This window comes from Chlamydotis macqueenii, chromosome 6 (assembly GCF_036417535.1).
Source record: "Chlamydotis macqueenii isolate bChlMac1 chromosome 6, bChlMac1.mat, whole genome shotgun sequence".
In the NCBI taxonomy this organism is placed as follows: domain Eukaryota; kingdom Metazoa; phylum Chordata; class Aves; order Otidiformes; family Otididae; genus Chlamydotis; species Chlamydotis macqueenii.
This window is the reverse complement of record NC_141561.1, coordinates 44,497,332-44,563,230: the sequence shown is the minus strand read 5'-3', so window position 1 is coordinate 44,563,230 and position 65,899 is coordinate 44,497,332. Positions and strand designations below refer to the sequence as shown.

Sequence of the window (65,899 nt, the reverse complement as noted above, 5' to 3'; positions counted from 1 at the left end):
TCCTCCCCTCCGGGTTCTTGTGCTCCAGTGGGGCAACGGGGGCTTTGCTGCAAGGACACCCCGGGTCAGCGTGACGCGCGGATCAAACTCTACAAGTCGGAGTGAGTTACAAAGCAGGCATGTTTATTCGGCGCCGGGTGCGTGGGGGATCGCTCCTCCAAAAGCACGCACACCGACAGCACATTTTATCCAAAATTTATCTGGTGCAGGTACACACATCCATAGGATTGCACAATACAGACATACATGTGCCTGAGCGAGGCGGGGCTATTAAAAAACCACTTGCGTTAGCATTTCAGAGCTGTCTCTGGTGGTCGTTCCCTTCTCCAGGGGTCTGATCTTCCTGGAGATGAGCTTCAGTCGTTCACCCACGCTCTCCTTTCACTGGGGCATTTCAGCAGTTTCCGACTTCTGACCGAGTCTGAACTGACATTCTGTCCTTTGCTAGACATATCAGTCCTTGACAAATACCAGTTTCTTGACAAATTCCAGTCCCTGACAAGCTGAAGTGAGTTTCAAGGCAAACAGGATTGCTAGGCATTGTCTAGCAGTCTCCCAAATCAAGCGATATTTCGCAAGCTGTCAGTCTCCCAAATCAAGCGATATTTCGCAGGCAGTCTCCTAAACCAAGCGATATTTCGCAGGCAGTCTTCTAAATCAAGCGATATTTCGCAGTCAGTCTCCTAAATCAAGCGATATTTCGCAGTCAATCTCCTAAATCAAGCGATATTTCGCAGTCAGTCTCCTAAATCAAGCGATATTTCGCAGTCAGTCTCCCAAACCAAGCGCTATTTCGCAGTCAGTCTCCCAAATCAAGCGCTATTTCGCAGGCAGTCAGTTCCCTGTGCCCGCCCCGGGCACCCTCCTGCGGCCAGAAGGAAGGACGGAGCCCTCGCTCTCCCCAGGGGGGCCGACCACGGCCCCTCCCTTCTGTCCCGGGGGCTCCCCAGCGCTGCCAGGCCCCGCGGGGCTGCAGGGCCCAGCGCAGGCCGAGGCGCCAGGGCCTCCTGGGGCTCAGGGCAGCTTCAGGCGTCTCTGGAGCGCAGGCGCAGCTGCCCCCGGGCTCCTGCAGATGCACTTGTTTGCCTATTTGAGGGGAGGGCCCGGGGCTCTCAGGGAGGGAGCGTGGCCGAGGATGCGGCTCTCGCCGCGGGGAGCCAGGGGGTACAAAACCCAAACGCCCGCTCAGGCTGGGAGGCCCACAGGAAAGGTGGGAACAGCCAGGAGAGCTGGGCCGCCTGCCGGGGCGGGGCGTGCCGGCGGCACCAATCACGGCTGGCGGGAGAGCAGCACGCGCACGATTGATAAGCTGCCTGACCCATCACTTGATGGGAGGGGCAAGGGGCACATCCCACGCAGCCAATCAGAGGACGCAGCGCCTCAGGTGAAGGGCGGGCACTGCAGCCCAGCAGCCTGACCCCCCCCGGGGGCCAATCAGAGGCAGCATCCACACAGGGAAGGGCAGGCCCAAACCAGGGCAGAGTGACAGCCAAGGATCCAATCAGAGCAAGACGAGGGCAGAGTGACAGACCTAGGCAACAATCAGAGACAGAAAAGAGAAGAGTGACAGCCGAGCGAACCAATGAGAGGCAGAGGAGGGCAGAGTGACAGCCCAGCAGACCAATCAGAGCCAGCTAAGGGCAGAATGACAGCCCCGGGTACCAATCAGAGGCAGATGCGGGCAGAGTGACAGCCCAGGGCACCAATCAGAGCCGGCACCCCCGCAGGTGCAGGCCCCGGGCTGTGGCCGCCCGCTCCCCGACGGTGGCTGCGTGCCCCAGGCAGGCGCTGGCTCCTCAGATCCCCGCGGCCAGGGCGGCTCTGGGCGGAGCCTGGGCTGTGGCGGCGGCGCCAGGCCCGGCTGTGGGTGCTGCTGCGCGGTGCCCGGCCCGGGGAGGGCTGCTCGTGTTGGGGGGGCTGCCTGCTCTGGCCAGGGGGGCGCAGCTCGGGCTGCTGATGGCTCAGGCCCACGTTTGGGCACGCGCCACGGGCTCTCTCCTCGCCCGCAGCGTCCGAAACCAGGACAGCGAGTGTGTCCGTGGGTTCCAGAGGGGACAGCCAGGACAGCCGCTGCTCCTTGGGCTGGATGCTGGGACAGCGGGGTTTGCTGCAGCGGGGCTGGAGCAGAAGGTACCGGCTTCTGGTGGCTTCCCCAGGGTGACCCTGACTCACCAGTGCGCTCAGTCAGTGCAGCAGAGCTCAGAAGCGGTTTGGCTCTGAGCGCGTGTCGCGGCTGAGACTGCCTATTTACGTTTCAGCCGCTGCCTTGACTCATCCCGTCGCTCTGTGCGGCTGTGAAGTGACCTGAACGGCTTCCTGAAGGAAAGAGTGGCAGCAGCGGTCTCCGCAGCGTGAGGGGAAAGAATGAAGCAGCAGTTAGCAATTCCTAGAGTGCCATGAAGCTTAAAATGAATAACGACTGGCCTGGCCTGGTGGCCTGGCGCTGGAGTGAAGCAGTCCTTGGAAATCTACAGCTCTGAAGCTGAATTCCTGTCATTTCCTTTAGGCACCGCCTGCGCTTACAGCCCACTTGTAGATTTGTGTTGTCCCCCGGAAGGTGCAGGAGGTTTTGAGGACCCCACTACTGGGCCTTTTCACAGCAGAGATTAAACTGAAGCTGGGCTGAAGATGTTTGAAATGGCCCGGACACGGCGTTTGGTTTGTTGAGTTGTTAACGCGGGTGCAGCAGGCGGTATGAATGGATGCACAGACACCTCCTTGCTGCAGGGTGAGCACCTCAAGTCCCAGAGGGGTCGGTCCTACTCTCAGGGCTACAGAAGAATTTTCCTGCTGCAAGGCTCAAGTGGCATCTGCTGTGCAATGGTCTGTGGTTCCATGGGAGCGGAAGATTTTTAAGAGCCCTTTCTAGTTTCCTTACCCCAAGTCTGGGCATTAAGGTTCTGATGAAGCGTCTCCATGCGGACCCACGGGGTTTCCTCCTAGGCTGGGGGCAGAGGTGGAGGGTCAGATCTACTCGTGCGGCAGGGACTGCGTTAAGCCCCTCGCCTCCTGTTGCAGGAATGGCCGCAGACAGAGGTGCTAGGAAACAAACATCCAACCTGTAATGAATTAAGAAAGAAGCAGAGGTCTGGGAGAGGGCTGGGGCTGAAGTGGGTGAGTGCAGGTGACGTGTTGTGGGGGATTTGTGCTCCTCTCATTCTCTGTCCAGGTTCCAGCAGCGGTCAGGGGGGTGTGGGGCACCTTTCCCCCCGGCAGCCCCCCGGGTTCTAGCTGGCTTGTTGGGCACGTTGTTGTCATCCATTGCTTTTTGCTTGCTGCTGCCCGCTTGTCTCAGCTAGCGGTGCTGTTTCCTATGTGCGACCAAATTCGCACCCTCGCTGGATGATATCCCTCACACTAGCCGTAGCCAGGAGCGCTGCAAGAGCTTGCGTGTACGCCGCTAAGCAGTTTGTACGCAAGCAGTCTCGCACTAGCACTTCCTGTGCAGCTGCTGGGAAAGAGGACCCTGCTATTGCAGTTTGCACTCTGTCTGCGAAGTGGCCGAAAGTCTCATTTGAGCCTTGTCTTATATGGAGATAACTCGGTGTCCCTGAGAGCACAGGATTCATACGCTCAAAGGCTTGTCGCCCGAGCCCAGCTGCAGCAATCAGCACAGGAAGTGGCAACTCAACTTGATCTTGCGGAGCGAGCCAGGGTCCCGCGCCTAGCAACATATCTATGTGGGCCCCATAAATGGGATGGTCTGGCTCATCTCTCGCCTGCAATAGCAGCTTTTCCCCTTCCTCTCGCAGCATCTGCTCCCAGATGGGGACTTGAGCAGGAGTAAGGCAAGCACGAGCGCATTGTCGCCAATCAAATATTAATGGGCCGCCCATGGCGATGGTGTCCAACAGCAGTTGTGCAGAGGGTCCCATGATACGCCCTTCTGTCACAGCTTTCCGCAACTGCATTAAAAGCTTGTAATCAAGCGGATTCCAAGCACGGTTTCCCCCTGGTTGGATCAGCCCTGGATATGCCGTTCGCGCTGGCCCCTCCTCAGGCTGCAGCGTGCAATCAGCAAGCACGCACTCCCGTGCGGTGATCGTCCAGCGTTCTGCTGCTGCTCGCTTCCTCTCCTTATTCGGTGCCCCCTCTTTGCACACCAAGCGCTTCATTTCTTCTCGTAACTCCTCTACCTTTTCCTCAAGCCTTTTCTCTCTTCCCTCTTTCTCCTGTATTTCTTCCCTTGCTCGCTCTGGGAGCAGCGCCTTATCCTCTCGCCCTGCTATCGGTACCCCATATGGCGGGGGCACTGAAGAGGGGACTCGTCCCCTTGGCTCCGGAGCCGGTGCCCTCTGGAGGCGCCTCGGGAATCCGGACCAATCCCCCTTTTCCCAAACCCCAGTACGCCCCACCACCCTCTCTTCCCCACATCTGACACTCAGACGGCGCTGAAGGGCCAGAGGGGAGCGTGTGGAGCGGCACTGTAAATGGCTCCAGTAACGGCTCTCCGGCCCCCCTCCCGCCATCTTCTTCCCCGCCGCCATTTTCTTTTCCCTCCACGACTTTAGCTGGGACGCAAACCTTCTCACAATTTGTTCCCCCACCCTGTTCCTCCCTGCACCCTTGTCCGTTGCCCGCCTTCTCGCTCGGTCGTCCTGCAACCGAGTGGGTGCTGGGGAGCGGTGCCTGGCGCCCGGACCCACTAACCCCTTTGGGCACGGCTCCTGCTGGTCCTTTGTTAGAGGCTTGGGAAGGGACATTCCTGGGCGGTTCCAAGCCTCAGGCCGCAGCAAAGCACATGCCGCCTGCCACGCACCCCTGCAGTCTTTTGCTTTCTCCAGCATGGCCCGGAGGGAGCCTAATGCCGGCAGAAGACCGGAGAGAGCCTCTTTGTTCCCAACACAGGCTCTCTGGAATAGTTCCTCTGCTGTTTGTTCGAGGGCCCCCTTACTCACACAGTGAGAAGGAGCGGCCGCTATACCTGTCCGCACCATCCAACGGAAGAGCGGGTCCAGGTCCTTCTTATGCACAGGGCTCTCCACCTGCTGCCCCACGCCTTTCAGCATACTCACCACTTGCTCCATCAAAGCCATATCGAGCAGCTGAAACAGAGACGCCTTACTGCGCGCCTCCCTCACCAATGCAGGCCTGCCTTATCACGTCGGGGTCACCAATTGTCACCTCTCGATCGGCAGCACGGCTTAGGCGCCTGTCCGTCTGCGCAACTCCCTACGCAGGTACACAAGAGACGGACACATGGTGTCTAGCTCTGAATGCCAATTTACTGCTGCGTCACAAAGCCTTATATACCCCCCGCTACTCGTACACCCGACCGCCCCCTGACCCTGTGATCCCTAGGTCCGCCCCCTGGTGCTCGCAGGCACCTCCCACCCGCCTGGCCCTGTATCCCGCAGTCAGCATCGCCGCCACCACTTGCTCCTTGTTGCAGCCACCTTCTGCCCTGCACTCCAAGAGGTGGGGGAGCTTGTTGAGGGAGGTGGTCAAGCGGGGGACACTGGCAACATCGGGGACAGCGTCCTCAGCATTCCCCAGCCCCGCTGCCCCCACTCACTCCTTGAGGCAGCTGCCCTCCGCCATGTACTCAGAGAGGTCGAGGAGCTCAGCGAGGGCCTCGGCAGTCAAGCTGGCGACATTGGCAGTCAAGGCGGTGTCCTGGCCGTCCCCTCGCTGCGTCTCAACAGCTTGGTCCTGGGGGCAGTCGCCAACCACCACGTCCCCCGAGAAGTTGTGGTGCTCAGGAAGGAAAGCAGTGCTGGCGAGGCTGTTGGGGAAAAGCAGGACGTGAGGGACGGTGCCCTGGCTGTCCCCCAGCCCTGCCAGTGCCACTTGCTCCTGTGGGCAGCTGCACTCAGCCACATACTTGGAGAGGTCGGGGAGCTCCTTGAGGAAGGCGGTAAAGTCGGGGACATGAGGGATGGTGTCCTTGCTGTCCCCCAGGCCTGCCAGCACCACTCCTTCTTGATGGCAGCCGCCCTCCGTCCCGTACTGGGAGAGGTCGGGGAGCTCGTGGAGGAAAGCAGCCAAGCTGGGGCTGTCGGGGACACTGGGGACAGTGTCCTCAGGGTGCGCAGCGTGGGGTCGGCTGAGCGTGTTGTTGCTGGTGGCGTGCGCTGGCTGCTCCAGAAAGGGCTGGGTGAGAGCGGCTGGCCCCTTCTCGGGCACATGAGCAGGCTTGCCCGGAACTTCCAGCGTGCTCAGTGCTGCAGGAAAAGCAAACACAGCCGAGCCAACCGCGGGGCGATGCAAGATTTCCTCGGCTTGGCCACCCGCCTGCAGGCTCCGTCACCCCGCAAAGCTCACCCTGGGGCTTTGCTGTGGTTCTGCCAGTGGGCACCACGGGAGGGAGCTGCCAGCTTTCGGGGAGCTGCTGCAACTTCCCCGCAGCCCCCAGACGCTGGCCTGTGGCACCTGGTAGGTGACGGGGTGGACCTGGGCAGGCTTACAGGACCCCGGCAGCTCTGGAACAGAGGGCAGCACACAGGCGGGGACCGGCGGCAGCACGCCCGGAACCATGAAGCTCACACCGGGCACCTTGGGCGGCATCGACAGCTGGAGAGGGAGCTTCTCTGTGGGGGAAGCAAAGCGGGGCGATGGGGTGAGCTGTTGGCAGGTGGGTCCGACAGGGGGTTACCTGGAGGGCAGGAGCCCCAGGAGGAGCTGGAGCCTGCTGCTGTACCTGCCATGGCAGCTGGTCAGAGTCAGGTTTCTGGGGGACAACCAGCCTGCATCCCTATGGCGAACACTGCGCCAGCACCTGCTTCAGCCAGCCTTGCCAGGGTTTGACTTTTCCTACCACAGCAACTCCCCAGCTCAAGGATTTCCTGTCCCGCTGATGATTTCCTGTCCCCAGTGCTCATTTCCCATCCCCACAATGGATTCCCAACCCAGCCATGACTTCTCAGCCCTGTCACGGTTTCCTACTCCAACAGTCTCCCATCCCCACCATTTCCCACCCCAAGTGTGATTTTTGCGGGGTGGTGAATTTTCTGTCCAAGGGGAAGGGATGGGGCCAGCACCCGTGGCCTGGCCATGCCCACCTTTGTGTGCTGCTCCCTCCTGCCCTGGCAGTGGGGATGGGGCTGGTTTTGGCACTTTTGAGGTTTTGTGACCCTGTCCCTCTCTGCCCCAGTGGGGCAACTGCTGTTCACAGCTGTGGTGGAACTGGTGCCGGTACTGTGCGGACACGATGAGAGCTGTCACAAAAATGCGACAGCTGGCCCGTGCCATCCAAGCAGAGAGGCTGGGGCGCAAAGTACGGCATCACAAGAGGAATTCTTGCAGTTGTGCATCTGAATGCGCGCCCACACTCTGCTGTTCTGCAAAGCAACTCCAATTCTGTGGCATCGTCAGCCGATTCTTTCTTGATCCAGGCATCCCTGGAGTCGCTCTTGCTGCAGTTCCCTGTCTCTGCTGCCAGAGAAGGGCTCAGGCACCTGGGAGTTGTCCTTGTCTCTCTTCTGGTAGAGACCTGAAGCAGCTTGCCCCCAGAACAGACCTTCTTGTGCAGAGAAAGCCCTAAAAATGTAGAGCAAGTGCTTGGACCCTCTTGGACCCAGAGAATGAATTGTCTGGCTCCTCTGAGAACCTCGTGCTGCAAACATTTCTGAACCTAACAAGGATGTGTATCCTGAAGGATTGTTTGTCCTGGCCAGAGTAACAGGGTTGCTTAAAACTGGGACCCTCATGCAAACAAGTAGAGGAAGTTGTCGGTCCTTGGTTTTTACTTTTTTGGGCAGGTGAGTGTCTGCGTTCCTTCTTGTCCTCATCTCCCTGACCTTTACCGGTTTTCCATAAAATACGTCAGAATATAGATGTGGAGAGCTGACTGACCCTACTCTCTTCTTGCTGTCTGAATCCCATCCTGACCTCCTGAGGCGTTTATTTAGCAGGCTGGAACAGTCTCATGCCCTAGCTGCAGCTCCCCGGCCGTGCCTTGACCTGCAGCCGTTCCTCTCACAGAAATCCTTCACAACAGGCAGGCAGACACCTCTCAGGGTCTCTTCACATCTCATTCCCATCTCATCTCCTCTCCGCTCCTTGCAGCCGGGCCGGGCCGAGTCAGGCCCAGACGCCGCCCGACGGGAGGCCAGAGGGTGAGGGGTGCAGGGCTCGTGCCTCCGCCTCCCTGCCCCCGCTCAGCTCCTTCACATCTTCTCTTCTCTTTTTTTTTTTTTTTTTTTTCCCCTTCTTAAATACGTTATCGCAGAGGCGTTATCACGGAACATTCTGGTACCAATTGGCTAGGCCCTGGCCAGCAGCAGGTCCGCCCTAGGCCCGGCCGAGTCCTCTGGACAAGGGGGAAACTTCTAGAAGCTTCTTAGAGCAGCTGCCAGCGTAGTCCCCCCTCACTAAACAAAACCAGAACAGAACGTGGCACAGCACGGGAAGAGAGAATTTGCTCAATACCTGCTCAGACAGAGAGAGAGCTGAGTTGCTTTGTGCTCAGTGGTTTGGCTTGGCTTTCAACACCAACTATGGACACTCAAAAACGGGCAGGCAGGCTAGCATCTTAGGATCTATCCAAATTCAAATAAGGTTTATCATCACCAGCGGGCAGTGTCTAAGTTGACTGGAAGGACTGAAGAAGTCCGTTTTTAAGGTCTGTAGCAGCAAAACGCAGACATCCACATTTTCCCTTTCCTTTCTAACCTGCCATTCCCGATGTTTTAGGCGCTGTTTTTGTACGGTTATATTGGGAACACAAACATTTCATAGAACTGTTTGTGAGTTTGAATACAATTCTGAGCATTGCCATTTCCCTGTCATTCAGTAAAACCACATGCAACGCTATTTCCACCAAAAGCAACCTGACAGTCCTTCTCACAGGCCCTTCCAACCCAGCCCCTCATGTCAAAGACCTTTGAATGAGACTTCCAAACTCCTTGCACCAACAGCCAATGCGGACAGTCTAGAGCATCTCTAAAATCAGCTTCACTGAACACCGCCTGCAGTGTAAAGACTTCCCCAACAAAGACCTTCCAGCTGGAAGGAAATTCAGGTATCTGAGCAGTATTTCTTGCGTCATCTCCTACGTCTGTGTCCTGGTTTCAGCAGGGATGGAGTTAATTTTCGTCTCAGTAGCTGGTGTGCTTTGGATTTCATCTGTGAAGACTGTTGGCAAAAACACTCTGATGATAGGAGCTGTTGTGAAGGAGACGACGGACACTGTCTGGCTTGCCAAGTCTCGTTAAAGTCTCGTTAACGTGCAGATGTGGGAAGCTGGGCAGAAGACAGACAGAATAACTGGCCCAAGCTGGCCAAAGAGAGTATTCCATGCCATGAACGTCATCCTCAGCATAGAAGTGGGGGTTGCCCATGGGAGGGGGCATCCATTTGGGCATTCCATTCTGGCATGCACCCTTGGCATCCATCTTCTTTCCATCTCTCTTGCTTGCTGGCATCGTTCCCTCTCCCTTGCTGGCTTGCTCTCCCCCTTTGCTTGCTGCTCGGTGTCCTTTCGTGATCGCTGCTCGGGACGGGCTGTGTTGGTCATTCGGACATCGGGTGGTGAGAAATCCTACACTGTCCATTTTGTATATTTTGTAGATATTAATATCCTTATATTCTGTTATCCTTGTAGTTTTTAGTATTTCAGTAAACTGTTTTTATCTCAACCCACAAGTCTTCCTTTCTTCCCAGCTTCTCTCCCCCATCCCACTGGGCAGGGGGAGGGTGAGTGAGAAGCTGTGTGGTGACTTGGGCTAAACCACCACACTCTAGGACACAGAAGGGTTTCCCCCAGCTCCCGAATCTGGAGCTCGCTTCCAAAGCAGAAAGGCAATGAAAAAAACACTTGGCATGAATAATTGCAATCAAAATTCGTTAGCAAGCAGTCTCAAGATAGATCAGAAAGCCGAGCCACAGCCCATCAGCTGGAACCCTTGTCAGTGCAGCAGAGCCAACCCTGAGGAAAAAGGCACACAGCTTCTTCTGAAGAATACCAATCCGTGACGGCAAGCGCTGAGAATGAAAACGTTTGGGTAAGGATTAATAACAGGCTAGCAGATAAAAGTCCAGTGTGTGACAGGCTTGTCCTACCAGAGTGGCTGTCACGGCCAGGAGAAACTGCAGATCCTCCAGACAAAGCCCTTGCTGTTCAAGGAGCTTACAGCCACCGCACAAGGGGACCTGGACTGTCACACACGGTGACAAGGCCAAGGGAGCTGCGTGCAGGCCTCCCACGCGCGGCTTGGACCACGTTTGCAACTGAAGTCTCTCTCTGAACCAGGAAACAGCAACGGTAAAGACCGCCCAAGAAGGTGAGAACCAGGGGGCACCCCCGCTGAACAGGCTGTTCCCGTGCCCCTGTAGCCGTCGCTCACCAAGGACGGACCCTCACGGCAAGACGAGGGAGCCGTGGCTCCGGAGAATGAACTCTCAAACCTCCCCAGACTTCTCCCTCCTCTGCCTCACACGTTTGTTCCATGTTTGGTACAGAAACCCAGAAACAGAAACATGTAAAACCTGCACTCATTTGCCGGCCAAATGAAAATATGCAATGGCCAGGCAAAACAACATCCCTTCATCTACTCAGAAAAATACAGATATCCTTCAAAACAAAAGCGCACTTGGATGAGCTGCACAGCAAAAGCTGTTCGATCCTGGGGATTTCCACACACGCAAACATGAACACACCCGTGTGCACAAGAAAGGCGGCACACAACTGGTGAACTGCTTGTTGGGGTGGCTGTGCCCCAAAGCCTTTTCTAAAGGACTGTTAGCAAGGAACGGCTGGCACACCCCGTCAGCTGCGTGTTCTGTTGGCCTCTCCTGGCTGGTGGAAAGGGTTCCTGCGCTTGAATGTCTCCTGAAGGTCCTGCTGGGTATAAGCGTCTACAGCCACCGGCTCATTCTGTTAGCAAATTTCATTCTTAAGAGCTGAAGCCAGCTCTGCTCCCATCAGGAGTCACAAGAGAGGGCTCGATGGCAATCCAAACTCTTGCCTAACGAGTGAGCACTGAACAGCCGCGGGCTGAGCGCAGCGCTGGCAGAAACGGCTCCGTTTGATCCTTCTGTCAGTGCCTGAAGGGCACAAAGAACTGGAACTCGGGAGATCAGCAGGGCATTTGTGGGGATAGTTGCACAAATGAGATGAGAAAACCATTACCAGCCTTTGGCAAGGAAATTTGATCTCAGTCTTCACTCAGTAACGTGCTAAAAACCCCTGAAGAGACCGACACGCAAAGGCTACAAGTGATGTTGAGAGGCTGTGTTTTCAACTGGGAAAAGGGGGCAAGTGCTGACAAACAAACCCATTTCATACCACCCAGAACGGTAAGGCAAGGCACCCAGGATTGGCCCCGCTTCACCATGAAGGACTAACATGCTGAAAAGCAACCATAAATCAACGAGATCTCAAAAGACAGTTTTTCGGGATGGTCACAGGAAGCAATAGGGCTCTGGGGCTTCCGCTACCAGTCAACCCTTGCTGCCAGGGAGTCAAGGACTTGGTGTTATTCTGCATCCCAGCGCACCCAGCTCAGCTGCCAGAAATCAAGGTGTGTTTTTCTTTGCTCTGATTTTCTACATGGGCAATATTAATCTCTGGCCGCTAAGTCCCAAATTGTTTCTCTATTAGAATGCAACTCTGCAACATACTCTACTTTTACAACCACTAATTTGATGGATCCAGCTTAAATTAAGATGAATAGACACCAATGAGAACTCTTTTAATAGACTATGGGTGAGGGGCAGCTTTGTCCAGGGACCTCCCAAGGGGGCACAGGTCACTGGGGAGGGGGGAGGCCCCTGAGGTGGTAGACCCAGGAGATGCCTGCCCCTCCCCGGGCAGGAGAGCAGCACCTTGCTGGTGAAAGGGGCCTCGTCAGCGTACAGGCCGCCCTCCAAGGAGATGGTGATGGAGGCGGTCTTCCTGGCACGCCAGCTCTCAGGGCCCCTGATGGTGAAGGCCAGGTGCTCCACTGGGTCTGGAAAGGCCAGGGGCTGCGGGAAGAGGTTTTTGAAGGGGACGGAGGTAGTGGTGCCACCGGCTGTGATGGTGAGGGGTCCCTGTGCCTTGGGCAGGAGGATGAGGCCGAAGAGGGATACGCCGGACTCCCCACCAAGCCGGATAGAGAGCTGCAGCCCGGCCCTGGCTCTGCACACTTGGTGGGGCTTGGAGGTCACCTCCATGCTCTTCTCTGACCTCCTCTGGCTGGCACGGGCCATGCTGATGGTTTTCGCTGACTGGAAGTTGGCCCAGTTGTTCTGCAGAGGAGAGAGAAGAGACAGTGGAGGGGCTGATCACCAAAGCAGAGCCAGCAGCTCGGGAAGGAACCGCTGGTCCCCTGCCATCATGCTGGCTGGGGTCCCTTTCCCTTGCCCATCACCCACCTGTACCCTCCCACCCCTCACACCACAGCCCTGGGGAGTGCTCGTGATGAATGGCCATAGGGGCTGCTGCCCAAACGTGCCCAGCAGGGACAACCCCGCACCCAAACGCTGGGGGACCTCAGCGCCCAGCTCTGGCAGCAGTGGAGAAGTGCTTTGGTTGCCCATCTGCAAAGGCACTGCCATGCACCCGCATTACTTTGTTTCGGGGGCATCCCCTGACCTTGAGAAACGCTGGTGCTCAGAGCAGGCTCGCAGGCCTCTGCAGAGATCTTGATGTTTTCGGTCTGAACGACCCCCAAGATGTCTTCTGCATCTGAAACCTGAGGTGACAAGAAACAAGCACTGCTTAGCCCCTTCTCCTCCATTCTTTTGCTAGACAATATCTGAGTCCTTGTCTCTACAGGCTGCTTCCCCCATGGCCTCCCCTGCGTGACAAGCGCTGTGAGCACACAAGCTTTCCTAACCTGTTCATCTCCCGGGCTGACCCAGCGGGGTTCTGCCACAGTAAGAAACCCTGTCAGCCCAACTCTTCTCTCCGCCAGCAGCCGCGTGGCTGCTAAAGCACCCTGGGAAGCAAAGGGATCTTAAAGCCACCACAGGCGTGAGGTGTCCCAGAGCAGGGGGCATCGACAACCAACCCTCTCCTCTTCAATCACCCAGCGTCCTCACTGAAATGCATCCCCGAAACCATGGGGAACAGCCTCCCAGGGCGAGAGTTTGTCGCTCTCTGTCAAGAGCCCCAGACAGAGGCCAGGACGGGTGCAGCGAGCATGCCAAAGTCTGGACAACCCAAGGACAGCATTCAACCTGGCACAGCAGCAAGGTGGTTGTAGCGCGGGCTCAGGGCGCAGCCTCATAACCCAGCCGTAAGCCCTGCAGAGGCAGCGGCTGGTTTTCTGGGGTGACATGGATGCCCGGGAATGCAGCGCGTGTGCTGGCAAACCCAGCTGGAGGCAGCAGAAGCTGGGGTCGTAGCACCCCTGTCCCTGTCAGGCCCATCTCTTCCTGACTCCCCAATATACTTGCCCCATGGAGCTCAGCTACCAGGGCACCCGAGCAGTCACTTCGTCCCCAAGAGCCCCTTGCTGCTAAGGGCACGGCCCCCCAGCAGTGCAGGAAGGAAAGAATCTCTGGAAGCTCATCCTTTTGCCCTCTTTGCAGGGTACCCTTCAAGCAGCCTCCATCCCTAAGAGCACAGGGCTGATCACTCTGCCCTGCTCTGCCAGGGAGGGCACAGTCCCCCTCACCTCCAGCTGGATCGTCTTCAGAATGCTGAGAGCCTTTGTGGCCTTGAAACGCAGCTGCACAGCAAACTCCGTGTGGGGACCCACGATGCCGCTGTCTTCTGACACCGAGAAGTCCTCGCCCAGGTCTTCCAGCCCAATGAGCCGCCAGGCCACGGGCAGCGGTGTGCGGTTTTGCAGGGCCAGGGTCTCATTGTCCTTCCTGCAGACAAAAAGAGACACTCAGCACCAGCTGCTTGATGGGCATGTTAGTCTTGCAGTTGAATGGAACTTGGAGCAGCCCTGGCTGACAGCTCTCGTCCCCGGCGAGGGGCTGTGGGGTGACTGACCTGGGCAGAAGCAGCGTGTTGAACGACAGCTCCTTGGGGCTGACCCCCAGCTCCACCTGCACCCCCTGGCAGCACAGGCGGAAGACCACTGGCTCTGGGTTCCCCTGAACGCAGCAGATGAGCTTGTCTTCCACCAGGCCGGCTGAAGTGGGGTACGCCCAAACGCTCAGCTCCTAGCCCCGTCCCCGCAAGAACAAACACACAAGAGCATTCAGTCAGCAAGAGAAACAGCTCCTGGGCACTGCCACCGCTGCCTGTCCTACCTGCCTGTCTCCTACCTGCTTCTCGTTCGGTTGCAGCCTCATGCTGGGAGGCTCTAAAAGGAACGTGCTCTCCTGGAGATCGCGCTCAAAGGAGAAATGCACCTCTGCTTCCAAGGGGCTGACGTTCAGGATGGTTATCTTCTCGCAGTTGCTGGGATAGCGCAGCTCCTTGTACCTGTCCACAAAAGGGGAAAAGGCTGCAGAGGAGATGCCAGGACCACAGCCTTGATCACATCTTGAGGAAAGCACCGTGTCCGGGCAGCGGCAGGCTGCACTGGAAGACCATGTTCCCACGAGCAGGCTAAGAAAAAGGATCACTTTGGGGCACATTGCACGGAATATGGGTTCATCCTTGCGTTGCTTTGATGTCTGCCCCTATACTTGGTGCCTGCATGCCAGAGGTGTGATGATGCAGTCACGCACTCAAAGAGCGTTTTACAAAATCTAAGTGGAAAGGCACCTGGAAAAATAACAGTATGCCAGGCACATGGCTTCTTCCACCTTCTGTGTGAGCATCAGCTGCTAACTCAGGGCTGGGAGCACGTACCCGTCTCTTGGCTTCCCACACAGCAGCGGTCCAAAGTGGAAAACACCCGTGTCCATGACATACTTCTTGGAGATGATGTCCTCATCCTCCTTGCTCTCCCTCTGGTGGGGAAACACCAGCCTGGGGAGAGAAACAGGGAATGAGGAGCTGTGAGATGCTCCTAGGTAGGAAACCTGGTCAGAAAGCCATAACCCTTCTGGGTGGCTGAGGTACCAGGACTGGTTCCCAGCTCCAAGCACGGGAAGATGCTGGGCTGCTCAGGCAGCACGCTGTGCCCAAGCCAGAAGGTCACAGGGGTACAAGGGGCAGCCCTGGCTCTGAGTTCAGGGGGAGCCATGCGTGAGGGCTCCCACGCGCCAGCCTTACCGCGGGTCCTGGCTGATGGCGGGATACAGGCAGGTGCCCCTGCAGGGCAGCTGGTACAGACGCTTTGTCCCCAGGATCTCAAAATGCAGCGTCTGCTCAAACTGGCCCAGTTCCGTGGAGCTGAAGTGGACCTTCAGTTGCACCTCACCGTGGGCAGGCACTATCCACCGACAGCTGCTCAGCCTGGCAATTAAAAAGGAGATTTCAAACACTGGGAAGAAGCAAATGAGGAACGGAGGGTTGTGGACTTGCCATGCCATGGAGGCACCGGCCGAGGGTGCCTGCAGAGCTGGAGATGAGGGACCTTGTCTGGCGAGATGGCTGCGAAGCAGAGGGGTCACATCCTGCCTCACAGCTCGCCTGACAGGTCTCCCTGGGGATGGAACCGTGTCCACATCACTTTGGTCCAACCTGGGAGGACATGTGGGTGCTCCTGTGTCTGGCCTCTGGAGATCTCTGCTGCCCCGGCTGGAGCTGCGCTTCTTCCTCAGAGTCTCCAGGCTACCCACAGCTTTCTCCTTCCTCGACCGCCCCCTTGTTGGAGTGACCTGTTTCTTGGAGGTCTTAACAGCAAGGGGAGAGAGAGAAGAGAGAGAGAGGTCAGACCTGCCTGGAGACATCCCACCCTGGAAAGAAAGCTGTGGCTCTTTTCTCTCATGATAAAGAACCATCCTATTTCTCAGCAGAGAGACAGCACAGCTGTCTCTTTTGGACAGACAGAAGGGATGCCTGCAGACACGTGGCCCCGTCATGATTTCACCGCCCTTCCACAGTGATTCTTTTCCATCTCGCCTGCCCCCCGTGCCCCCATGCAGCCTGGCCCCTGCCCTGAAACCTTCACTGCGGGCACAGCATCCACGACACTTACAGTCGCCGCCTGTTCTCCTTCCGCAACAGCACCTTCTGGCACAACAAGCTGGAAGTGCTGGAGGGCTTCTCCTGCTGCAGGGGCCGTTCGCTTCTCTGGGTAGCGGATCACGGAGTACAAAGCAGGAGGGGGAATGGGAGGCCCAGAGGGACCCAGTCCCAGCTCATCCAAGATCTAAAGCAGAAGAGAAAACTCTCTTTATACTCCCGTCACCTTCAACCTCCCACTTCCTTAAAGGCACTGAGCTTTTGGCAATGGGGTTTTTAAAATTATTATTTCTAGGGAGTACAGTGCTTTTTTACGCCCAGTGGGGTGGGCAGGCTCCAGAGCAGTGCCAGGACCTACAGCTGAGACCTAGAGAGAAATCTCTCCTCTGAGTGACTCAGCTGAAGGCAACACCGACCATGAGCTGCCCTGCCCTGGAACCATCTGGAATGATTTCCACACTGGGAAACTGAACGGACAGGATGCTTGAAGAGAGAGCACTCCCGCTTTGCACCCGTCTGAGGGATGGTGAGAACCTCTCCAGCCACGGGGCTGCTCCGGAGCCGTTGTGGAACAGTGGCCTGGACAAGGCTCTGTGCCCTTGTCCGTGGGACGCAATGCACCAGGGCAGAGCATGGCAGGCTCAGCACCTGAGCTTCACAGGGCTTTACCTGCTCTGCCACTGGCAGCTTGCTGCTCTCCAGGATCTTCCTGGTCACATCTTCTGAGCCCAGTGCTTCGATGGTCAAGCAGGGCACCCTGCCACGCTGGCCTCTGCATGACCCTTCTGCACCTTCCCCTTCCAGCTCAGATAATGCGGAGTCCTCAAGAGCCTCCAGATTTTTTAGCCGCTCCTTCTTCGTGCGCTTCTTCTCCACGCGCTCTTTCTTGGAGCAATCCTTCTCCAGGCGCTCTTTCTTCACACCCTCTTTCTCCAGGCGCTCTTTCTTGGTGCTCTCCTTCTCCATGCGCTTTTTCTTCACAGACTCCTCCAGGCGCTCTTTCTTCCTGCACTCCTTTTCCAGTGTCACCTGATGCTCTTTCCCTCTGTTTTGCTGGCTCCCGTGGCTCAAGGCAGGCTGGCGCCGGGCTTCTGCTTTGTGCCGCACCTCCGCTTGGTTCAGAGGGGACAGCAGGATACCCTGAACCCTGTCCCAGAATGACAAGATATGCGCCACATACTTCTGCGATGCCTCATAGATCTTAAACCTCAGGGCCAAGTTCTCGCTGTCACTCAGAGCCCCCTGTTCTGCGTCTGAGTGTTGCACACGCACGGCTGGGCAGGCATCCATCAGGGAAACCTTGCTCTGCTTTCTCTTCTCTTCCTTGTCACTCCCAACAGCGCCTGAGTGCTTCTTTACAGATCCTCTCTTGTCTACCCCTTTGGTGGCATCCAACTGGTTGCTGGTGGAAATGCTGGTGTTGCTGGCGGATGCGTTCGTGTTCTGGGCAGGAGGAGCAGGAAAAAGCAGTGAGCATTTCAAAGCACCAACTCAGATGCTGCAGGGCAGTGATGATCTTTGCAACAGCACCCCAAGCCTCGCCTGAGACCTGTGCTGGGTGCTCCACAAATCCCAATCCAGAACACAGCTGGTACCCAGGGTAGCTCAACTGAAACCAAACTCCCCAGTGCCAGACTGATGGGGAGTCCTGCCCACCAGATGAAAAGTAGAAAAGCTTCTCCGAACCAAACCAGGAAATTAAAACACCTCCGTACTCCTGTGCAGTCCTCTGGGCTCCATTCTGGTGTGCTGAGCGTCCCTGTGCCTGGCTGACACTTGAGGAAGTCTGGTTGAATACCTAAGGCCTGGCGGGATCTCCTGCCAGGCATGTAGCAAAAGACACCCCATCCCAGACGGATCATGGCCCAGAGGTGTAAGTCATGTGCAGAGTGGGGAGAAATGCTGGACTAAAACTATCTAGGGCTTCACAGTGAATGTCTGGAGTTATGTGAAGCCAAGACTCAAAGGCAGCATGATCCCACAAATGCAGCTCCCCAGCAAACCCATGGGAAAACATCCCTGGCGAAGCAGCAGCATGAGCAAACACCGGCTCTTGTTTCCCAGCACAACCCCACGTGTTACTCACTCAGGCCCATTCCTGGGCCCAGCGCCGCGTGTGGCTGCTGGCTTCTCGGGGAATGGTACAGCTCCGTGGGAAGAAGCTCCCCAGGGCTTTTACTCATCTCTACAAACACAGCCACCCACCTGTCTGACTCCAGGCTGCATTTTCTTCCCTGAAGCGTTAACTTGGTCTTTTCCAAGCTCGCTCCTACTCCTCTTGGAATTCTCCAGCTCTTGTTCCTCCTTCAGGGGTTCCAGCTCCTGACGGTGCTTTTCGTCAGGCTGCTCCATCGCCCTTCAGGAAGCCAAACAGAAAACAGCCCTGTGAGTCACCACCAGAAATGTGGGCTCGCTGCAATCCCAGCTGGCCCTGCACGCCATTCATTGACCCTGAGGCCAGACAGAACTCTTAGGCCATCGCCATGGACTTCCCTCAACCTGGGGAGCCTGGGAACATCCAAAGGGCGGCAAGGTGAGAGGGGTCCTCCAGGGCCAGCCAAATCTAGGCTTTGCTGTCCTAAAGTCTAAATTGTGCTGCTTCTCCAATCAGGTCCACCTGGACCCCTCCAGCACACTGCCAAGGACGGATCCACCATCTCTGCGCACTGATGCCAGAAGCCCTCTCTTGCTCTCCCAGTTTCAACCAGCTCACAAATCACTAACGCCTCCTTATCCCTGCGCCAACACCTACGAGGCTTATCCAGCCCTTCTCCCTGGGCATAGCCTGCTCCTTACTGAGGACACTCACATCAGTCAGAAAGCAAAGGTAACTCCCCTCCTGCAAAACAGGCTCTCATCAACCAGGCTTCCTGCTGGAACCCAGCCGTCACCACGGGAAACTTGTGCCGTCTCTCCTGGAAATCAACATTGGAAGCAGCCCTAGCCATCTCCTCCCAGAGCAACAAACTGGGGCCTGTGCTGACAGAAAAGCTGAAACGCATGCTCACTTGAAGCAGATCCCCCTCCCAGTTTGACACTTCCCCTGTGCATCCTCCTGGACAGGGCTGCTTTGCTGGGTCACAGCTTCTCCCAGGCTCCCCTGCTGCTGCAGGCGAAGGGGAGCCGAAGAGACACCAGCTTCTATGGCTGGCGGCGCTCAGTCAGGAAAACCCTGGGAGATCAGCGTTGCACGGGCTTCACCTACAGCAGGACTGCTCTCTACACCAAGGCAGCACAGCTGCACCTCACACCAGCCCACACCACAGCCCCTCTGGTTTGGTGAGGAAGGGGGATGAAGAAGATGGCCATCCACAGCATTAACTCAGAGACACTTGTGGGTGCAGCGGCAAGGCAAGCACAGAGCCCAGCTGCCTGCAGCCAGCGTCTACGCCAGAGGGCTCACTGCTGAATCGGAGAGATGTTCTCTTCTCTCCGAGCGCAAAGTCCCTCCCCTGTTGGGAGCCAGGGAGGTGGAACTGGCCATCCTTGTGCGGCTTGGAATAGACGCTTTTGGCGTTTGCTCTGAAAGCCCTCTTAGCTCAACCAAGGTCTCTGGAGCAGGGAAGGCCCTGAGGGACACTATCCTGGGGAGTTGTCCATGGAAGGCTTACAGACCTCCTCCTCCTCTCACGCCGGGCTTGTAGGAGCCTCTGATTAAATTGAGTTTTCTCTTCCTCCATGAGGGCATCGTACTCGTCCTCATCCATCTCCCAGAGACGTGCTTCCTCCCTCCTGGCAGCTTCTTCCCGCTCCCGTTCTTCAGCACAGACCAGAGGTGAAACCATTAGCCACTGCAAGTTCTGGAGGAGCTGCAAGGATTCACAGCTCTGTCCCGACCCAGCCTATCATCCTGCCAGGCCATCCTGGGGAGCTCATATCCCTGCTCCAGCGTTCAGAGAATCCCCCAAACTGTCGCCTGTACCTTGCCTGGCTCACGTGCACCAGCGCTGTGGACAGCTGGAGGGTGGGTAGGTACTGAGCCACAACAGCTTGCACTTGTGCCCAAGCTTTAATGGCAGAGACCAAGGGGAATCTTACAGCCTCAGCTCTGCTGTGTTTAAGCAACTGTGAGCTGAGTGCTGGCTACACTGAGGCAAAAGGCGGAAGGATTCATAAAACCGTTTCTTACAAGCTCTGCTGGTGACACAGATACACACGGGTAAGGTTGAGGGCTTGAGAGAAGATTGGAAAGGCACGGAGATGAAGATTCTTACCTTCCTGCTCTTTCGCGGCTGTCTCCCTGGCTTTCAAAGAAGCATAATCCCGGAACACGTTCACAAAATAGATGTGAGGCCGATTTCCCACAGCTTTGAGCAGGCAGAGGAGCGCAGATGCCGTGCTGCATGCAAAGCAGGTCTCCAGGCCATCAAACACCACTCCCTGGAAGCAGTCGCTCAGCTGTGAATCAAGTGGCAAAGGAAGAGAAAGTCAGCGATGGCACGCGTTGGGCTCTCAGCTACTCAGTCAGACCAAACGGCAAAGGGCAGCGCGTCGTCGTTCCAAGAGCATCGGCTCAGACAAGCTCTGATCTTTCCCTGCGCTCTGCCGGCTTCTAGCATCTGCAGCTTGACCCAGGCGTGCCTGCACGCAGCCCAGGACTTCTCCAACAGCAGATACAGATCCCCTCCTCTGCAAACTGTACCTCACCGCCTGTCTCTCTGTAGCAGGAACGTATCATTTGCCCCCACCCCACGTACCTGCAGCCTTTCCGAGAGGATGGCCACCAGCAAGTCCTCAGGCAGCACGCAGCTCATCAAGCCCAGCTCTCCCGCTGCGCTGTCACTGATGCTCAGCCATCGCTGCGCAGGAACGCAGGGAAGGGCTGAGCTGAGCTCAGAACTCAATGAGCCCTGCAACATTGAACACCACGAGAGAAATAAACCACCTTGGAACCCCCTGAACATTTCCAGCTGCTGGGCTTGCAGCTCAGGTCTCTCGCTCGCAAGACAATAGACCCAAAGGGCAGGCCAGCAGCTCCAGGGGACAACCCTGGGGGGTCACATCCCTTGGCCACAAGAGACCCAAGCTTGCAAGCCCCTGGCACAGCGTCCCACAGCTTTGCTCACCACCTGCAGCCACTTTGCCAACAAACCATACGACTCAGTCGAGTTTTTCTGGCAGAACACAGGTTTTTGTTCCCACCCCACGCCATCCCCAACCTGCCCAGCTGCCTCTCTGCACTATCGTTCCCCACACCAGGCTCTGGGTGACACAGAGCCCCGCCACGGTAAGCAGCCCCTGCACTTTTAACAAGGCCTGTAGCGACAGGAAAACACGTAACGGTTTTACACTCAAAGAGGGGACATTCAAACTAGACAGAAGGAAGACATTTTTCATGATGAGAGCGCTGGAACATCGGAACAGGTTGTCCAGAGAGGTGGTGGATGCCCCATCCCTGGAATCATTCAAGGCCAGGTTGGACGGGGCTCTGAGCAACCTGATGTGGTTGGAGATGTCCCTGCTCCCTGCAGGGGGTTGGGCTGGGTGGCCTTTAAAGGTCCCCTCCCGCCCAAACCCCTCTAAGATTCTATGATTCTCAAAGGCAACAGAAAGGTGCCATGCACTAAGCTGTGCCGATCACGCTTCACCCGGGAGCCTGTCAGGTCCATTACATGCTGTTTCTGGGACAGGCGCTCCTTTTTCTTTGTCTTGGCCGCTGCAGAGCTTTGGGAACCGACAGACTGCAGGCTGACTTTGTTGGCAGAGGGCGACTGGCTCCTGTCTGGGCTGCGCTTGCCATGGGCCCGGAACTGCCGGCGGCGGGAGGCATCTGCGTTTTGACCTGTGGAGGGGACAAACGGCTCAGTGGGGCTGGCGACGGGCGCTGTGGGGAGCAAGCAGGCACCTCGCACCTCCATGAGCACAGCCTTGTGCCCTGGTAGGGACACAGCACTTGTCCCCCAGCCTGCCTGGCACTGGCAGCACTGCTCCCAGAAGCAGCTCCCTCCCTGCTTCTCTTATTAGCACGAGAAAGCACACCACCTGAAACTAGATTGGAAAGCTAGAGAGCTTTTAATTCACAGCCCTGTGTCCGTCCCAACAAACGTGCACACAAGTAACACCTTTTCCACAGTCACTCCCCCTATGGGTCAAGCCAAGGATTTGTCCTCCAGGACTATTGTTTCTGTACCTTGCCCCCATCCTACATTCTCAGATAGAGACCGTAACACGCAGCCCTGCCCCAGCTGCATCACCCATCTCTGCTGGAGCTAAATCCTCCACATGGGATAACCCCACCGGGGACCCAGGCCCTTCTTCCTTCCACCAGCTCCCAACCCAGCCAAGTTCAAAGCTGAGCAACGCAAAACTGCCCCCACCACAGACAGGGTCTGGCCTCACCCTGCAGAGCTTGGGGCACCAGCTGCCCAATAAAGTTTCCTTAAAGTCTCCGGTCTCACAACGGAGAACAGCACAACTGGCACCAGCTGCCTAACCTGACAGCCTATATAGGAACATCTCTGGAGAAAAGAGCTCATCTGCAGCATCTCTCTCATCTGAAACTGCCCCAGAAGGTGATCCTTCCCTTCCTCTCATGTTTGTGAAGCCACACTCAAAGTCAGTCGTCTAATGCTTCATGAGCCACTTTAGAGACCTTTTTCCTTCTTAAAGTGGGCAGCAGTTCTGCCTGACGGCCCTGAGGAGCAAGCTGGATTCAGCTTTGAGGAAACAGGAGAACTCTCAGTAAGACACAAACAAGTGTGCTTCACTGCTCCTAGAAAAAGGAACCCGTGCCAAGAAGCTCAGGAGCAGGAAAAGTGCCCCTGCCGGATCCCGGAAAATGGAGAATTTTTTTAATACCCAGAGATGTTTGAAGAAACGGCTTTGCATTTCTACACGCTGCAGCCATGTTCCCCAAGAGACCCAAGGGCTGTCAAGCTGCTTCTCTGGAGCAAGGGAGGTGGATGGTCATGGTGGGTTTCTGAAGCGCTGCTGGGGGTCCAGCGTTTCTCCTTACCCGCACGCTCTGTCTCCTTGCGGCTCTTCTGCTCGATGGCAGCCCTGATGCACAGCTCCTGGGCACACAGCCCTGCTGAGCTGCTCCTCTTCGAGATGGCTTCCTCCACCACGGCATCGATGGACAAGCAGGCAGCGCCATAGTATTTGGACAGCGCGACCGCTGCCGTGGTCTTGCCTTGAGAGAGAGGAAGACTGCTTGGTGACACTTGCACATGAGGCATTGTCAGGGACAGGCTCTGGAAATGCCCCAAAAAGTATTTCACATTTTCAAGGGCAGGGGGAAAGCACGTGCCCCTTAAGGAGAGACCATGAGGGAGGCAGCCTGAGCATGGTTAGAAATGTGGATCATCTCCACCTCATCTTCAGCTGAGGACTTTGTCCCTTGTGGTGACCTCGACCCTGGGCCAGAACACTGCTTCCAGCCCTGTCCCACCACCACTCAGACTATTATTCGCTAGCCTGTGCTGCTCGCTGCTGTCTCAGGCAACCTCTGGGCACACTTTGAGGGTCAGTGTGGGCTAGGGACTGCTCCCACGAGGCAACATGGACCCGAGGCAATGTGGTCCCACAAAGCAACAGGAACATGGCCACACTGCTTGCGGGAACGAGAGCCCAGCTCCTAGCAGGGACACAAGATGAGCCACACCACCTGCATCAGCTAGGCGAAGGCCTGAGGCTGCTTCATGTACCAGCAGAGCTGTGGCTCACCTTGCTTCACTTCACTTGGTCAACCAAGCACCGTGGTCCACCAGGAGATATATGTCTCTCCTGCTGCCCCCCATCCTGGCAGCCACGGCCTGCCGCTCACGTACCTGTCAGGGGTGCCCCATGGACGATGACGACGATCCCTCTCCGGTTTCGGGCTGCGCGCCCTTCTGCAGAGAGATCGATGCCAAGGTGGCGGGCAATGGCCTTAGTGACAGGGCTGTTGTCCAGTTCTCCCGCTGCCTCCTTGCTGCTGGCGGTGCTTTGCTGATGCTCTCCTGTGCAGAAGCAGGTAGAAAAGTCGGTCTCCTGCCTACCTGTCATCCTGATCATCCTCCCATCCCCTCAGGTCCTGGGAGAGGAGACTGCTGAAACCAGCGTCACACCCAAGATCTCACCATGCCCTTCCTTTAGACTTGTGCAGATCAGGGTCTGCCCTAGATGCTGGTGAAGGTGCCTCTTCAGGGTACAGGAAATGGGGTGGCAGAATGGGGTGGCAGAAAGAGAACAAAGCAAGCAGCCAGCAATGCCTGAAAGGCCTGGGCCAAATCTTTCATGAACTGTCGTCATGGGAGATTGGTCTCAGGTCCTGCTGAGTAAGGGGACACAGGCAGAACCAGGCATCTTACTCAGTCCCAAGGCAGATCGCAAGCTGAGGATCAAGCCATTATCCAAAAGCCGGATGCTTGAGGAATATTACTAGCAGGACATCTGGCCGGGCTCTGAATTCACCAGAACAGCATTTACAAAGAGTTCCCACCTTTGACCTCAGGAGGTCACCAAAAGACAACTCAGCTTGCAATGCCACGTAGGACAGCGAGCGCCCTGCCCTGCCCTGCCTAGCAAAGGGAACAGCATCATCCTGATCCCAGCAGCTCCTGGGGGCAAACATGCTCATGTGGCAAAGCTGGGGAAAACCTCCCTGGCCTCTCCCTTGTCCCTGCCCCAGACTCCTCCCGGGATCCTGCAGACTTCCCAGAGAAGAGCGCATTCCGGGCCTACAGGAGTGAAGGTGGCCCCAGGCTGCAGGGAAGTGATGGAGCTGACACTCAAGTCCTCCACTGAGACCCCTTTGCCACAATGGACATAAACCAGGTGACGAGCTTAGGGTTGTTATCTGTCCCGCATCTTTTCTCAACGCCTTCCTCCTCCTCTTCTCCACATTCAGCTTTAGAGTCTACCTTGTTGGACTGGCTTTCATCAAAAATGGAGGAGGGAACGACCGAGCTGTGGGATGAGATGGTGTGAATGATCCCAGCAGAGTGCTTCCCTCCTTGAGCTGACAGAGACCGGACACTTTCAAAGTTTGCTCAGCAGGAAGGACACAGGGAGGGAAGAAGAGAGTGAACATGCTCAGGCATCTGCTCTTTGCCATTTGACACTTTGCACAGCCACATGCAAAAGACACAAAATTGCCCAAGGAGGGAGACTCCCAAGGCACAGGGAAGTCTGTCCAGGCTCTGGCTGCCCTCAGGGGAATTTTGAGCTTGTGCTTTTGTTGCTGGGAAGAAACAAATCGGACATAGCCAGTGGTATTAGACCTGGTCCGACTGTCTGAAGAACTCATCCCATCCTACTCTTTGTGGATGAGGGACACAAGGGGACATCCTGACTACTGCCCCAGTCCACGGCAGGCAGATACGAGCTTGCTTTGGCTGCACTCAGGGCTGGCAGAGGATGCGTGTTACAAGCCACAGATTTCCACCTGGAAATTCCTCCACCAAGCTAGGGAATGGGAAGCTGCTAAAAGCATGGGCTTTCCATGGACAACGAGGTCATGGGGAGCTCAGGGTGTGTGGGCTGAGCTCCCTGCTGTGGCCACACTCAGGAGAGCCAATGCCAATCCCTCACCGTTGTCCTGGCCTGCTGCTTCCCCAGTCCTGGACTGTGCCTGCTCCTCTTCCAGCCCCTTCTGGTCCTCATAGTACTCCAGCACCTCTGGGGGCAGCTTCTCACCCGGGGCACGTGGTGGCAGCAACAAGGTGTTGTGGCGATCGTAATCCTTCAGCGTCCGCAGGATCTGTGTGCATAGGGAAAAAAAAACGTAGGTGGGATGTGATTCTTGACCTTCATCACACGAATAGACTCCCCAGCCAACCCATCTTCTCCCTCATTCCTTCCTCCCAACGGCACGGACTATCCAAGCCCCTACACACCTGCCAGCAGAGGTGGCCAACCCTGAAATGCCACCAGGCTTTGCCCTGGGGACTGCCTCCACCCCCCTGGCACGAGCCTGGGAAGGCTGGAGCGCTAGGAAGCGACGGGAGTGTGCCCATGGGACCAGACCTTCCCTCTCACCTGCTCCTCAGCAAGGTACTGCTGGTCGAACTCCAGGGAGTAAAACTCGATGGGGAAATCGCACGGGTTCTTCACCACCACTGTCCCCTCTGCCCCGCGGCTGCACGGCAGCGATGGTCCCAGCTCCAGCACCGAGGGGCTGAACTCCAGCTGTGGCTGCAGCCCATGCCCCGACATCTGCAGCTCGAGCTGCTGGCTGCTCTGGCAAATGTTAATCTTCACCTTGCTTCTGTAGGATTTCTGCAAAGAGAGAAGCACAGAAAGCTCCTCCATGAAGCCCCAGGTGACAGGGCCTCCCGTTCAAGCCTTCCCCAAGGTCAGACTGCCTGGGAACATGCAGACAGGCTGGGCCAGGGCCATGGGGACTGCTGGCAGCACAGCACTGCAGGTGACTGTCCTGCCGTGCCCAGGAGGGTGTCTGGCGGCTGTTTTGTCTGCTGGTACCAGCAGCGGGATTAGCCTCGATGGGCCCTTCCAGCGTTATCCCCTGTGAGCACGCCACGTGCTCTGCACCAGGGCAATGCAGCCTGCAAATACGTCCTGGCAAGGGGGAAGATGATGGGAAAGAGGCAGAGTTCCCCATCATGCACCCACAGGTAGCCACACTGCAGTGCCCTGATGCTCGCTGTGCAAGCTCCCCATGGGGATTTCAAAGCCCCTCTCAGAAGGCTGTGCTGCAAGGGAAACCGAGGCACAGTGGGGACGGGGCTTGCAGAAAGCTCCATGCGGAGGTAGACCTCATCTCCTCCTCCCCACGCTGGGCTCTCGTTACCACACTGCCCTGACAGACCTCCTGGGGGTGAGTGAGCAGGATGAGTCCTGGTGTGCAGGGGAACCGCATATTTGTTTATCAGATGGACCTAAATTGGTCTATCAGGTGTTTCTGCCTCGCCAATCTCACCTCTTCCACAGGTGAAAACCTGACTTGCACGTGGCATCGCTGTCCTGGAGCGAGGACTCCAGCTGGGGGCAGCACCTCGAAGACACAGGGCTTGGCCTTCAACTCCTGGAGCAGCTTCCGATGCATGCGCACCGACAAACGTTTGTCCACCTGAGCACAGAAACCAATCGTGTGAGGTCTCCTTGGTCTGTGAGGACAGACTCTCGGTTCCTGCAGTGCTCTGAGATACTGTCATGGTGCTGCGAGCACCCACGTCCAAACCAGCCACAGCCACCACTGGCCTAGAACTGGAGGGAAAATGTGCAGGCAGGGTGCGCAGATGCACTGTCAGAAGAGGAGCAATGGGTGAAGCTGGCAAAGAAGTGAAGCATCAGCTAGTGAACAGGTGCAGGCAAAACAGATTTGCTCTGTACCTCTAAAGCTTCCTCAGGTGGGCTGTAGCCCAAGGGCTCAGGCAGCCACAGGCGCAGAAAGGGCAAGAGGGGCAAAGAAAGCCCAACCACGACGTTACGCGTTCCACGGAGTCTGTGCTTTACCTTCTTAACAGGCTCACTCCTGGTGGTGAACCATTTGCAGGGGACCTGGAGTGGATTGTGGAGCTGGATGGTTTCTTCCTGGCACTGTCCGCACTGGACAGTGGAGAACTCCACTGTATCCTTGGAGAGGCAGAGGGACGGCACAGCAACGTTGGCACGGAGACGGACATGAAATGTGGGGCCCCCTGTTACCTAGTGAAGGACAGAGCATCCCGCTGAAAGCCCAGGTGACATCTGCTGCTGTCCCAAGCTGCCACCTGCCCTGAAAGGTGGTGAGGGAGGTGAGGAAGCATGCGGTACCTTGATGGGCAGGAGCACGTCCACCTCTCCCAGCGGCAGCTTGGCACTTTGTGGGTCGAAGCGCACCTCAAAAGTCTCTGTCTCCCAGCAGGGCAGACGTTTCACACGGGCAGGCTCCACACTGAAACCTTGAACAGATGAAAATAAAGCAGCTGAGAGGCACAACCCACATCAATGTGTCACAAGCGTGTTAAGGCCATACGAGTGTCCTGGCTGCTGGCTCTCTGAAGGACCCCTTGGCTTCTCCGGAGAAGCCTGCCACTCTTTCTCCCTTCTCACCACACACGGACAAAGGGTTTTCACAGCCAGAATCCAAGGTCCACACGGTAAAAAGGAAATCTACCATTTCAGGACCTCCAGCAATTTCTTCTTCAGGCATCCCACGGAAGGATGCACAGACCTCTCCAAAGGGGAATTTCCAACTAAGATCCCTCCATGCCATGGTGCTCCCTGGAAAACAACTTAGAGGAGACACCTGACCACCCCTCAGACACAGCGAGTCACCGTTGGATGGCAGGGCAGCCTTACCTCAAAGGCCTGCTTCAGAAGCCTGTTTCCATACAACACAGGACCTCACAGGCCACGTTCTCAATAAAGGCTGAACACAAGCCTTTATCTTTATGAACTCTAAGCAAAGCACTTCCAAACCCCAAAGAGTCCGTCTGCTTGTAACACAAGCCCAGAGTGCACAAAGAAACTCAGATGACACTCCTGGCAGTCAAGAGCAGAGGTTGCTGAGAGGTGACCATGCTGATCAGCCCATCTAGCCCCCAGGGAAGTGTTAGGGCAGTCACAGGCAGGCCAGGTCTCTGGGTCCTGCTGGCCAGGAGAAGTCAGGCTCCAAAGCAGCAGGTAGAGAGGGTCGCAAGGAGGAAGAACTAGACAAAGAAGCACTCAAAAAACTCCCCATGGCCAGCAGCTGAAGCTACTTTGTCAGACAAGGCTCCTTCAAGCCGACGAGAAGTCTCTCCAGCACTGGTTACCTGTGTCACGCAGGACCTGTCCATCGGCGTGGAAGGACACAGGGAAGTGGCCAGTGTTGGTGATCTTCACGCTGTGCGTGTGGATGTCACCAGGAATGACGGAGCCAAGGTCCAGGATGTACTCGGGCAGCTGAGCCCTGAAAGGACGAGTAAGGACAGTTCTTAAACCACAGCCTGGCTACGTTTCCAAGTGGGTGGACGATGCAAAAAATGTGGGTATTTCTGTGTCCACTGCTGTAGAAACTCAGCTCTAGTCAGTGAATCCCAAGGCCTGACTATCTGGTAGTAAGACTTTGGCAAGTCCCAGGGAGTGCAGGTTCTAGGCTTCCTCAACTAGCAATGGGACCTTAAAATAAAGTTACTTTAAAATGGATACTGGTCACCGCTCGTGTGCTATGAAAAGCCACTGCAGACAAGTTCACTGGACCTCCACTGGTCTCCGTGGAACTGCTGAGCCAGGGGTACAGCCCAAGCCTGAACTTGCTTCAGGACCCTGAAATAGGATTTGCCCCCACCGCTCTGCAACCAGATCTGTCCCCAAAACAGCAGCAGCAGGGCTGCGCCTCTGGCTGTTACCCTCGGGGTGCCTGGAGATAGGCTATGGGAGTCCCCACTGACTTGAGAAGGCTCTGACGAGAAGGCTGGTCAAAGGCTGTCTCCTCCGGGGGATGGGAGGCAAGAGCTTTCTGCTGTGCCAGGGCGTGTTCCTCTACCAGCATCTGCTCCATCTGCATCTGCAGCCGAGTGTCCAACTGATGACAAGGAAAGACAGTGGCTGGTTAGCAAAGGTCCTTCCCAAGGCACAACCCTGTCTCTGAAACAGGATCCCAGCCTGCTCTTGTGGAGAGGGGTGATGGGGTCCTCCTGGCTCACTGCTCAGTGTCTGTGACACCTCCTGCTCTCTTAGCCAGGACCTTATCTCTAGGGAAATGAACTCCAGCGCCTTCGCCTGCCCGTCACTGTTACAAAAGCTGATCTCGTCAGAGAGGCAGACGGACAAGCCAGGAACCTTCCAGTGCTCCGAGTGCCTACGCCCAGCCGGTGCCAAAGCAGCTTGGACAAAAGCTCTCTTGAAAAGGGAACCTTTTGTTGGGCCGGTGCCACTTGGAGCTGAGCACCACAACCCCAGGGCACAAGTCAGGCTGCTGCGATTAACTCTGTAAACCTGGCAGGGCTTGGGTTCAGAGAATCCTAGAATCCTGGAACGGTTTGGGTTGGAAAGGAACTTCAGAAATCATCCAGTCCAACCCCCTGCAGCGAGCAGGGACATCTCCAACCAGATCAGCTTGCTCAGAGCCCTGTCCAGCCTGACCTTGAACGTCTCCAGGGATGGGGCATCCACCACCGCTCTGGGCAACCTGGGCCACTGCTTCAACACTCTCATCATAAAAAAAATTCTCCTTATTCCTGGTGTGAATCTGGCCTCTTGTAGTTAAAAACAATGACCCCTTGTCCTGTCGCTGCAGGCCCTGTTAAACAGATTGTCCCCATTGTTGTGAGCCACAGACACCCCAGCCATGACCTGCAGCGCCAGCACAAAGAACCATCAATTCGATGCCTTGAGCAGGGTCTTCAGGATCCCTCCCTGGGGCAGTCAGGAAGCTGGTGCATCTATGGGAGGGACAATGCCCCGAGGTGGGCAGCCCATGGGCAATGCTGAGTTGATGCATGACCATGGGCAGGTGTGGGCAGGGAGGTCCCAAGTGCCAGCAGGACCCCAGGAAGCCTGCTGTGGGGTGCAAGGGGCCCAAAGGACACAGGGGGAGCACCCTGTGCCAAAGAGGGAAGCAGTTGTTCCTCACCAGACTCTGCGAGTTGTCCATGGGTGGCTCCGCTGCCGCAGCCTCCCTCAGAACAACTGCTTCGTCCCTCTGGCTGTCTTTTTCCACCTTTTCTTTCGCCTCTTTGAGCAGCTTCTCATATTTTTCATTTCCTGAAGGAAGAGAACATCCACAAATACAAGTGTGGGCACAGCGCCATTCCCATTCAAGCTGGGAAGCCCCATTCCCCTAACGCTGGCCTCTCCCAGAAACACATTCCTCAAGCAAGATGCCCTAGGGACATATAACATGGGGGAAAAAAACCCCAGGGCCTTCCTGGGGAGCAGACGGGCAGTGCTTACCTTTGACGTTCCTGGGCAGGTCCAAGCAGATCCTGGGAAAGCTCCCCTCTCCTTTCAGGGAAATTTCTTCTGGCTCCAGGTGAGCCACTCGGATCTGGAAAGTCCTGCAGAAGCCTCCAGGCACTCCCGGCAGGTAATAGACTTTGAGAACTTTCCGCGTGCCAGGTCCAACGTAACCCTGCAGAGCGCGGGAGAAGACGGAGGGAATGCACCAAAGAGGCTTTGGTGGAGGGATGGCTCAGACGATAGACATGCTGCCAAGAGAAGGCATGTTCTCCAGGCTGAGAAAGGGTCAGACAACATGGCCTTCTGGCCTTCTTCTGTCCCAAAGCTCACATCTCCTGCACCAGGATGCACTGTGTCCTTCAGAGGGCTCCTAAGGCTGCATTCCCACAGCACTGCCTGCCCTTTGCTCAGCGTGAGCACAGCTCTTCTGCTCACGAGGTGTGCCCTCTGCCAGCCAGAGCCAAGCTGAGGGAAGAAAGGCTCTTTTGCCAGCCGCTACGCAAGATGAGGGAAGTGCCCGCACTCTCAGACGGGCCGGCAGCTCCTGTCCCAGCACATCAGCGGTGCCCAGGCTGGTGTTGAGCGCCGACGTATTCACAGATCCCAACCAAACGTCTCCTGCCTGTGTGGTTGCACCCAGGGTGCTCGAGTCTCTCCAGACTCACAGTGATCTGCAAACGTACATCTCTGGAGAAGCAGGAGCCCAGTGCAGGAGGAGATCCAGGGAAGAAGGTGCTGCCAGGAAGGCCACCTCCTCTCTGGGCTTCCAGAAGGGCTGTCGGAGTCCCGGGCTGGGCTGACGCCAGCCAGGTCAGGAGCAACTACAAGCAGACAGCACCACTGCTCGAGGTGACAGGACATGGTCTCAGCTTTTGCAGCTCGCCCTCTACACACTGGGCTGGACCCTCAGCTCCCGGCTCCCCTCCACGCTGCAGGGAGAAGCTGCTGAGCGGGACACATCCTGCCACTTGGTCTCCTGTGCCCTTACTGCAGCACACAACACAGCTGCAGCGAAAGCCAGCCCTGCCAAGCTGCCCGGGCCCATGAAGCAACTACAGCAACCACTGCCCGGGCCCAAGCAGAGCTGTGCTTTCGGGAGCTCGCGGGAAGGGGGCATCAGCGTCTCAGCCCTTTTCGGAGACAGGCATGAGGAAATGTGAAAGCCATTTGGCTTCCTCTTCCCATTGCACAAAGGGACATAGATAGGAACACTGCTTCAGCTCAAAGACACCCACGCAGAACGGAGAAGCTGGGATGGTGGGGTGCTGCAAACTCCTCTCCTTGCTATTCCACAGCCCCGCTCCTCCCTGGCCCCCCTCACTGCCCCACAAAGCTGCTGCAGAGCAGCAAAGCTGGAGCAGTGAGGGACCAGTACAGGGGCTGTCACCATTTCTGGCAAAGGACCTTCACGCCCAAACAAGAAAGTATTTCAGTCTCCCCTGCTTAGTGCTGGCAGGGGGCAGGCAGGGTTTGTGCAGGCTCGCACCAGGAATAAGTCCTGTCCAATCACACAACCGGGGGAAGGCGACCCTCAGCAGAGTCTGCGCCATCCGGCTCCAGCGCCAGCATGAGCAGAGAGCTCAGCAGCTGGGGGCCAGAGAGCTCCCCAAGCACTCGTGCCTCCCGCCGGTGGGTGCTGTGTGACAGCAGGGCCACCCGCCAGCAGCGGCCGTTAAGGAACTCTCTCAGGCCCGCACCTGCTTGACCCTCTCTGCCCCCCAGCAGCAATTGCTTACAGCCCTGTCTCTCCTGGCTGCTTCTGTGGGTCTTGTCTTTTTTCCCTTTTTTCCCTCTCACCCTCTCCTGGGCAGCCTGAGACAGGCCCAGGGTTCATCGCTTGTGCTACTCACCGTGCTGGGCACAACCAGGGGCACACCGGGCAGCGGGCTGTCTGCAGTGGCCGTGCTGGGGCTTAGCACCGCGTAGGTGATTCCCACCTTGCCGCTGTTCTGCAGGGTGAGCTCTGCTTCCGCGACTTTGTGAAACGGCTGAAGAGAGGGCAGAGGAGCGGGAAGTTACACACACCAGCCTGCTGCTGGGAGTCTCCTGCTGCTTGCATTGGGATGAGAGCAAATGAACACAACGCAAGAGAGAAGCAGGGACTGCAGAGAAGATACGGGCACTTGACTCTCCCAGGTCAGGCTGGGGAGCCCACAGCCACAGGGTAGCTCTTAGCCCTGCACAGGAACAGAGAGTGATGGCGGCATGCAGAGGGGCAATACCAACCATAGACAGATCAGTAATCAAGAAACCAAAGAGGATGCCAGCCCTCTGCACTTCAAGGTGTCATCTAACAGCTGGCTGAAAGAAAAGAGGAGGCACCAAGACATTTCAGAAGAACAGGCACCCGCACGCAAGTATTTGCAGAGCTTGCAGTGACAGCGACAAAGGGAGATGGACGTGCAACATGTACAGGGCCAACAGCTGGAAATATCTGGGGGGTTTTGAGCTGAAAAGAAGCAAAGCAGGGATCATTGTGGGACATTCTCTCCAGCTACAGTGACGGGAAGCCCAAGTTCACTTCCTCCCTGGTTTACTGTGTTGGTTAATCAAGAGCATGGAAAGAGAGCATCTCCTTGGACCTCAGGCTTTAGGAGCGGATCAGTGGATGGATGTCTTGGGGCATGTCCCCCTGGAGATCACCTCTGGGATCCTGCCTGCCCCAGGAGGCAGCATGAGTGACCTTGAAGAGGAGGAACTGCCAATTTTGGGGGAGCAGGGGTGGAGACGGCCATCAAAACCCAGCCTGGATGCAGGACGTATCACTCAAAAAGTAGCTGGGAAGGGGAGAGAGCCCTGGACCGAGGTGGGCAGCAACGCGCTGGTGGTGGTTTCGTGACAAGGACCTCTGCCAAGAGAAGTGCACGGTACCTGCAGCCCGTAGTCAATCTCCATGACGTCTAGGTGGTAGCTGATGAGCGAAGCCTCCCCACTCAACGCCATCTTGTAGGTCGGGCCTCCCTCCACCCTGCACAGCGCCATGGCGCGGGCAACAATGTTGGCGTGGCCAAAGAAAGTGAAGGTGACTCGCTGGCTCTCGCCTGGCTGCAGCACACCGTGCAGCGGCAGGATGTCGAAAACCTGGAAGCGAGGGAGGAGAGATCAAGATGTCGAGCACTGAAATGGGTGCAGAAGGGGAGCCGTGGCTTGGAGAAAAGGACAGACATGGCTGGAGGGACCTCTCCCTCAAACACAGGCAAAATCATCCTCATCTCAGCCTGCATCCATTCCACTTTCCAGCACAGTAACCACGGGAAAATTTTTCTCCCTTGCTCACTCATTAAGGCATTCATTAATACACTACACTGAAGTACTTTGGAGGTCTCCTGGCAGCAACAAATTCTCTCTGCTGCCTTTAGAAACAGGTTTTACTGCCTTTAGAGAAACACAAAGACTTGGAGGTGAGAGCCCTAGGAGCCCCTAGGAAGACTCCAGCCCAGCTCCTCTGACTCCTGATGCTTTGCACTCTCTCTCTGATTTGCATGCTGCTCTCTCTCAAGACGCTACAGCAAAATCTACTGCAGAAATTTCCTGCTGACCACTCGATTAGAGACAAGATGGATAATGCCCTCCGTGGGTGCAGCAGAGGTAATGCCCTCCATCAATCCTATGACACGTCCCGCACAGCCTCTCCAGTGACCAGTCGCTGCAGCAGTGTTGTGGGATGTGCTTGGAGGGGTGCAAAGCTGCTCTGTGAGCAGCATCGAGAGCCACCCGTGGGAGCGGGAGCTGCGTAACTGCTTGCCACACTGGAAATGCAGGAGAGAGACACATTCCTACTTACATCCTCCGCTCTCAAGGCGAGGGGGTCTGCCTCCCCCAGCTGCCTCAGTTCCTTCATCCTCACCGGGCTCTGAGTCTTGATCCTCGCCACGCTGCCCGGGGATGACGCGCCTCGCTGCTGGAATAGCGCTGGTGCGGGCAGCTGGTAACTGGTTGCAAGGAGAAGTGGAAGAGGACAGAGGTGAACGCCTTGTGGGGAGGTAAGAAGCGCAGCAAGAAAAGACACATGAACTGTGCAAAAAGGTGAGACTGAGACACAAAGGGGCAGATCTGGACAGCGATGAGCTACAACAGACCCCCCAGTGCCCTCCTGAAAGCACCCACCCCTGCAGACCGTGCCTTCCACACCCAGAGGGCCTAAGTGAGAGAATCTGCAGCTCTACTGGATATTTCTCCTGAAATTTCCCTTGACAATTACCCACAGCTGTAGGTCCGTCCAAACAAGCAGCGGTGCTGGTAGCGTTCTCTAAGTGCGATCAGGCCGGAGCAGGGATGGAGCCTGCTTGTACTTAAACCCTAGTCTAATTCAGCAGGAGATGGCAGAGGCCTCCAAGCAGAGCTTACAGCCCTGCTCCTCCTTCCCTGCCCACCTCCCTCCACCTGCTCTTGCAGACCTCCCTCTGCCTTTTAGGGTCTGTTCTTGAAGGCGCCGTGCATCAAGAAGGGCCACACTGAAGACTTGTTGTTACTTGGTAAGGCTCAGCTGTGAACAGGCTACCCCAGTTCCCAGGACTTCTCCCCCAAGCCCTGCTCGGAGCAACAGCTCATTTCCAGGTCCAACAGCTCGTCTCCTCCGGGCCAGATCCCAGTTCCCTCAACAAAACTGTTTCGTGGTGATCTCTTGTATTTGGAATAGCAGCACTTCCATGTCCAATGGTAAACTTGGCTTTGTTTCCTACAGCGTTACAGCAACATCGTTTGCTGCTGTAATTAAAACTGTCCAGACCAGACGTTTGCCCTGTGCAGAGAGGCCACAGCGGGAGGAACTGCTAGCAATGTGTTGAGAAATAGGCTCCAGCGCAACTGGAAGACTGGTCCTGGGCTTGGAACCCACAGGCCAGCGCTGGACAGCCCTGCTCGCCAGGGATGCTCAGACAAGTCCTCCCGCCAACATCTACAGCTGTACCCGAAGCCACAGCAGAACCTGCCGTTTGCTGTGAAACACTCAAGAGCTGGTTTGTGAAGGTGACGTGCACGTTAACAGATGGAAACTCACTTCACCAAGGTGCTGTTTGCCTCAGGCCACCAAGCTCTGAGAAAGCAGCTTTCCACGCCAGCTTTCCTTCCCAGGGGAACCAGTACAGAGGCTACAGCCAAACAGCAGCAAGAGGCTGGGACAGCAGCACAGCGTGCTGGTGGCAGTGCCGTTGTAGCTTCTTAGTACGAGACGACAACAAACAGAGTTGGCAGGGAAGGAAAAGAGGCCACATGATACATCTGCTTGTCCAAGTGCCTAAGCATGGCTTTGTAGCTCCAGAAATAAAGCAGGATTCTAGCTTACGGCTCTGCAAAACGTGCTGGTAGTATCCTACAGCCCCAGCTTGGCTGGAGAACATTGTCTCCTTCCCAGCATCAAACTGGTGAAGATCACCTGTTTGCTGAGCATCTCCCCTGACCACAGCTGGCAGGTGTTATTTCCACAAGGCAAAGTGGAAAGCAGTTTGTCAGATCCCAGGCAAACAGCCTTGGTCTTTGCCAAGGACAGGCAGGACATCAGGAAGAAGAGCTTCAAGGAGAGGGCAGAGGTGCACATACCTCCTCCGGCTCACGTGGCTGTTTGGCAGGAGCATCCAGTGGTACCGGACAGGAAGCGGGCTGCAGCTGGTCATCTCGACGTAACGCTCCTCTTCGGTGTCATTCAAGATGCCGCCAAAGTCCAGGGCCGTGGTCTGGATGCGGAGACTGGGAAAGTAGACCTCTCCCCTAACGGGGACCAGCTCCACATGCGGGTGCTCTAGAAACTGTATCTTCAGAGTCTTCTCTGCTACCCGGCTATTCAAATCCTTTTCATAAGCAGGGTTAAAGCCGATGAAGAGATGAAGCTCCTCCCCTACCTCCAGCTTCATGGGCTGCAAGGAGATGAAAAGCATTCACCACCAGCTGATGAAGTCCCAAGGTCTGAGGGCATAAAACGTGTCAATGCTCAAAGTGTGACCCCTACGTGGGCTTCAGGTCATGCTTCATTTTCTGGACAGTGTGCACCTGACCGCAAGCACCACAGCAGTCTTCTCTGAGACTGCCTCAGGCTCACATCTCTGTGCTCTGCATCGATAGCGATACAAGGGGGAAAGAAATATTGTTCTGCTGTACTCGGAACCCACCAAAGCTGTATGCTGAGTACATCACCAAAGCAGCACTCTGGCAAGCCAGGGCCTTTTCCCCTGACTCTAGAAAAACTTCTTTATCCTCACACTCAACACAAGCACAACAGCACTGCGTCCTCACCCTTGCTGGGGCTAGTCACCAGCACGGCACAGAAGTGGTGGCCGTGCCTACAACAACACGTGTTTAGCAGGGTCCACGTCCCACACCTTCCACTAACAGCAGGGCAGGCACCAGGCTGAAGGCAGAGCTGCCCTCCAAGAGAGCAAGCAGCTCCAGAAGTGGTCTGAGGATGGCGGCTGGAGAGCTGGGACGGCTTCCAAGAGATGCCTTTACTACCCAGCTTGCCCAGACCTAGTTGCCTGCTGCCTTCTCTCCATGTCTTAGAGCCAGGTGTGTTTCCCCAATTCAGACGATATTCTGTTTCCTTCAGCAGCTCGTTTCAAATCTGATTTAGTTCAGGCCAGTCTACTGCTGACTCTAAAGTATCAACTTCTCTACTGGAGGGCCTCCCACCAGAAACGCGCCACCACACTCCTCCCTCTCCAACACCCACCAGCAGGAAGGTCCACGGCTGCTCACCTGGACATCTGCAGGGAGGGGCTGCCGGTGCGCATCGCAGATGAAGAAGGGTTGCTCTAAGGCCAGGACAAGGCTGACTGGCAGGGAGGAGTCGTTTTTTAAAGAAAGAGACTTGTACTGAAGGCAAAGGACATCACTGGGTTGCTACAGAAACAGAAGACAAGGGGAAAAAGTCAAGTTCAAGTGGCCATGGACCTCCTTCCCTTTCTGACGCATTGCAACTTTTTCAACCCCAGACATGCATACATCTCTATTTACGATTTTCATTAGTTTGTATCCTTCCAAAAGTTTTTCCTCTAAGACTATGAGATGCTCTCCATGTTCAGAAACTGCAGCATCCCGTGTGGGGACAGCGGAGGGAATAGGATTTACCCTGTAGTGGAGAGCCTGCAGTAGCCTGAGGTTAGTTTGGAACATTTACACGCACACACAGTCAGCGAGAAACCTCAGCTGCCCGGTAGCAACCTGTCTCCTGAGGCCCCTGCTACAGGGGGCATTGCTCTGGGTTTCCTGCATGGTTTATAGAAACCAGACAGTGTCTGGGAAACTAGTGCTGTGCGTGCTGATATCAAACAGCTGCAGTGCCATAGCCCTCCATAAATCGGAGCGCGTGGCGTCAAGCACACCACAGGCAGACATCAGGGAGAGCTGAAAAGCTTCTAATTAAATCTGCCAGCTCACAGGATTTTGTGCTTCTCAGGATGCCTGGGAACCAGAGGAGACATCTGAAAACACAGAAACTAAACACTGAAATATCTTCTCTTTGTCAGACCCATGTTTATCTCATGGGAGAGGGAAAGTTCACGCAGGAGTTGGGATCCAGAGACTAAAGGGCACCTGCTTTGGGTTGTTCTCAGTGCTGCAGCTGAAGACATCTGCAGGTCCTTTGAAGAAGGTGAGTGTTGGGGAAATGCAAAGAGCGAGCATCCATACCAATGTCAGAGAAGGCAAAGAGAGACAAGAGATGACAGGTTTTGCTCATCACCCTGGGGAGCTGACAGCAATCTCAGTTTTCCTCTGCTTCCCTACAGGACTGCTCTTCAGACTTCACCGTGCCTTGGAGGATCCTCAAGAACCTCCCTCCACACTGACTGCAGAACCTTGTGTCTCTCTGGATGTGGCCATGATCCCCTTCAGCGCAGCAGCTGTCATCTCAGTTTTACTTGGCTGAAGTTAAAAAAAAGTCCCGTCTCTGACTTGGAGAAGCTCTTTCATTTCCTCCTTGAGCACAAGCACACGCACCCCACAGGCTTTCAGGCCTCGGCCACGCTATTAAATGCCAGGATGCAGTCCCGAGACTTACCTTCTCCACCCGGAAAGTGATTGCCCTGGAGGACATTTGCAGGACGGGAGCAATGAACTCGCACGTGACGTCCATGTGCATTATCTGCCTCTTCCTTCCCTCCCTTCCCACGATGGCGTGACACAGCAGCCGCTCCTTCACCACCTGTGTGCAAGAGTCGCAGGTCACCCGGCGGGTGCTAGCACGGCATCCAGAACACACCCTGCATTTACCATCACCCAGCCACGGACCGTACTGCTGCCATGAAGTGACAGCCACTGGTCTCCTCAAGAGCCCCCTTTTCTTTTGATGCTGCTTCCTATTTATTCTGCACGCCAGTGTCCATAATGCTACACCCCAACGTCCACAAAAGGCACCTGTGAGTCACCTGCTGCCTACAGCCGTAATAATCCCTGCCACAAAGGATTATTGCTTTGATGTGCCCCCTTGCTAAGCACAATACGTACGGAGAGCTGTTGGAGCTGATTAAAAATATAGAACCATATGAAGGGAAGGAGGTGCTGGAAGGGCCAACGCCAGCAGACCCTGCCTTGGAAGCTTAGTGGAAAGGATCCATGGAAAAACCCAAGGAGCCAGTCTGCTTTCAGGTCAAGAGGGGATCACTCGTGTACTCTGCCCTCCTAAAGCACCCCAGGAAAGAGAGGTCTTGCCCTTCACAAGAAAAGCCTCTGCTTAAGCCAGATGCTCTTACATTCAAGACTTTTTCCTCATTTCCCATGGTTTCACTTCTCCAATTCCTCCTTTCATTTCTCACTCTTCCTTCTGGTACAACACCACAACCCAACTCCTCCTCTGAGCCTACAGCCTTCCAAATCATCTGTGTCGCACGGGCAAGGCAGGGAGTTGGGCTTCTGACCAGCCTGAGGAGTATTAAGTTCTCAAGACCCAAGGAAGGTGGAAAGCCCACTCCCAGAGTCTTGGCTTTGACTGCAGGAGCCACAAAGCCACAGCTGTGCCCACAGATGCCCCTTCAGCTTTCCAGGCAAGACACCCTCACCAGTGCCCTGAGCACTTTATTTCCTTTCTGGTACCTTTGTCTCCTCTTCAGCTAAACCTGTGGGCTCAGAGCTGCACTGGGACAGTCTCATCACAGTCAGCGAGGGGAGTAATCAAGTCTTCTTCAAGCTACCACTGAGGCAACGCTTTCAAACAACCTTCAAACCACTCATACCAGCAGGAGCTTAATGCAGATTTAGTTCCCATTCGCTTAAACATCTGTGCCCAGGAATGCTGCAGGCAGGGAATGCGCAGCAGGGTTAGCCGGCAGCTTCTCTGCGGAGCTGGATTTCCCCTGGAAAGAAGGGGCCTGGGAGGAGAACAGCCAGCAATCCTGCTGACATTTCCCTCTCTGAGCTGCCATCCAAGGGTGCCGCAAGACCTGGCTGCCCTTGGGACAGCGGGGCTGGCTGCGAGACTGGGGCAGGCAGTTATGGAAACACTGACAAAAGTCAAGCTGTCAAATACAGTGATCCCTGGGAACAGTTTCCCACGTGGGGACCGTCACTGTGATCACCAGAGCTGGCACAATGTGCTTGTTTTTCTCCTCCAGGACTTAGAGCTAGAGCAGCCCTCTGTCCATCTTTGTCTACAGAGGAAAAAAATGTCGTTCCCAGACACTCCCTCCCTTCACCGGTGTTTTGTTTTATTCGCTGCTTCCCCCAGAAGCTTTGCATTTTTTTTTTGCATTTTTCTTTACTTTCTGCCTGTGCTCCTAGTCAAAGTGTAGCATCTTTTCTCTGCCTTTCCCTTCCACCTCAGCACGTGACACCTCGTAACCTGCCGTTTGCCCCTGAGCTAGTAATGCTTCCTTCTGCCCATCTTTTGCTAGCAGCAAGGTGGGTTTATGGTAGCTACAGAAACATGAAAAAGCCTTAGCAACTGATGGTGGCCAGCAAGGAAAGCAACTGGTACCGCCATGGTGGCAGCTTGCTTGTGTCACTACAACAGTTCCTTGAAAGCACTTGCTCATTTTCTCAGGGAAATGTCAAGGGGCTGCAGAAGAAGTCCCAGCGCAGGTGATCTGATGGGAAAGGCTCAGCCCTCGGGGCAACCTCACCTGGGGAGTGCTGGAGAAGCCTTCCAGCACCATCTCCATGCTCTGGCCTGGCATCAGCTCCATCCTCGGAGGATGGAGCTTAAACACAGGGCAGGCAGGCTTGCGGCTCTGCAAGGAAGCTTTGCCCTTGGTGTCTGGGATGGCAGGCAGACGGTCACACCGGTGAGATGGGGCAAAACCTTCCATTGTCCCACAGAGATGATGAGTGTGTCCTCCTTTCTTCATTGTCTTGAAAGAGTAACAGCAGCACGGAACCAAGCTAGAAGAGAAGCAGAGATGGAAAATGTCATGGGAGCTGCCATTTCCAAGGAGTCCCTCAGCCTCAGCACCCCCACGGCCTTAGCGCACTGCACACTGCGCAATAAAGCCACCTCCAAAAAGGCTGACCCAGCTCAAAGCTTCAGCAAAAGCCAGACCTTGGCTGCCCCTAAGTTCATCACCATCCACTAGCTGGTCTGTTTGCCTCATGGAAGAAAAGCTGCGTGAAGAACATCATCTCAGTTGCTGTGGACAGAGCAACACCAGCCTTTGGCGCTTGAGACCCAGAGCATTTTTCCAAGGTGCTTCCTGCAGGTCTCGCTGCTTCGGATGCCGAGCTGGCCTGTCCTGGCTGCCTGGATGGCGGAACAGCTTGGCTGCCGTTTCACCTTCCCCTTGGGAGCTGCTGCCTCAGCTGGCTTCCTCTGAAGATGCTATTTGGGAGCTGCAGGGTTTGCAGCCTCATCTGCCCACCTGGATGCTGGGCTGGCCCCCGTGGTGGGGTCCCTGCCCTGGCACCAATGTTATCCACATCGGCCCCCCATCCCTTAGGGAACAGCCAACCGCCACTGCCCCACACCTACCGCCCTTTGCCTCAACAGTGCAGCTGCTTTGAGCTTTAGGAAGACGCACTGTGAGAACACAGGATCAACAGACGTTTCCCCGAGATTAACGCTGCAGTGACATTGTAAGATAAATAACTACAGCTAGACAGAAAGCAAAATGAATATGCAATGGAAATGGATTCCTTCGTGTACAAGAAACACTCACTGTGTCTTTTAATAGATTCACCTCAATAACCCGGTTTTGCCCACCCAAGGGATGCCCATCCTCAGGAGAAGGTTATTTCCCCCTCCAGTCTCTCTTCTGGAGCGCGCGCCAAGGGAAGCTACTTTATCGCTGCTGGCTCCCCAACAAGGGTGGCCAGGTTTGCACAAAGGCTCAAGGGCAGAGGAAGCCAGGACTGCTCAAATCCCACCGCAGCAGCCACGTGGCTGGGCGATACTGCTGAGAGCATGAAGAACAGCTCTGCAAAACCGGTTGATCAAAAGCACCAAAGTCTTCTTTCCCAAGAGTTAGGTAGCGCTTCTCAACAGCCCCTGAAGGACTGAAGCACTCACTTCTGTTTCTGGAAGACGACAACCAAAGCAAAACCTGTCAGCAGAGCTCTGCCTGCTCCCCCAGAGAGACCACAGCCACTGAGCCTCCTGAAACCACCCAAACATCAGCACCAGATGCAGTTTTGTCTCAAAGGCCAGGGATCCACACAACCCCAGGAAGGCAGACAAGAGAAGTGGCCTCAGCGACCACGTAGGATCCCACCAACCCTCTTCTCTTGTCTCTGCATCCCGTGCGGAGCCCATCACTAGCCTCAGAGGCACCCACTGCTCTGCCGTCAGCCAAGGGCTACCCAGCCAACACCTTCATACCCAGCTGGCAGCTGGCAGGTTTTCATTGACATTAATGTACAACTTCTCCTGGGATTCATGCTGACACAGGGGAGCTCGCTTGAAAAGGAGACCTGATGGCTCTGCTCCGGAGGTGAATCTGCAAGGCTGCTAACTGGCAAAGCTCATTTATCAAAGCTTGCCAACGAGCCGCGCAGGACGTTGCACCCGAGAAACTCTTACAGAGGAATGGTGCTAGGCTGTCTGGATGGAGCCAGGCGTTGCATTCCCCAGGGGGACCCAGCGCAGACCACCATGCCCTGCCAGGCCAACGGCCCACTCCACAGCAGCACGATTTCCCTTTTGTTATCACCTTTTATTCCAGTTCCTCTGTGCTTTCTCCCTGCGGCACTGTCACCCTGCAATTCAGTGCAAAAGCTCCAGCACAGCTGAGAGAATGACCAGGAGCCTGGTGTTAAACCTTCCTGCTCGCTCTTTAAACAAACGCCGACTCTCAGCTGACACTGAGGTGGACCAAGCTCCCTTCCAAGAGGCTGCTGGAGATCCACAGCTCCACATGCTGTCATGTACAGCTATGGCTCCTGCCTTAAGGCCTTACACTACGACTGTCTCTTCTCCCAGCATTTCCCTCTGCTCTCCTGCCTTCCCAACTTGCACCAGCTCTGCCTTTTTATTCACTCTTGGCCGGGCATCTGGCCCACATTTCATTTTGGTTCACAATGCATCAGAGCTCCCACGCAGCTGGCGACTTTGGAAGGGAAGAGCAGAACCCAAAGGACTATGAGTGGATCCCCAGGGCAGCAGCCAGCAGCCAGACGCGCGGTCAGAGCTGACTGTGCATGGCTGAATCCAGAGCAGCAGGTGAGCGAAGCCGTACCACTCCTGAGGGGCTCCTGTCAAGAGCCCATTCCAAGTTCCTGGAAATCACAGGAAGACTCCTGTGGGGATCAGATTGTCTGAGAAATCTGCACCCTCCTGGAGCAGTCCAGCCTTGCTGTTTTCCCTAGGTGTACGCAGGAACCGCTCCCCAGAAAACCACCCACGGGTTTAAAACGCAAGGGGAGTCGCGGTGAGTCAGCTTTGCAGTCCCTTCCAGCTGGGCCAGCTGTTGCACTTCTCATCATAAGCCTTCACCGCATTTTATAGACAGAGCAAGCACAAATAATCTCACCCCTCATTGACAGGCTGAGCCAGAACATGCAAAAGGCCACGTGCAAGATGAGGAGGGCAACAGCAGCAGCCGCGAGGCAGGCAGCCTCTGTCCCCTCCCCGTTTAACCCACAGCCTGGATGCAGTCACAAGGGCATCCCATGGGAAGAAAGGAAGAAGTTTTGGCAGTTTGTCTTTTGGGGAGCAAAGCTTGCTCCCTGTCCAGCTCTGCGGGGGAAGAAGGGGCTCCAGCTCCCAGGCCCTGACACGGAAAGCGCTGCCGCCCCCAGGTGCCTCTCAGGCAGCAGCAGAGCCCCCACTCTGCTCCACAGGCCACCTCACCCCTCAAATCCTCCCCCAGAAAAGCAGCTTGGTCGCAGGGGACGGGATCCCACAGGAGGGGAGCACAACCTGCTCCCAGGAGAGCTTTGTCAGGCCCGAGGTGGCCCTGGCCCAGGCGCAGCCCTGCCTCTCTCCCCCCTCTCACACAAGGGGTGCCCCCACACCGCTGCGTGGGACAGGGGGTGTCAGCCCTCCGCGAGCTCCCCCACAGCCCTGGGTCTCTGCCCAGCCGCGCTCCCCAGCCCCTCCTCCCGACCCTCAGCAGCCTGGGCTCAGCGGCACCGACGGCTGCCCTCCCTCTTTCAGAGGGGACAAGACGCAGCCACGTCAGCACGGGGGTGCTCACCAGCATCCCTCACCTTTCCCACACCGCGGGGACACCGAGGCACACTCACCCGCTTGATCCCAGCTCTCAGCCGGACTGTTGCCCTCGTTCCCGTAGCAACAAGGGCATCCCAACACCGTCATGGCGACAGCAGGGACACAGAGGGGAGGAGGCGGCTTCGGAACACCATGGCGGACACGGAGGCAGAGGGGACGGGGACGCTAGCGCCCACCCACTCCCGCAGGAGCAGCGCACGCCATCAGCAGGGATCTCTGACCCGCTCCTTGCTGCCCCAGCGCCACAGAAACCAGCCGCACTTCCCTCCTTTGCTGGGGCAGGCACACCAGGGCGCCTGGCTAGCAGGGCCTCATCTCACAGCAGCAACAGCAGCTCAGGGAAAGCACACAATGGCCACTGCAGGCATCTCTGACATTGCTGCCAGCACAGCCTCCCCGCTCCAGCACAGCCACATCCCTCGGGGTGTTACCCTGAAACACAGCAGCGGCCAGAGGAACTCATGGCAGCACCCAAAGGCTTCCTCCCAGCTCTATCACCTGTGCCAGGGCTCAGACCAAGCCAGCTAGCCTGCAGGACTGACCGTGAGCAGAGCCACACACCACCTGCAAACACCCACTCTGGCCCAATATGCCAAAAGCCAAGTCCCACACAGCCCACACAGGTGCCAGCGCTGCCCTCAGAAGGGGCCAGCTGCTCTTCTCTCCGGCACGCTTGGTGATAACTTGGACCCTGCTTCAGCCCGCTGCCCTGCTCTGCTGGCACCTCGCACCTCCCAGCCTGCCCGTGGCAGGGCTCTGGGCACAGGCTGACACCCACGCGCACAGCCCAGCACAGCCGGCCCTGTCGCTCTCACGAAGCACCCCGAGAAGCACAGCCTGACACACACAGCTCTCCACTCTCTCCTGAACCCAGGCTCCCCCTGACTCCCTCACCCAGGAGCTCCACACGGCCTCCGCGCTCCATCGCTCTGCGCACCGGGGCTCCCTTCAAACGGATGCGTTTCACCCGAGTGCCCCTGCCCAGGGCTCTTGGGCAGGCTCTGGCACGGGGCTCAAGGGAGGTCAGTGCCTGCTGACTGTGGCTCAGATCCCTCATCTTCATCTCACGGACAGAGATGCTTCTGCAGCTAAGGAAACAGAACTGCTTGGCTGGCCGTCACGAGCACAGCGGGAAACTCCAGTTGCATAAGATGGCAAACCAGAGCACTTCCAAACCAGGTCTCTGCAGATTAACTTCTGCTTCACAGGGAGCATCGCCGCTATTTCAGTAAGACTCCATCTATAGGATAGCAGAAGCGGGGCGGTAGGGAGGCGGGACAAAAATTGGGAAAGCCAAACAGGGGCGAGAGGGGGCGGGCTAGGGAGGTCACGGGGTTCCGGGGCAGTCGGGTGTCTAGGTGGCGTGTGGTACATAAGGCTGTGTGACGCAGCAATAAATCAGCATTTGGAGCTAGATGCAATGTGTCCGTCTCTGCGTGTCCCTGTCCTGGGAGGGCAGATGAGACGGGTCTGAGCCCTAGTATTCGGGACCTCCTGAGGAGAGCAGCCCACAGAAGAACGCTACAAGTGGTGACCCCGACGTGATAAAGGCCCGGCTGGGTGAAGGGGTCTTTGAGGTAGCTGTGTGCTACAAGAGAAGAAGGACGGTTCCAGAGGAAGAAAGGAAGGGTTCTCAAAGTGGGTAGCGCGTGCTCTTCGGGAACGCGTGTGGCACCCGGGATAACCATGGCATCCATGGAGGCGGTGGTGAGCACGTTAAAGACATTAGCATCTCGTGCAGGCACGGAGGTGCATGGGAAACAGACGCGCGCGCTACTCCAGTGGATGATGCGGCGTGGTCTGGCTTCGAGTCCAGGGGGTGCCTGGACCGGAGCGTATTAGAAAAGGCGGGGGAGGAGTTGTTTCAATCGGCTTGTGCGGGAAACAAGGAGGCTGCAGGGCTAATCTCGGCATGGGGAGCTGTGCGAGATACCTTTAAGGCGCCAAGAGAGCACCGCGACACGCTAGCTGCCGCGGTCGTGGACCTCGCTGACCCGGGGGAAGGGACGGGAACACCCGCGGAAGGAAAGGAGAGCAAGAAGGGCGAGTCGGAGGACAAGTCGGGGAAAGGGGGGGTGGTCGAGGAAAACCCCGGAGAGCAGGAGACACTGTTAGCGCCGGCTGAAAAGGAAAAACACGCTCAGTATAGGGGTTCAACAAAAATAACTCTGTCAGGGGAATAGCAGGATTCCCAGGGTGGACGCACCCCGTCGCGGAGGGAAGGGGGATGGGGGGAGGCCCATTCCCCACTCCGTTCCCCACGCCGCCATTCTCCTCTTGGAGTCAGAGTCAGAAGGAGGGAACAAATCAGCCGTTAGACGCCTCGGCGCCACCGGCGTATTTGGGCCGGGGGGGGGAACAGGCGGATAAAAAGGGGGAACAACAGGAGGGAGAAGCGGGTGGGGGACAGGACTTGGTGAGGAAAATGATAGATCTTATGGGGCAACCGAGCGAGATGGTGGAAAAGGCCGAACAGGCAGCCCAGAGTGTCCAGCAAGCGGCTCAGAGAGCAGAAGCAGCAGAGGGGGTAAAGTTGGGGGAATTAGGGGATCTTGCAGAAAATTGGCGTTTGCGAGCGCGGGAATGCATTTTGGCGGGCTGCAGACTGGAAGCGGGGGGAGGGGACCTTCCCTTGTTATACCCGATTACCATGGGCCCGGGGGGGCCGGTGTGGAATCCTATAGATTATAAAATTCTGGTTCAGCTGCAAAAAGAGATAAAGGAGGGGGGCATACAAGGGGGGCCGGCTCAACTGCTCCTAGATAGGGTATTCCAAAACTGTCCGAGTGCTTTTGACTGCAGACAGATGGCCAGAGCAATATTCTCCCCGGCACAATGTATGCTTTGGGAAAACGCCTTCCAAGCAGCTTGTGAGGGCGCTTTCTTAGAGGCACAGCATAATCCTGCGCACCCCGCGTGTGGGGCCACGAAGGAGCAGCTAGCGGGGAGGGGGGCCTTCACAGACCCGCAGGTCCTGTGCCATCTGCCGTTGGGTACTTTGATGGCGACGCCGACTGCCGCTCGCAAGGCTTTGGACAAAATGGGAGCGCTTATAAGTAGTTGCCCTGCGTATACCCTGATGAAACAAAAACCGACGGAAAGTTTTGGGGCTTTCGTTGATCGGCTGTCTGCGGCTATAGAGGCGAGTAATTTAGATGATGGGGCAAAAACACAGTGCTAAAAGATCCCGTAGGAACAAACTGCATGCAGAGTTTTAAACAGGCACCGGCTCGTCTCCCATGGGAGGCAAGTCTCGGGGAATTGTTACAAGCTGGGGTAGATTTCGAAAAGCTACAAGAGGCAGCGCCGTTGGCGGCAGCCACCTCTGCAGCCTCTCAGCAGGGGGAGGAGGACCAAAGTGCTTTGGGTGTGGGGGAGAAGGACACCTGCAAAGAGAACGCCCCAACAAGGAAAGGTCGGGGTGCGATCGCCTGCCCGCTGCGGGGTCTGCGGGGGGCAGGGCCATCTGGCCCGGAGCTGCAAACAACGAAAGCAGGCCTCGGCGGTGGGGAAAGGTGCAGAGGGAAGGAATATCGTGGCAGGAAACGGGAGCCGCAGCCAACCGCGGGCCCAGGTGGCTGCGACAAGATCACGGGCCCAGAACCGAGACCAAGCTACGACTCTGACGGCACCGCTCATTCCCTGGAGGGGACCCTGGCCGGGGCCCAACCAAGAGGAAAACTAACATGTGCCCCTATCACGGTCGCGCCCGGTGAAATTCGACTCGCGCGAATAACCTCTCCCATGGAGCCTGGATCAGTGGTATATGGGGCGGGAGCACACGCTTGGGGGGTGGACATCCCTCCTCAAATAACGAATGGACACACGGTGGTAGTAGAATCAGTAGGGCTAGAAGGGGAAATACCGGGAGAGTGCCCGTTAGTAGGCCTAGCAATGCAGGTGAAAGGCGCCCGACCCATGGTATTCCTACAGCTGACGTGCTCAGCGGGGCCTTGTAAGGATCCAACAACACGCGTTGCAGCAATGATCGACACGGGAGCGGACATCACCACGGTACCGGCCAGTGTTTGGCCAAAACACTGGCCCCTGAGCACAGCACGACAGCTGGGAGGGTAGGCGGGATGGCGATTGCTAGGCAATCAGAGGTAATGATTACAATTCAGATAGAAGGAGAAAAGGGACAGGGCCGATGTCGGCCGTACGTCCTCCCGAGTTTGTCCATTTCGTTGGTGGGAAGGGATGTCCTCTCACAAATGCAAACACAAATTGTCACTGGGGAACATTTTTGTTAGGGGCCACTGGAGTGAGTTGCCAGCGGATGAAATGGGTTTCCGATAAGCCGGTCTGCGTGGACCAGTGGCCCCTCACAAAAGAGAAGCTGGCAGCTTTGCACGAATTAGTGGACAGAGAAGTAAAAGCAGGACATTTAGTCCCTACCACGAGTCCATGGAACTGCCCGGTGTTCCTTATAAAGAAAAAGTCAGGTCAGTGGTGATTTTTGCATGACCTGAGAGCGGTAGCGCTGTGTTAGAAGCCATGGGCCCTTTACAACCTGGTCTTCCCTGGCCTTCCCTGTTACCGGATAATTGGCACACCCTAGTAATCGATCTAAAAGATTGTTTTTCCAGTATTCCGTTGCACCCAGATGACGCTCCAGGATTTGCGATGAGCATCCCCACTACCAATAATGCGGCACCCGCAAAAAGGTATCACTGGGTGGTGCTCCCACAAGGGATGTCAAATTCACCCACCTTATGCCAGTTATGCATTGCTGCGATACTAGAGCCGCTCCGCCAGAAACATCCAGAGTGGGCTGTGTATCATTACATGGATGACATCCTGACAGCAGCCGACCCTTGGCCTAGCACTCTGCGTGCTGAGGTTGTAGGGACCTTGGAGTCAGCAGGACTCCAAGTAGCCCCCGGAAAAAGACAAGAGGGATGTCCCACGAACTACTTGGGGGCCTGCATTCAACAATGCTTTATCTCTCCGCAAAAGATAGTAATAGAAGACCCTAAAGTGCATACCTTAAATGACATGCAAAAACTGGTGGGGGCAATCCAATGGCTGCGGCAATTCACCCTCTTTTCACCCGAAGAGATGAAGCCGTTCACAGACGAACTGGCAGGGACTCAAGATCTTGCAGCCCCGCATAGCTCGGCATAAAAACCTGCTGTCCACCTTCTTCCGCTGACTACAGGAAGGCGGACTACGGCGGTGGGACCCGCAAAAGGAGATGGGACGCCACATCATTCTGCAAAAAGAGGGAGCAATCGTACTCATATTTCAGGGTTTGCCGGAAGCACCCCTGATGTATGGGTATGTGGGAATTCCAAGAGTGGCGTTACCCCAGTGGTCAGCAGTACTGGCCGGAGCCATCTCCTGGGGCTGGAAAAAGATCACACAATTATGCGGGGAGGAACCTCAGAAAATCCAGGTAGAAATGGAGGCAACATCCCTCCACCATGTTATACAACATAGTACGGCAGTGCAAGCCGCCTTAGCCGACTGTCCTGGCCTGCTAATCGGCTCTGCGCCCACAAAAGTAGGCACAATCCTGGCGGTGGTTCGTGTCTTACCAAAAATACTCATTGCAACTCGGCCGGTAAATGGGCCGACGGTATTTACAGACGCCGCAGGAAAAACAGCAAAGTATGGGGTCGTTTGGTTGCAGAGGAAGCAATGGCAACAACGTGTGGTACATTCACCTGAAACCCCCTCAGTACAGCAGCTGGAACTCGCGGCAGTGTGCGCAGCGCTCCAGCAGTTCGCTGCCTGCCCGGTCAATACAGTGACAGATAGCCAATACTGCTTTTGCATGGCACAACTGTGTAAAGACTGCTGTGGGGCTCGCACCCCCACGGCGCTACGACTGTATCAGGCGCTGAGTGAACGTGCATGCCCCGTGTTTATCATGCACTGCAATAGTCACACCTCCTTACCTGGGTTTATAACAAAAGGAAACCGCAGAGCCCACAAAGCCTGCGCCATGGCCGTGGGAATCTCGTCCTTAGATCTCGCACGCGCCTCGCATGCTCAATTCCACCAGAGCGCAATTGCATTGCAAAATTTGTTCCATATTCCTTTAGCGCAAGCACGGCACATCATTCAAGAATGCGAGGCCTGCACGTCACTCCCCACTTTCCCTTCAGGAGTAAATCCCCGTGGCTTAAAACCGGGAGATCTCTGGCAAGGAGATGTCACGGAATACCCCATATTTGGTCGCTTTCGTTACCTTCATGTAGTGGTAGATACCTGCCGTGGAGCCATTTGGGCAACGGCCGAAACAGGGCAAACGGCAAGATGTTGGAGAAGGAGTTGCAGAAGGTCCAGAGGAGGGCCACAAAGATGATAAAAGGGCTGGAGCACCTCTCTTATGAGGACAGGCTGAGAGAGTTGGGGCTGTTCAGCCTGGAGAAGAGGAGGCTCCGGGGAGACCTGAGAGCGGTCTTCCAGTACCTCAAGGGGGCCTACAAGAAAGATGGGGAAAGGCTGTTCAGTAGGGCCTGTTGCGATAGGACAAGGAGTAATGGTTTTACAATAGAGGGGGGTAGATTTAGATTAGAAATTAGGAAAAAATTTTTTACAATGCGAGTTATAGAACACTGGAACAGGTTGCCCAGAGAGGTGGTGATGCCCCATCCCTGGAAACGTTCAAGGCCAGGCTGGATGAGACTCTGAGCAGCCTGATCTAGTCGGGGATGTCCCTGCTCCTTGCAGGGGGGTTGGACTAGAAGACCTTTGAAGGTCCCTTCCAACCCTAACCATTCTATGATTCTATGATTCTATGACATTGTGTTTGAGGCCTCCGCGCGGCATTCGCGGTACTGGGAGTTCCAGTAGAAGTAAAAACCGATAACGGCCCCAGCTACCGCAGTCAGACCTTTGCTGCATTTTTGGCCAGGTGGGGGATACGACACTCTTTCGGTATCCCAGGTAATAGCCAGGGACAAGCAATAGTAGCAAGAGCCCATCGAACACTCAAACAGCGTCTACAATGCCTTAAAGAGGGGGGAGGACTAGAGAGGGAGGAGGGGTGTCCTCACGCAATGCTACATAGAGCACTGTCCTCGTTAAATCATCTGGAGGGACGCATTAAAGACCACTTTGGTGGCCCACAGCACCCTATAGGGATAGTGCAGGTAAGAGACCCCCTCTCAGGAATGTGGGAGAAGAAGCCGGTGCCTTTGCTGGTAATGGGACGCGCTTATGGTTGCGTACAAACAGCATCAGGACCGAAACGGTATCCGGCCAGCTCTTGTGAATGCAACACCCAGCGACTAAGAAAACCTGTGAACGCATTTGTAAAAGCCCTAATAATGAAAGCCAAGAGTGTGTTTTGTCTTGACAGGTGAGCAGCCAACGCCTTCTGCTGGGACTGCCAGCAATCATGATCGTCCCAACAACAGCGACAAATTTCTGGGAGGAGTTTGCATCGTACACTCATGAGCATTAGGTTTGCCTGGCGCTGAAAAGCGTGGGAGCACCTTTCACCACTTGTGCCATCGGGGTACGCTTTAGCAACATCTCAGACCGACTAGGCAACGCAAGTCAATGGCTTACTTCACCACAGATACAAGTACGGAATATCAGAATGTCGGAGACTGGAAATATGTCTGACCGGTACAGCAAAGACAAAAATGTCAAATGGTTCGCTAGCGTTTGGAAGATGAAAAACGAAAACTGCAATCATAACGACATATGTATATTCAAAGACTCGGATCGCTGGATTCAGAGGACTAAAGGCTGGATCGATAGGAGTGGATGGACTGATTATAGACAATTCAGTGGATTCGCTACGGCTGCCTTAATCCTCAGTGGGAAAGAGGTGCCAACAGGAGAAAACATCAGATGGCAGACCCTAGGGACGATGCGCCCAAAAGGTTCCACGGTGGGCTGGCTATGGTTCAACAGCACATAAGCGAAAACAACTCTCCCCATCAGTGAAGACGCCCGTTGGGAAGACATTGGCCCCAATGATTTAGAGTTTCTCGGCAGAATTGAGGGAATCTACAAAAACAGACGCTGTGCCACCATAATACAACTGACACTAACTAACGATCGGCCATTAAGACTGCCGGAAGGGATGTTCCTCATTTGTGGATCAGGCATGGTGTATCCGACCATTCCGCTGAGGCCTCGGGGCGGACCCTGCAGCAGCGGTTTCCTGGCCATAGCCCCAACAACCATAAGGGCGACCAAAAGCGCCGCAAGCAACAGAACAAGACGAGAAAGCATTCCATTAGACCCAACTTGCAACGACCAGATAAGCCTGACCGGAACGACACAGATGGTCTTCGAGACATTCTTCACGTGGCCGCAAATTGTGCGTAACACGGGCAGTCTGAAAAACTCAGCGTGCTGGGCTTTGAAAAATGCCAATCGCACGGCCAGTGCGGTGAGCGCGCTAGCGGATGTCCTGGAAGGGCACGGCGAGGCGCTCATGACTCTAAAACTAGCTATGGACTATACACTGTCCAGACTGGGTATCGGTTGTGAAGACACAACAGAAGAAATAAAAAGAGAATACTGCTGCCTGGACTTTGACAAGAACGCCTCGACAGCCATCGAAAAGGTGCGGGAACAAGCAAAACAGATAGCAGAGTCAGGCAACAAAGCAAGAATCCAAAAAGACTGGGGGTGGTTCTCAGGGCTGTTCAGCCTGCCTGGGTGGTTGTCAAACGTAACATCTATGGGCTTGACGATTTTAGTAATCACCTTAACAGCAATGTGTTTACTGCCATTACTCTTAAAAATGCTGATGCGCGTGGTGGAAGGAGTCGCTAGTAAAGTAGCTATGACCACTTATGCTATGGCAAATTATCAACCGCTACAGCAGAAGGACCAAGCATAAAGAGGGGAGAAATACAGGATAGCAGAAGCGGGGCGGTAGGGAGGCGGAACTAAAAGGGGGAAAGCCAAACAGGGGCGAGAGGGGGCGGGTTAGGGAGGTCGTGGGTTTTTGGGGCGGTCGGGTGTACAGGTGGCACGCGGTATATAAGGCTGTGTGACGCAGCAATAAATCGGCATTCGGAGCTAGATGCAATGTGTCCGTCTCTGCGAGTCCCTGTTCTGGGAGGGCAGACGAGATGGGTCTGAGCCCTAGTATTCGGGACCTCCTGAGGAGAGGAGCCCAGAGAAGAACACTACAGGTATCAGATTGTCTCCACACAGGACACATCTCACTCCACAGCAAATGCTTTGGCATGACACTTACCCTGGCCTGCAAAGGAGAGCTCAGATGCAATGACCAATCCTGTACTCCCTGGGGGTTACAGCACACGAACCTCTGCTCTGCTGACACGCAAGGATTTGTTAATCTACCAGGGAACTGCACAGCCATGCTGGGACAAGGGGCACTGCCAGCACCCTGAAAAACCACCCTCTCTCCCGTTCTGAACTGTCTCTTGGCTTCTGCAGCATCAACTCGACGTGCACAGCACAGCCTGCACGACGCACACATCCTGACCAGCTGCCTTCACCAGCCAGGACCCTGAGAGCTCAGGCATCAGCCCCGTTGTCTGAAATGGTCCTGTGAACCTCCACCCAAGCCAAGCTGGATCAGCCTCCAGCTTCAGAACCTTCCCAGTGAAACAGTTCTGCCTGTTCATGCCCAGCTCTCACAAAGGCCTTTCAGCCTCTGGAAGAACAGAACCACGCATTGCATCCAAAGGTGCCAGACTGACGACAGGGAACCCACCGGAAGCAGAGGCAGGAATACCACCCCCCAGCCCCACCTTGGCTGCCTCCAGCCTCGCACCCAGTTCTCCAGCACACACACACTACTGGCTGCCAGGACAGGAAAAATCTTGGATGTACGGGATTACTGCTGTACTGCTACAGCACTGGCTGTAAGCCCCAGGTGTTACAGAGCACACTTTGGCTTCACCGAGTCCTTTCCCACCCTTCAGTAGGGGGGCAAGGCTGGACAACCGGGTACGAGCAATCTGCACCCTCCTGGAGCAGTCCAGCCTTGCTGTTTTCCCTAGGTGTACGCAGGAACTGCTTCCCAGAAAATCACCCACGGGTTTAAAACGCAAGGGGAGTCGCGGTGAGTCAGCTTTGCAGTCCCTTCCAGCTGGGCCAGCTGTTGCACTTCTCATCATAAGCCTTCACCGCATTTTATAGACAGAGCAAGGACAAATAATCTCACCCCTCATTGACAGGCTGAGCCAGAACATGCAAAAGGCCACGTGCAAGATGAGGAGGGCAACAGCAGCAGCCGCGAGGCAGGCAGCCTCTGTCCCCTCCACGTTTAACCCACAGCCTGGATGCAGTCACATCAGCATCCCATGGGAAGAAAGGAAGAAGTTTTGGCAGTTTGTCTTTTGGGGAGCAAAGCTTGCTCCCTGTCCAGCTCTGCGGGGGAAGAAGGGGCTCCAGCTCCCAGGCCCTGACACGGAAAGCGCTGCCGCCCCCAGGTGCCTCTCAGGCAGCAGCAGAGCCCCCACTCTGCTCCACAGGCCACCTCACCCCTCAAATCCTCCCCCAGAAAAGCAGCTTGGTCGCAGGGGAAGGGATCCCACAGGAGGGGAGCACAACCTGCTCCCAGGAGAGCTCTGTCAGGCCCGAGGTGGCCCTGGCCCAGGCGCAGCCCTGCCTCTCTCCCCCCTCTCACACAAGGGGTGCCCCCACACCGCTGCGTGGGACAGGGGGTGTCAGCCCTCCGCGAGCTCCCCCACAGCCCTGGGTCTCTGCCCAGCCGCGCTCCCCAGCCCCTCCTCCCGACCCTCAGCAGCCTGGGCTCAGCGGCACCGACGGCTGCCCTCCCTCTTTCAGAGGGGACAAGACGCAGCCACGTCAGCACGGGGGTGCTCACCAGCATCCCTCACCTTTCCCACGCCGCGGGGACACCGAGGCACACTCACCCGCTTGATCCCAGCTCTCAGCCGGACTGTTGCCCTCGTTCCCGTAGCAACAAGGGCATCCCAACACCGCCATGGCGACAGCAGGGACACAGAGGGGAGGAGGTGGGTTTGGAACACCATGGCGGACACGGAGGCAGAGGGGACGGGGACGCTAGCGCCCACCCACTCCCGCAGGAGCAGCGCACGCCATCAGCAGGGATCTCTGACCCGCTCCTTGCTGCCCCAACACCACAGAAACCAGCCGCACCTCCCTCCTTTGCTGGGGCACGCACACCAGAGCGCCTGGCTAGCAGGGCCTCATCTCACAGCAGCAACAGCAGCTCAGGGAAAGCACACAATGGCCACTGCAGGCATCTCTGACATTGCCGCCAGCACAGCCTCCCCGCTCCAGCACAGCCACATCCCTCGGGGTGTTACCCTGAAACACAGCAGCGGCCAGAGAAACTCATGGCAGGACCCAAAGGCTTCCTCCCAGCTCTATCACCTGTGCCAGGGCTCAGACCAAGCCAGCTAGCCTGCAGGACTGACCGTGAGCAGAGCCACACACCACCTGCAAACACCCACTCTGGCCCAATATGCCAAAAGCCAAGTCCCACACAGCCCACAGAGGTGCCAGCGCTGCCCTCAGAAGGGGCCAGCTGCTCTTCTCTCCGGCACGCTTGGTGATAACTTGGACCCTGCTTCAGCCCGCTGCCCTGCTCTGCTGGCACCTCGCACCTCCCAGCCTGCCCGTGGCAGGGCTCTGGGCACAGGCTGACACCCACGCGCACAGCCCAGCACAGCCGGCCCTGTCGCTCTCACAAAGCACCCCGAGAAGCACAGCCTGACACACACAGCTCTCCACTCTCTCCTGAACCCAGGCTCCCCCTGACTCCCTCACCCAGGAGCTCCACACGGCCTCCGCGCTCCATCGCTCTGCGCACCGGGGCTCCCTTCAAACGGATGCGTTTCACCCGAGTGCCCCTGCCCAGGGCTCTTGGGCAGGCTCTGGCACGGGGCTCAAGGGAGGTCAGTGCCTGCTGACTGTGGCTCAGATCCCTCATCTTCATCTCACGGACAGAGATGCTTCTGCACCTAAGGAAACAGAACTGCTTGGCTGGCCGTCACGAGCACAGCGGGAAACTCCAGTTGCATAAGATGGCAAACCAGAGCACTTCCAAACCAGGTCTCTGCAGATTAACTTCTGCTTCACAGGGAGCATCGCCGCTATTTCAGTAAGAATCCGTCCACGACACTGCAAACCCTGAGCCCTGGGCAAATCCCACGGGACGTCCAAGTGGCAAATACTTAAAAACAGCGCGTCGGCTATTCATCTTCCCCACGTTTCCTCTCAGACAAAAAGGCCTTGCCTCATGAACTGGCCCTGAGAAGCACCGCAGTCATTAACGCGCTTCCCCTGGGAGCGTGTGCACTGCGATCCTGAGCACGGCCTGAGCTCATCCTCCGCCCACCATCCTTTCAGCTCAGAGTCAGATGTTACCTGTGGGCCAATCCGTTTTTCCTTCTCTTCCCTACACTGCTGCAGAGATGAGCCAGACACAGGGAAACACAGGGCTCCCAGGTCGGGTCAGCAGGGCAAGATATGACCTGCAGTTCTTCCCAGCCACTGCTTTCCGTCCGTCAGCCTCAGAGCAGCAGACAAAGGACAGCGCCTTCAGCCCCGTTTCACCAGGCAGACATTGCCATCTGGATACCACGGCCTGGTTATTTCCCTGCATGTTCTCATCCAGATGAAGACCCCGCAAGACCTGACAGAGGTTGCAGCAGCTTGAGGCAGGTCAGTCTTTCTGGCCGGGAGCTACATTAGCAGCAGAGAGAAGCACCTTCACCTCTTCTCTTCAGGGCAGCAGTATTCCCCTGGGAACTCCTCCTGGCTCATGACATGGGGCAGGGTCACACAGCCAAAGGATCTGTAGGCACAAGGCAGGGCTTCACACAAGGGCAGTTGGGCCAGGACCTGGAGAATTCAGATGGCTCAACAGCACAAATCCAGGCCCAGAGGGGCCCTTCGGGGCCCACGAGCTTGGCAGAAGCGGCCGTTTCAGCCACAGGCACAGCTCTGTGTCCCCACAGACGCCGTGGCTGGCACTGCCCACACGCCAGCGCTCTCATTTCAAGGGACCCCACCTCCCTGGGGCTGAAGCAGCAGCAGCGGCCTCTGGCCTGGTCTGACGCCAACCGACGGCGCTGCAGACGGAAAGGCTGGGGACGGATGGGCACACTGTGCGCTGCAGAGCACTGCGCCCAGCTGTTCTTGCAGGAGCACAGGCCAGCGGGTGAATTTGGCCTCAGCGCGCAAGAAATCCTCTTTCTTCTGCCGGCCAGGCCGCTGCGCTGCACAGCTCGGCCTCCATCTGATTGGCGGCCCGGGCTGTCACTCTCTGCAGGCACAGTGCCCGCCCTGCCCTGGGGCGATGCTTCCTGGGATTGGCTCTTTGCTCACTGTCAATCACGTGACTTGGCCCCGCCTACTCAAATGGCACTGGCTGTCCTGGGCCCACTGGCGCCCCCCTGACTTCTGGGCGGGCGTTGCCAGGCAACGGGCTGGGCCTCCCGCGTTTAGGCCCTCAGGGTGGAATTTGGGCCCCCAGAAAAGGCCGGGGGTCAGAGCAGACGGGTTGGGACCCGAATAGTGAGGATTTTGGCCCTAAAAGTGGGGCGGTGGGCACTGACAGGATGGGCTGGTGCTACAAATGGCGCTTTGGGCCCTGAAAACGAGGGGAACCTCTTGGTTCCGACCCGAGCTGGCTTTGGTGCCCAATGGCTCCGCGCCGTGCACCACCCAGAGCCCTCAGCTGCTCCTCTGGGACACGCCTGCCAGCCCCGCCACCAGCTTTCCTGCCCTCCTTTTGACACCGCGGGTATGGGACAGCGAAATAAATTGCTGTGGGTAATGAAAGACACATTGTCCCTTAAAAATGAGACTTTCCAGATCACGACTCGGGGAGGCTGTGCCAGCCCAGAGCACACAGGAGGTGCCCACCTCTGTGCACGGGGACAAACTTGGCAGGATGCGAGTGCTTTTTCGTGCTGTGGGCTGTCTCAGGAGGGGGCAGGTTGCCTAACGCGCCTCTCCCCTTCCTCCCCTCCGGGTTCTTGTGCTCCAGTGGGGCAACGGGGGCTTTGCTGCAAGGACACCCCGGGTCAGCGTGACGCGCGGATCAAACTCTACAACTCGGAGTGAGTTACAAAGCAGGCATGTTTATTTGGCGCCGGGTGTGTGGGGGATCGCTCCTCCAAAAGCACGCACACCGACAGCACATTTTATCCAAAATTTATCTGGTGCAGGTACACACATCCATAGGATTGCACAATACAGACATACATGTGCCTGAGCGAGGCGGGGCTATTAAAAAACCACTTGCGTTAGCATTTCAGAGCTGTCTCTGGTGGTCGTTCCCTTCTCCAGGGGTCTGATCTTCCTGGAGATGAGCTTCAGTCGTTCACCCACGCTCTCCTTTCACTGGGGCATTTCAGCAGTTTCCCACTTCTGACCGAATCTGAACTGACATTCTGTCCTTTGCTAGACATATCAGTCCTTGACAAATACCAGTTTCTTGACAAATTCCAGTCCCTGACAAGCTGAAGTGAGTTTCAAGGCAAACAGGATTGCTAGGCATTGTCTAGCAGTCTCCCAAATCAAGCGATATTTCGCAAGCTGTCAGTCTCCCAAATCAAGCGATATTTCGCAGGCAGTCTCCTAAACCAAGCGATATTTCGCAGGCAGTCTTCTAAATCAAGCGATATTTCGCAGTCAGTCTCCTAAATCAAGCGATATTTCGCAGTCAATCTCCTAAATCAAGCGATATTTCGCAGTCAGTCTCCTAAATCAAGCGATATTTCGCAGTCAGTCTCCCAAACCAAGCGCTATTTCGCAGTCAGTCTCCCAAATCAAGCGCTATTTCGCAGGCAGTCAGTTCCCTGTGCCCGCCCCGGGCACCCTCCTGCGGCCAGAAGGAAGGACGGAGCCCTCGCTCTCCCCAGGGGGGCCGACCACGGCCCCTCCCTTCTGTCCCGGGGGCTCCCCAGCGCTGCCAGGCCCCGCGGGGCTGCAGGGCCCAGCGCAGGCCGAGGCGCCAGGGCCTCCTGGGGCTCAGGGCAGCTTCAGGCGTCTCTGGAGCGCAGGCGCAGCTGCCCCCGGGCTCCTGCAGATGCACTTGTTTGCCTATTTGAGGGGAGGGCCCGGGGCTCTCAGGGAGGGAGCGTGGCCGAGGATGCGGCTCTCGCCGCGGGGAGCCAGGGGGTACAAAACCCAAACGCCCGCTCAGGCTGGGAGGCCCACAGGAAAGGTGGGAACAGCCAGGAGAGCTGGGCCGCCTGCCGGGGCGGGGCGTGCCGGCGGCACCAATCACGGCTGGCGGGAGAGCAGCACGCGCACGATTGATAAGCTGCCTGACCCATCCCTTGATGGGAGGGGCAAGGGGCACATCCCACGCAGCCAATCAGAGGACGCAGCGCCTCAGGTGAAGGGCGGGCACTGCAGCCCAGCAGCCTGACCCCCCCCGGGGGCCAATCAGAGGCAGCATCCACACAGGGAAGGGCAGGCCCAAACCAGGGCAGAGTGACAGCCCAAGGATCCAATCAGAGCAAGACGAGGGCAGAGTGACAGACCTAGGCAACAATCAGAGCCAGAAAAGAGAAGAGTGACAGCCGAGCGAACCAATGAGAGGCAGAGGAGGGCAGAGTGACAGCCCTGCAGACCAATCAGAGCCAGCTAAGGGCAGAATGACAGCCCCGGGTACCAATCAGAGGCAGATGCGGGCAGAGTGACAGCCCAGGGCACCAATCAGAGCCGGCAACCCGCAGGTGCAGGCCCGGGGCTGTGGCCGCCCGCTCCCCGACGGTGGCTGCGTGCCCCAGGCCGGCGCTGGCTCCTCAGATCCCCGCGGCCAGGGCGGCTCTGGGCGGAGCCTGGGCTGTGGCGGCGGCGCCAGGCCCGGCTGTGGGTGCTGCTGCGCGGTGCCCGGCCCGGGGAGGGCTGCTCGTGTTGGGGGGGCTGCCTGCTCTGGCCAGGGGGGCGCAGCTCGGGCTGCTGATGGCTCAGGCCCACGTTTGGGCACGCGCCACGGGCTCTCTCCTCGCCCGCAGCGTCCGAAACCAGGACAGCGAGTGTGTCCGTGGGTTCCAGAGGGGACAGCCAGGACAGCCGCTGCTCCTTGGGCTGGATGCTGGGACAGCGGGGTTTGCTGCAGCGGGGCTGGAGCAGAAGGTACCGGCTTCTGGTGGCTTCCCCAGGGTGACCCTGACTCACCAGTGCGCTCAGTCAGTGCAGCAGAGCTCAGAAGCGGTTTGGCTCTGAGCGCGTGTCGCGGCTGAGACTGCCTATTTACGTTTCAGCCGCTGCCTTGACTCATCCCGTCGCTCTGTGCGGCTGTGAAGTGACCTGAACGGCTTCCTGAAGGAAAGAGTGGCAGCAGCGGTCTCCGCAGCGTGAGGGGAAAGAATGAAGCAGCAGTTAGCAATTCCTAGAGTGCGATGAAGCTTAAAATGAATAACGACTGGCCTGGCCTGGTGGCCTGGCGCTGGAGTGAAGCAGTCCTTGGAAATCTACAGCTCTGAAGCTGAATTCCTGTCATTTCCTTCAGGCACCGCCTGCGCTTACAGCCCACTTGTAGATTTGTGTTGTCCCCCGGAAAGTGCAGGAGGTTTTGAGGACCCCACTACTGGGCCTTTTCACAGCAGAGATTAAACTGAAGCTGGGCTGAAGATGTTTGAAATGGCCCGGACACGGTGTTTGGTTTGTTGAGTTGTTAACGCGGGTGCAGCAGGCGGTATGAATGGATGCACAGACACCTCCTTGCTGCAGGGTGAGCACCTCAAGTCCCAGAGGGGTTGGTCCTACTCTCAGGGCTACAGAAGAATTTTCCTGCTGCAAGGCTCAAGTGGCATCTGCTGTGCAATGGTCTGTGGTTCCATGGGAGTGGACAGATTTTTAAGAGCTCTTTCTGGTTACCTTACCCCAAGTCTGGGCATTAAGGTTTTGACCAAGCGTCTGCATGCGGACCCACAGGGTTTCCTCCTAGGCTGGGGGCAGAGGTGGAGGGTCAGATCTACTCGTGCGGCAGGGACTGCGTTAAGCCCCTCCCCTCCTGTTGCAGGAATGGCCGCAGACAGAGGTGCTAGGAAACAAACATCCAACCTGTAACGAGTTAAGAAAGAAGAAGAGGTCTGGGAGAGGGCTGGGGCTGAAGTGGGTGAGTGCAGGTGACGTGTTGTGGGGGATTCGTGCTCCTCTCATTCTCTGTCCAGGTACCAGCAGCGGTCAGGGGGGCGTGGGGCACCTTTCCCCCCGGCAGCCCCCCGGGTTCTGGCTGGCTTGTTGGGCACGTTGTTGCCATCCATTGCTTTTTGCTTGTTGCTGCCCGCTTGCTGCCTGCTGCTCCTTGCCCCCACCCCGTCCTTGTCTGGCTTCCCCTCCCACGGGGCTTCCGAGCGTTTTCCCACGTGGCACAGCCTCCTCTGCTTGGGTGAGCTGTTGTCCCACGGGGAGGTCTCTTGTGGCTTGGAGCCACTGGCTGGCGCGGGGCGCTTGGCCTTCTTGCCGCCCGCCTCTCCTGCTGTGGGTGCCAGCTGGCAGGAGATGCTGGCCGGCAGCCGTAGCAAGCGAATTTGGGGCTTCCTCCGCAGCACCTCCTCCAGCAGCTGGACCAGGCATGGCGGGTGATGCTGGGAGGAGCCGGGGGGCTGGGCAGGGGACTCAGCAGTGGGATGCGCAGGGGGCTTAGATGGGGACCCTCTGAAAGGTACTTCAGAGGAGCCTTCCGGGGACTGTCCCCAGCACTGTCCTCTGAAGTCTCGGCGGAAATCTCTGGAGACCTCTCTGGAGAGCTCTCCGCAGAAGTCTCTGGCCAGCTCTTCCGGGAAGTCTCCCAGGGGCTCAGTGGCAGCCAGCTGGGAAGGTCTGCCGCCAGCCCGCCCTGCTTCCCCTCAGGGTCCTGCGAGGGGGAGGCCGCCACTCCCCAGCAGGGGTCGGTATCCCCCAGCATGGCTTTCGCCAGGCGGTCCTTGGGGCAGCCCCCCTCCAGCCTGGACTCCAAGAAGTCAGGGACTTGGTTGAAGGAGGTGCTGCTGGCCGGGCTGCCAGACACATCGGGGAAGGTGGTTTTGCTGTCTGTCAGTGTCGCCTCCCGATCGGCAACACGGCTTAGGCGCCCGTCCATCTGCACACCTCCCTATGCAGGGACACAAGAGACGGACACATGGTGTCTAGCTCTGAATGCCAATTTACTGCTGCGTCACAAAGCCTTATATACCCCCCGCTACTCGTACACCCGACCGCCCCCTGACCCTGTGATCCCTAGGTCCACCCCCTGGTGCTCGCAGGCACCTCCCACCCGCCTGGCCCTGTATCCCGCATCTCCCCCCTCTTTATGCCCTGCGGTGTACCCCCATTACCGTTTCATAATCTCTACATTCTTGTTGCTAGTTCCCTAATTGAGCAAATTGCCTTTATTAGAGCTGCTTGTATGTGAGAGTTATCTCGGGTTTTTGTGCCTCTGACTCTTCACGCTCTTTATTTGTGTCAACATCTACTGGAAGCATCATAGAATGAATGCCTACAACATGTTTGCGGATCATACCTTCCAGGAATCAGAGAAGCATAGGCAAAAGGCAAATAGTGAGGAGGCCAATGATAACCCACGTCAGTATGGTATCAATGAGTCCTGTGAGCCAGGTCCAGCTCCAAGAGAATCCATTTAGGTACCTAATTTTTTGTGAGGTATCGCCCAGTTCCTGGCCCATTGCCGTAGCAGGAGCTAAGAGATTTTCGACTGTGCCGTTAGCGCGAACACAGCAGTAGGAAGCCAGGGCTGGCGGCAGCGATGCAGAGCAACCAGAGCCCAATGCAGTAAGAGCATAATCAATAGCCTGTGTATGTGCATCTTTCCAGATTTGCAACGCTGTCGTGAGCACATCAATAACTTCTTTCGTACGGTTTGCGTTCTTTGCCACAATGCAGGCAAGGCTATCAACATTATTGGCGGTCCAGGCCGAAAGGAGAGGAGGCAGAAACATGGAGAGGAAAATACGGAGGCCGGACTTCGGCAGGTTGACGCGCTCTTGGCAGTCTGCCGCGATGCTTGTTGTCTGTGTTGTAATCTCTCGCTTTTTTTCTGGCCGCCGTACGCTCGTTGGGCCAAAGTAACAGCCCAAGAGAACAGAGGCCGTAGGTTGTGTTCTTCGCTATCGTCTTCCAGCCAGTGCCGTTTGCACAGAATAGCCACCATGGCTCTGGGAGGCGGATGTTCTGTGGGGGTTGGTACCCAGGCACAAGCATACAAGTCTCCACCTCACTGCCTTTGCTAGAGCTTTTCATCGGAAAAGACCATCTATGCACGCCGTCTGTCAGTAAAAAGTCTATAGGGCACTTCGACAGACCAGGCGGTCCTATCCAGAGCCATGGTACCGAGCGATTCTGGATCATGCCTTCCGTGATCCAAGGTGGTTGGAGCTCCGCGGCTGAAATGGGAGTAGCGTTCCTTAGCAGCTCAAACGTGCCGCACAGATAACAGCCGCCCATGACACGTTTTTCTGACCTGGTCCATTTGCTGGCTGTACTGTTTACGTCACTGTGAAGTGTGATGTTGAAGCTGTTTGAATTTTCCCAGAGGACCGTGGCATTCCAGTTCGTTGAGAAATTGACCTGAACGTCCACCGTTGTGAAATTGTATTTGCAGTTCCAGAGGCTGACTCCTTTGGATATGTCAGCCAATGTGCATTTCTTGTAGCTGGCATCGCCTTAGATGCAGGTGCCATTAGGGGACGTGCGGAAACCTACTGCACAGGTGATGATTGGGTCAGCCAGGCCATGCATCAGAATACAGATGTCCGAGTGCCATTGCTCGGCATACCTCTGCCAATAACCCGCTTCCAGATCCCCACCACTTAAGAGCAGGAGTGGTATCATCTGAAACGACAGGAATATATGTTAGTAGCAAACAGCCTTGTTCATTATGAGTGGCTGTCGTGGTTTTGTTTAGGGAGGGGGGCCTAAGGTGGCAGCTTCTGTAGGAAACTGCTAGAAGTCGCTCCCCTTTGTTCAGTGGACTCAGCCGGGCCTAGGGCAGACCCGCTGCTGGCCAAGGCCGAGCCGATTGGTAGCAGAATGTTCCCTGATAACGCCTCTGCGATAACGTATTTAAGTAGGGGAAAACAGAACAAAAAGGGAGAAGAGAAGATGTGAAGAAGCTGAGCGGGGGGCAGAGAGGGGGAGGCGCGAGCCTTGTGGGCCTTGCAGGCCTCACCCTCTGGCCTCCCGCCAGGCAGCTGACTGGGCCCAACTCGGCCTGGCCTGGGTGCAAGAAGTGGAGAGGAGATGAGAAGTGAATAAGATGTAAAAAGATCCTGAGAGACATCTGCCAGCCTGTTGTGAGGAACGGCTGCAGACACCAAGGTCAGTGAAGAAGGAGGGGGAGGAGTAACGCGGCTCCTGGCCAAGATTCCCCTGCAGCCTGTGGTGACGACCATGGTGGAGCAGGTTGTCCCTCTGCAGCCCGTGGAGGTCCACGGAGGAGCAGAGATCCACTTGGAGCCCATGAAGGACCCTATACCGGGGGAGGTGGATGCCTGAAGGTGGCTGTGGTCCGTGAAGGGCCTGCTGGGACAGCTGTTCTGGAGAGACTGCACCCTGTGGAAGAGATGACCCACGCCGGAGCAGTTTCACAAAGGACTGTGGCCCATGGGAGGGACCCCACAATGGAGCAGGGGAGGAATGTGAGGAGTTCTTCCCCCGACCATGAAGCAGTGGCGTAAAACAACGTGTGATGAACTGACCGCAACCCCCATTCCCTCTTCCCCCCTGTGCTGCTCCCGGGGGGCGGGGGGGGGCGAAGGTAGTAGAGATAGTGTTAAGCTTGGGAAGAGGGAGGGGTGGAGGGAGGTTATCTTGTTCTCTGTCTCATTCTCCTGCTGTTTGTAGTAATAAATGAATAGTTTTCCCCAAGTTGAGTCTGTTTTGCCCGTAACGGTAAGTTTAATGATTTCTCCCAGTCCTTATCTCAAACCTCGAGCCGTTTTTCTTATATCATCTCTCCCTGTTCTCTCGGAGGGTGGGGGGAGTGAGAGAGAAACTGCGTAGTCTGGTCCCACTCGGGGCTGAACTACGACAGTGGCGGTCACCCAGTGCCGGCTTAACCCATCGAGCAGGATACCACCGTGGCCCCGCAGGGGTCTGCACACAGGCATATCCTCGTCCTAGGACCAGCAGGGGAACAGGGTCTGTGGTCCACGACCCGTCCTCTTTGAGGACAAAGACCATGCCCATGGGAGCCCTCTCCGTCAACTGATGGTCTTGGGCACGGCGTTCTAGGTGACTGAGACTGTACAGGGCACGTAGCAGTACCGCATGGGGACAAAGTTCAGGTCCCGTCAGGTTTCCCCCCTCTTTAAGAGCCCGTAGCCGTGTCTTCAGGGTCTGATGTGCCCGCTCAACATAGGCCTGACCCGTGCTGTTTCCAGGAGTGCCAAACACGTGCCGGATTCCCCATGCAGTGCACCAATTCTCAAAGGTGGCACTGCGGTACCCGGGCTCATTATCCATTTTCAGTTCTTGTGGTGCTCCCAGAACCGCGATGGCCATGCGAAGAGCCTTTACACAAAGATGCGCTGTTTGCCCTGTCAAGGCGGACGCCCATATCACTCCACTGCAAGTGTCTACTGCTACATGCAGATGGCGAAAGCGGCCAAATTCTGGGTAATCTGTGACGTCCATCTGCCATATCTCATTGGGGTGTAATCCTCTTGGGTTAACTGCCGGGGCAAATGCCGGTGCCGTAC

The 65,899-nt window shown here is 56.5% G+C and overlaps 1 protein-coding gene across 1 annotated transcript; it reads right to left on the bottom strand.

Annotated features, from left to right (window-relative positions):
• Window positions 1-5,259: 5,259 nt before the first annotated feature.
• Window positions 5,260-44,381, bottom strand: LOC147600356 (axonemal central pair apparatus protein HYDIN-like). The gene is made up of 40 exons (XM_086751246.1): window positions 44,309-44,381; window positions 41,196-41,259; window positions 40,756-41,014; window positions 38,700-38,843; window positions 37,397-37,540; window positions 36,248-36,561; window positions 34,494-34,641; window positions 33,581-33,790; window positions 32,560-32,697; window positions 30,704-30,881; window positions 30,384-30,514; window positions 29,200-29,333; window positions 28,582-28,718; window positions 27,599-27,726; window positions 27,299-27,490; window positions 26,763-26,912; window positions 25,862-26,101; window positions 25,415-25,583; window positions 24,687-24,872; window positions 23,671-23,847; window positions 22,857-23,033; window positions 21,490-21,683; window positions 20,599-20,751; window positions 20,116-20,299; window positions 19,517-19,658; window positions 18,107-18,257; window positions 16,931-17,344; window positions 16,571-16,798; window positions 15,882-16,088; window positions 15,407-15,609; window positions 15,047-15,229; window positions 14,681-14,800; window positions 14,149-14,308; window positions 13,867-14,043; window positions 13,545-13,739; window positions 12,518-12,617; window positions 11,643-12,203; window positions 6,339-6,530; window positions 5,516-6,164; window positions 5,260-5,404 (listed from the first exon to the last, which is right to left on the bottom strand). Exons 1-40 carry the CDS (start codon window positions 44,379-44,381, stop codon window positions 5,260-5,262), a joined length of 7,851 nt encoding a protein of 2,616 aa, XP_086607372.1.
• Window positions 44,382-65,899: the final 21,518 nt, after the last annotated feature.

Coding starts and splice junctions, on each gene's coding strand:
- LOC147600356 (XM_086751246.1), bottom strand. CDS start 44,381: ATGACGGTGTTGGGATGCCCTTGTTGCTACGGGAACGAGGGCAACAGT. Junction 38,844..40,755: donor GCTTCTCCAGCACTCCCCAG/GTGAGGTTGCCC, acceptor TCTTGCACACAG/GTGGTGAAGGAGCGGCTGCT. Junction 14,044..14,148: donor TGCAACCGAACGAGAAGCAG/GTAGGAGACAGG, acceptor GGACGGGGCTAG/GAGCTGAGCGTTTGGGCGTA.